This window comes from Protopterus annectens, chromosome 2.part2, assembly GCF_019279795.1.
Source record: "Protopterus annectens isolate FY-2018-M chromosome 2.part2, PAN1.0, whole genome shotgun sequence".
Classification (NCBI taxonomy): domain Eukaryota; kingdom Metazoa; phylum Chordata; order Ceratodontiformes; family Protopteridae; genus Protopterus; species Protopterus annectens.
In genome coordinates, this window is record NC_056730.1 from 787,706,215 (window position 1) to 787,778,303 (window position 72,089).

The following is a 72,089-nucleotide window of genomic DNA, read 5'->3' on the forward strand; positions in this document are numbered from 1 at the left end:
CAAAATATGGAATAAAATGTTCTTCACAATGGAGGATAGGCGCTCTTTAATTAAAATTATACTTTTACTTAAACTTTTGTTTTATATGCAGTTATTGATACACCTCCCAAAAACTTATTTAAAAATTAGATTCCGTGCTTACATTTTTATGGTTCCCCTTAAAACCTAGGATTGCATATAAATGGCACATTAGAGCTTGGAACAGTAATGGGATGGCATTCCATAGATTAGATCTTTATTCCAAATCAGTTATAATTAATGTAATATTACATTGGATCACACCCACCTATATATCTGACTGGAAAACAATACATGAGATTCATATAACTGATGTCAGAACTATAGAAAAATCAATTTAAGGAACATTATGGAATAAGTAGAGTTCTTTGACTTTTACGTGAATTGTGTTTATTTAATAAGAAGTTTGATAATTTTTCTTATGGCATTAATCAAATATTTAATAACTTTTAAAATATAATTTATTGTAATTACAACATTAAACAATTTTTATTTCTTATATTCCCTATAGCATACTCCCCTTATTGCCTAGATTCTTTCAACATCAATGCAATGCAAAAATTAAAGGAAAATTACTTGATATTCTGGCATCAATTTATCAAAAATATGAGTATTAAACCACTAAACTCTCTTTTATGTAGTTTTGATAATATTCAAGACAGTTGGTTGTTTATACATTTATTACGGCAGTTTATAGAAAACAAAATGAGAGTATCAATCAACCTAGAGACTGAATCTATACCTAGTTTGTTTCAGCTTTTTATTAGATGTCTTGAAAAGACAGATAATCAAAAATTAAGTATCTCACCTGTCTATAAGATACTAAGAGAAGACACTCTAAAGTTTGACTCAGATTGTTGGAATAACTATGCAAAAAGTAATTGAGAACAAATATCTGATGAATCCAAAACACTGTTATTGAATTCTACATATGGTACCTCTTCTTTGTTATACTGGAGATTGTATACATGGAAATTTATGAATAGGTGTTTCTTTACTCCACATAAAATAAATCTTATACTCGAAAACACCAAAAGTAAATGTTGGAAATGTAATGAATTACTAGAGGCCAACTGGGTTCATATGTTCATTGAATGTAGAAATGTTGTTCAATACTGGAAAGACTTCAGATATTTTGTAAATGCTTTATGGTCTGCTAACTGCCATATTTCTAACTCATTAAACCTATTCAATGTTCCCACACCTAATGTAATACCTAAATCTCAGATTCAGTTACTCTGGTCAATTCTTGCAATTTCCAGAAAAGTTGTTACTTTGAACTGGAAAAGTAAACAAGGTTTGATGTTTAATGATTTTAATAATTTAGCAAAAGTTGTTTGTAAAAAGAACTACAAACCATTTGTTATAGAACTCATAACATTACTCGTAAAAATAGCCTGGCAAAAATTGGAAAACCTTTTGAACAAATATGGATAACTTTTCATGGATAAAATTATTGTTTATCATGGATGAATGTAAATATTGTAAATAGTTTTCTTATTGTTTTATTGTATTTGCTATATGTACATTTCCTTATGTTTATAATGAAAACAAAATAAAAATGTTGTTTTAGAAAAAGAAAAGGTTAACTGAAAATCTTTTATAATACCACAATCAAAAGAAAAGACAATACAACATGAAGTATACAAGATACTTAAGATGGGAGTAATACAAAAGTCAAACAGTGAATGCAACAACATTATATTTTTCTCCTTAAAATCTGGTGTAACTATAAAGTAATCTAATGATTTTAGGAAGCTGAATAACATATTTAACTTTTAATTAACCCAATGATACATGGACATATAGAAAGTGTGAGAAAGGCAAGGTTCTTTGATTATACAACACCTAACCAAATGATAATGACAAATTATTTCTAATAACTGATGTCAAAAGGGGAAACATCTTTTTCATATATTGAGAATTTGTCCAGGTTTATTGATCTTCCTTTTTGCTGACATATTGGCTCTGCAAGCTTCAGGGATTCATTGTGTGGGTTCTATAGCCCCATTACCAGTATGCTCATGCTAGTGGGACAGTGCTGCCATCTTGTCTGAGGACTGGAACTAACATCTCGCCAAAGCATAAGCTGTGCTACATGCTTTAGAACAAAATGTGTTAACTGTTAATCAGAAGGAAGGAATGCAAGATGAAGGTTAAATACCTAGGAGATGTAATAGGAAGACAAATTGTAAAGCCCCTAAATGAAAATGAAGTAACAATGAAAAACTGTCTTATACCTGACAATAAGAGACAAGTAAAAGGGGTCTTAGGATTAGCTGTTTAGTATCAGACGTCTGTACTCTATTTTTCTACACTAGTATGTTCCCTCACAGACCTAACCTAGGGAAAGATGTCTCTCAAAGTAAAGTCAACAGTAGAAGCCAATTCTGCTTTTAATCAGGTAAAATAAATGAAGTTTGGAACAGACTAATTAGGGACATCTTTTATGGAAATGATGCGGTTATGAGCAGGTAAGTGATGGTAAGGTTAAGGAGAGTGGGTAGGAAAAGGCAGGCTTTACAGGGAGAGTGGGTGAGAAAGGGTTAACTAGGGGAAGGAGAAGGGAGGAAGTTAGGTATGAAAGAGGGAGAGTCTTTAGTGCTTTTGAAGTGAGGAGTTGGTGGTTGGGAGTTGGCTGGTGGGTGGAGAAGAGGGACAGGCTTATCATAGGTTCATAGGTAGGTACTAGGCTATCGGCCCTAGGGCCCATACAAGCCTAGCCAAATAATGTATCCTGGCTTTTGCCACCCAAGAAAATTATTTTCCTGTGCTCCTGTTGAGCAGAGCCACAGAAGTGATCCCCGGGTGAATTTCCCATCCCCCATCCAATCATCAAGATTTTTCTTGAAGAGTGCTAATGAGGAGCTCTGTTTGACATACATAGGTAGTCTGTTCCAGAGTATGGGAAGTCTCTGGGACAGGAATCTATCCCACCAGCATGTTCTGTTTATTGTGGTGACAAGGTTAAGGTCCCTAGAGCATGTAGCTCGGAGGGATAGGGATTTCTTTAAGTGGAGCATGTCCAACAGCTCAGGGTTTGACATAGCTTTGTATGTTAGGCAGAGATCGCCCCTGAGTAGGTGATATGCGATGGAGTAAAGCTGTAGTTTTTTTAGATGGTCTGCATAGGGCATCTGTTTGAGGCCAGTAATCCTCTTTGTGAGGTATTTCTGTGGTCTTTCCAGTTGTTGTAGATGTCTTGTGAGGTACATACCAAAAGGGGCATTGTACACTATAATGGGTCTAATGAGTGATGAGTAGAGGGGAACAATGACCTCTTTTTTCTGGATGAGAATCCTTTGTGATGAGATGAGCCATGTAGAAGGATTTCCTGACCACTGTGGCAATGTGATTATCAAAGGAGAGACTACTGTCCACCTGTGTCCCAAGGTCTCTTATCACATTTTCGGCATTAAGTAGGCTACCAGCTATGTGGTAGTTCATGGGTACAGAGTTTTTACCAAAGGGGATGACAATACACTTTTTTGGCATTGAGCTTCAGGCCATGGCTTTGACACCAGGTATCTGTCTCAGTGAGGCCCTTTTGTAGTTTGTCCACATCGTTAGGAGTTTTGATTATGGCTCCTAGTTTGCAGTCATCTGCAAACTTTGTCAACCAAAGACCTTCTGTGTTGGCCTGCACTTCAGAAAAGTAGATACCAAACAGGAGAGGACCCAGGACTGAACCCTGTGGTACTCCACTTGTCACTGGTCTGATGTTGGATTTGGAATCCGCTACTTTCACAGTGTGGGTTCTGTCCATGAGCCAGTTGGCAACCCATCTTGTGACATAGGGATTTATACCTAGTTTAGTGAGCTTATCTATAATTCCAGAGTGGGGGATGGTGCCGGAAGCTTTGGCGAGATCTAGATAAGCTGTGTGAACCATTTTACCCTCATCTATGGCTTTGGTGACTGCTTCAAAGAAGTCAATCAGGTTTAGGAGACATGATCTGCCTTTTACAAATCCAAACTGAGTAGGGTCCAGAGTTTGGAGATTACCAATGTCTTTGTTTATGAGTTCTACGATGATGCATTCCATGGCCTTGCAGACCAGGCTCATCAGGCTAATGGGGAGGTAGTTCCCGACTTGCCCCTTTTCTTTTCCCCCTCTGGTGTATAATTGAGGGAAGGAAGTTTGGAGTGGTGGAAGTGAGTGTGTGGGCACTGCTTGCACAGGTGGTTTGGATGTAAATGAAGGTGAGTGGTTGAACGCTGCCTGAAGAATGAGAATAAGCGAGCAGATGGAGTACACTACTTATTCATTAAAGGTGAGTGGTGTTATGCTGCCATTATGAATGGTTATTTAATGTTTATCAATGTGTAATGAAGGAAAGCTATGTTTAATAAAGTGTAAACATTTACTTATGTTTAACCAATCAAAGTCGTCAAAGGTCTATGGTGTTTCAGTCTCCTTATTAAAGTGGAACGTGTCAAATATCACATTCAGATCCAGTGCTAGCATCTTTTGATATTAGGAAAGCTTTTATAGTCTTCACTTCATTGCACTTCAACAACATTAGAAGCAGTGCAATCACAATTTTTATGGGGAGAAAACGTGTGGCAGAAGCTCAGTGTTATGCAAGTAAAAGACAATCCTTAGATACTAAGTAGAAAGATGAAACCATAAAAGTCTGTCTTGACTAATGTGAGGGGAATTTTCTGGATTAAAAGAGTATGTCTCCCTTTCTTGGTTATATCAGCAATAAGATGAGAACACAAAATTGTGCAGGTTGGCCTTATCTTTGCAGCCTCTGAAATTTGAAGCTCAGCACAAGCTAGGTTCATATCTACCATAATGCATATGACCTGTTAAGGCAAAAAAAGCCATCTAAAGGACAAGAAAACAGTGTTAAAATGTAATATAACATGAGAGACCATACAAATTGCTGAAGTATAACTGATGCAAATGGTTGTAAGTAACAATGTAAATAATATTTATAGAACTGTTATAGTGAATTTGTTATAAATAAAATGCTATATTATTATGTAGGAATGTTTCTTTATAATAATGTGTGTTTCTTTAAGAAAATGATAAACTGTGCTATATTAGCTAGAGCAATTAAAGCTGTATAAAAGGAGGACTTTGGAAAGCTCTTGCATAGTTCTATGTCCCCTTTTTGAAGGAGGAATCAATGTCTAAGGCATCAGCTCTACAAGATAGACAGCTGGAATAAAAGAGGACCTGGAAGAAGAAGACACCAAATGGAAGCTGGAGGGCATTTATGCTATCAGAGTCAAAAAGAAAGGGTTACTTAGGGGCTTGGAGGGAGATACATGCATACTTACTGTGACTGTAACACATCAGTATGTAAATGTATGGATGTACTTTGTGAGACATTTTTCTTAAGCTATAAGACATTTTTTTTGAAGAACATGCAGTTTTAATGTGTGTGCATAATCATGCTGTTTCCAATATATATGTCTTTGTGCAGCCTTTAATCAGCCACAACCAGTGTACTACTTGATGAACAGAAGACGCTATGGTTCCTGCTGTAATTTTGATTATACATATGTGTTCATGTGTGTGTGTGTGTGTGTGTGTGTGTGTGTGTGTGTGTGTGTGTGTGTGTGTGTGTGTGTGTGTGTGTGTGTGTGTGTGTGTGTGCGCGCGCAAATGTTAAGTCCAAGAAGACACCGGCTCAGGTTTATTCAAATTCCATATCTAAAATATTAGCCTGCTGGGTTTTTAGTTTCAAAAATAAAGCAAACAATACATTTATTATAGTGTCCAGTCCACCCAGGCTTTCCAGTTAAAACGGTGCCTTATAAACAAAAATAAAATCTAAGGTTGCAGACCTCTTTCAGACCCCAAAGAAAGTTCAATGCTACACATTTCTCCTGGCCCTACTTTTATCTCTAAACTGGATACTTCTTCAAGAAGTTCCCCCTATTTATGAGTGACCTCCTAGCTCCTGTGTCACGCCTGAATCTTGAAACCTGCCTATCTGTTCTAAACCACCCCAACATTGCCACTCCCAGAGGCTCTTGCTGCAAGGAACCCACAGAAAAGGACATTGCAAAACTAACAAAGAACTGATACTGCTCCCAGAGGCTCTTTAAAAGGAAGCGCAGGAAAACAGAAGGTACAAAACTAATAAAAAGAACTGATACTGCTCCTGAGTACAACTCACACCATCTCCACTACTCCAATCTCATTTCACTACATATCTCCTTCCCCTATTCCACCTGAAACTCTTTACTTTTCCAGCCCCAAGTCTTTCCCCACCTCCACTGACATTTTTAAACCTAAACCACAGCTAATCCCTAGCATCACCCTATTGTACCAACCCAAAAGCGACACCATTACCTCCTTCTAATCTCTCATACTATTCTCTTTCCGAGTTCTCCAGCTCTGAAAGATCTCAGGCTGTCAGATGGAGAACTCTACCTCTTCCTTCCTCAAACTTTCCTTGAACTAAAGACTAAAAATAGCCTTTTCCACCACAGAGAACTGGATGCACAAAATCACCTCTCCCTCAACTCTAATAAATCCAAAATTAGACTCTGCCCTGCCTAATAAAAACATCCTTCCCACCATACACTCAAACAGATCTCTGAGATCTGAACACCAAAACACCTGTCATCCAAATGGAAATGTTCCTGCTCACCAGATATAATTTCCAGGATCCCTTCCTCTACTGTATTGCTTCATTATGTTTGCTCTTCTTGCACATTTTATGTAAATGTATTTCCTGACTGCTTGAATCTTATTTTTGTATTATACCATTAACTTTATGTAACCATGTTTCATTGTATTGAATGGCACTTCTTGGCCCAGTGGACTTCCCCGGTAATCAAACTGAAATAAATAAATAAATAAATAAATAAATAAAGAAATAATCCATAGGTTACACTCCACATGTTAATCTTAATTGTGACCTCTCTCACTTCACTTTTCCAGGTCTTCCATTCAAATTATTCTTCAGTAAGGAATTAACATCCTGAATTTAGCCATCTATGCTATTTACTTTTTTACTATAGTAATTAGCAATTAAGACCTAGTGATTTAATTAATTACTGTGAATGTTTCCCCACTCAATATAATCTGAGAACACATTTAAAGGCACATGCATGTTTTATTGATTAAGACTGGAGATGGCATATATTACTGAGTTACGGCTTCAGCATGTTTTTTTTTTCATTTTTGTTTTATTTTAACATAACTGTACAACTAAAATGCAGTTGCATTGCTGTGGGAATAAGGATTGTTTGATCACTGATGTTGAACTATAGAGTGTCTCTTTTGTTTCAGGGTAATGGCAGACACTACTGCAGCTGGAAAGGTTCTCTGTGATCACACTACAGTACTGCTAAGGCAATTTTATCTTATCTCCACAATTGTGTGATTCCCAAAGTTAGTGTACATTACATTTTGGGTTACTGGGGTACCTTGTACCCAAACTGGGGTACACAGGCATATTGCAAAGGTTTCAATGAATCTGTAGTCAATTTATGTTTATTTCTTGATGCACCAGCTTTGAGAGCGTGAGAGATAAATGAGAGAGACTAAAAATTAGTGGAATCACTAATTCACAGGTTTCAACATTTTTTTAAATATTTTAAGACATGTAAATCAGTGTCACTGGATATGTTATGTCCACTAGATCACATCTGATTAAGATGCTGCATTACTAAGACTAAAGGAAAATCATTTAGATATTACAGATGACATGAAATGCACTTGAATCATCTTTAGAGTTTAGAAAACAGTTGCTTAATGAAGGCAAAAAAATCGTTTAAATATGATTTGTTCAGATTATATTTCAGAGTGAATTGCTTTTTAAATAGAGATTTATTTTTAGTTTATTGTATTTAGAGAAAATTATATAATTCTGCAATAATAAGTCTGAGACTATTCATTTCAGCAAAAGGCACAATGATAAAATGTTTTATATATTGTTTTAAGAATTTCATTACTCATTTTACAGTAATACTCTTTCCTTTTTTATTTTCCCATATTTGCTATTAATATTTTGCAGATCTACAATGCTATATATTAGCTCCTGCTTATATGTTGATAACTAAGTGCTCCATTGTTTTGCCATATTTTATTTGACTTCCTGTAAGTGTATTCTTTCCTCACATAATATTTATATTAGTAATAGCATGCTGTGATATTAAAAGGTGATGGATATTTCACTTGTCTGCTGGGGAGGTTCATTTGAAACTCATTCTTAAATGTCCATATTGACAGTTGCAGTACATTTCTGATGAGTTCTATGCATGCAGAAATCATAAAATGCATCCAGATGGTTTGTATTTGGAGTGTTAGCTGAAAGTCTGGTGGGATCAGACCTGGTGAGTATGAGCTGTACTGATAGAACAACTACAAAATGAGACTTTACTGCTATGTACTAATGAGCTGTAGCAAGACATTATAGGCCACTTTCTTGTAAGTAATATATGTAGCGTATACAAGAAATAAAATCATTTTCCAGCACTTGTTTATTTAATTGTAGTTCACCTTATTTTCACTGCTCTGTATTCTAATCACCAATATTAAAGCACATTTGCCAAACTTACACAGTAATATTAATTACCACAATGCTTATGTCCTTGAATCAGAGTTGTCAGTAAGAGAGGTATAGCCAACTGAAATGCTAATAACCTCATACATTGGTATCTGTCTGAAGGGAAATAAAAAGTCAACCTTGTCTCACAAAAAAAATATTCTATCCATATTGAAGAATGTCAGTGTTTTGACTTTGCATTTATACTCCAAAGGAGTTAGCATTTTGACTAAATTAGACATAATTTTCAACATGAATATTTCTCTCTAGTTATAATTACAGCATAAAGTATGCAATGAGTATGTGTTTAATTGTTTCACATTAGAAGTCTGAATAAATTGTTATAATCTAAATAAAAACAAAAGACACCATACATATCCAAGAAACCTGACATTAAATTTTGTGTGAAAAACATTAGAGTATCATTAGGAAATCTGCAAATTACTGACTGTTGGTAAGCTTCATTTGCACATTTCTTCATTTAGTGGCACGCACTGTGCATATTTTAGGAGTCAAATCCCTAATTATTAGAAAATGTGCTGCTTGTATTATGGTGTACAGAAGTTGCTGCCTTCAGCATATTTTAAAATTAAGCTGCTTTGAGTTAATGTTTCCCATTTAACTCCACAAATATCTTTTAGTAATAAGCTAATGAGGATCTTAAATTAACTCTTAGGGATTAATATTTCTCTGGCTAAGAAAATACAGGGCCAGTTTTTAAAAACTTTAATTCATTATCCTAAACAAATTTGCAAGACAAGTGGCCACAGTCATGGTAACTAGCTGCAAGATGTGGATACCCTAAGTTGCTCCATCAATGCTGGTGAATGCTAGTGACTATTTAATGAGGCATCATGTATGATCAGAGACAAACAAAATGTTGGAGTAATTAACAGACATATAAATGCTTCACAATGGAGCTGTACTTTCTTAACTGAATGCTCATGGTCAGACTGAGTAAATCATAAAGTGACGCTAGTAGTTGTATATTAGCTACAGGATCATTCAGCAACCTACTGGATATACAGTGAGGATATCTCAGGCATCTTCCTTGAGAATTTATGATTAGTTTCTCTGTGCCATGCTTCAGCATGCAGGGGAGCATATATGGTTCCATTGTATCCCAGAGGAGAGGGTCAACACAATGCAAGATTATTATAATATATGTCATTTCCCTAAGTTACTGGGGGGGGGGGGCATAGACTGTACTTCACACTAAAATAAAATCTCCAGTCGGTACACTGGGATAGAGGTACAAAAAATGCAATGTGTAACACTCCATCAACTGCCACTTGGTTTGTAAGGAGTAAGATATCATCTACATGACTGTGCAAGCCCCTCAAGCTGTTAATATGCCTCCAACATATGGCACACCTATGAACTGCACCAAAGGTTTGAGAAAGATGATTTCCCACAGGACAGTTTGTTGGTGATGCTAGATATGCCCTTGAATACTGTCAATTGACATCTATAATAAATCCACAAAAATCAAAGTTGCCATGTATACAGTCATGCACAGCCTCAAACTAGAAACATACATTATTGAGTGTGTTTTTGATGTTCAAGTTACATACACTGTTAGAATCTCCTTGTGTTCTGACTGGAATGCTTACACAAACAATCTGGAAATATGGAAATATATAGCTGATAAGTATATTCCTTGGCACTTTAACTTTTCAGAGTTCTGCATTGTCTTAATTTTTTGCCTGGCTGAATTATTTTATATATTTGCTGACTTTAATGTTTTCTCATCTGTTCTGAAACTGGTTCCCCCTATTCCTGTGGTGGTGTTAAAATTAATAAACTAGTCTAACAGCTTTAGTTTTATCTGATTGTTTCAAGGCTTGCTGATTTAAAAATAGTCCTTATTTGCAAATTCCTGAATACACTGTTAGAATCTCCTTGTGTTCTGACTCGAGTGCTTCTCAAACAATCTGGAAATATATCACTGATAAGTATATTCCTTGGCACTTTAACTTTTCAGAGTTCTGCATTGTCTTCATTTTTTTGCCTTACTGAATTATTTTAGATATTTGATGAATTTGCTGTTTGCACATCTGTTTGGAAACTGGTCCCCCCATTCCCGTCATGGTGTTAAAGTTTAGAAAACAGGTCTAGCAGCTTTTGTGTTATCTGATTGTTTCAAGGTTTGCTGATTTAAAATAGTCCCTATTTTTAAATTCCTGAACACACTGTTAGAATCTCCTTCTGTTCTGACTGGAGTTCTTCTCAAACAATCTGGAAATATATCGCTGATAAGTATATTTCTTGGCACTTTAACCTTTCAGAGTTCTGCATTGTCTTAATTTTTTGCCTGACTGAATTATTTTATATATTTACTGACTTTGTTGCTGTTTTCTCATCTGTTCTGAAACTGGTCTCCCCACGCCCATTCCTGTGGTGGTGTTAAAAGTTTATAAAACTGGTCTAACAGCTTTTGTGTTATCTGACTGTTTCAAGGCTTACTGATTTAAAAACAGTCCCTACTTGTAAATTCCTGCATACACTGTTAAAATCTGTTTGTGTTCTGACTGGAGTGCTTCTCATAGGTTCATAGGTTCATAAGTAGGTACTAGGCTATTGGCCCTAGGGCCTATATAAGCCTAGCCAAAAAAATATACCCTGGCTTTCGCCAACCAAGAAAATTATTTTCCTGTGCCCCTGTTGAGCAGAGCCACAGAAGTGATCCCTGGGGTAAATTTCCCATTTCCCATCCAATCATCAAGATTTTTCTTGAAGAGTGCAAATGAGGAGCTCTGTTTGACATAGATAGGTAGTCTGTTCCAGAGTATGGGAAGTCTCTGGGACAGGAATCTATCCCTCCAGCATGTTCTGTTTATTGTGGTGACAAGGTTTAGGACCCTAGAGCATGTAGCTCGGAGGGATTGGGATTTCTTTAAGTGGAGCATGTCCAACAGCTCAGGGTTTGACATAGCTTTGTATGTTAGGCAGAGATCGCCCCTGAGTAGGCGATATGTGATGGAGTAAAGCTGTAGTTTTTTGAGATGGTCTGCGTAGGGCACCTGTTTGAGGCCAGTAATCCTCTTTGTGAGGTATTTCTGTGGTCTTTCCAGTTGTTGTAGATGTCTTGTGAGGTACATACCAAAAGGGGCGTTGTACTCTATAATGGGTCTAATGAGTGATGAGTAGAGGGGAACATTGACCTCTTTTTTTTCTGGATGAGAATCCTTTTGTGATGAGATGAGCCACGTAGAAGGATTTTGTGACCACTGTGGCGATGTGATTATCAATGGAGAGGCTACTGTCCACCTGTGTCCCAAGGTCTCTTACCACATTTTCGGCATTAAGTAGACTACCAGCTATGTGGTAGTTCATGGGTACAGAGTTTTTACCAAAGGGGATGACAATACACTTTCTGGCATTGAGCTTCAGGCCATGGCTTTGACACCAGGTATCTGTCTCAGTGAGGCCCTTTTGTAGTTTGTCCACATCATTAGGAGTTTTGATTATGGCTCCTAGTTTGCAGTCATCTGCAAACTTTGTTAGCCAAAGACCTTCTGTGTTAGCCTGCACTTCAGAAAAGTAGATACCAAACAGGAGAGGACCCAGGACTGAATACTGTGGTACTCCACTTGTCACTGGTCTGAAGTTGGATTTGGAATCTGCTACTTTCATAGTGTGGGTTCTGTCTGTGAGCCAGTTGGCAACCCATCTTGTGACATAGGGATTTATACCTAGTTTAGTGAGCTTATCTATAATTCCAGAGTGGGGGATGGTGTCGAAAGCCTTGGCAAGATCTAGATAAGCTGTGTGAACCATTTTACCCTCATCTATGGCTTTGGTGACTGCTTCAAAGAAGTCAATCAGGTTTAGGAGACACGATCTGCCTTTTACAAATCCAAACTGGGTAGCGTCCGGAGTTTGGAGATTACCAATGTCTTTGTTTATGAGTTCCATGATGATATGTTTCATGGCCTTGCAGACCAGGCTCGTCAGGCTAATGGGGTGGTAGTTCCCAGGGTCCGTCATGGCTCCACCTTTGTGGAGTGGGATAACCTTTGCGATGCGCCATTCAGTGGGTACAAAGCCTGAGGTGAGGCTATGATTGAACATGGTACTTAGGTAGGGTGCCAGTTCATTCTGTAGTTCATGTAGAACGCAGCCTGGGATATTGTCAGGTCACATGGATGCTGTGTTCTTGGCTTTGGAGAGTGTGTGTTTTACCTGTGCAGCCATGATTATAGGAACTTTGCATTCTTCCAGTATAGAGATGGGCCCTCTAAAGGGTGAGAGGGGGTAAAGTTAGCACTGAACCTATCTGCTAGGATGTTGGCAATATCAGTTGGTTCTGCATATTCAGCGCCATTGTGCTGTAACTCAGAGCAGATCTGAGTGTTCCCATTGAGATTCTTGACATAGCTATGGAATGCTTTCTGGTTGTCTTTAGAGTCAGTGGCAATTTTGTTTTCCTAACTAGCTTTGGAGGATTTTTATGAGGGATCTCAGCTTCTTACTGAGGTTGACCAGGGAGTTCCTCCAGTCATGGGATTTTACTCTTTTTTGCAACAGTTTCTTTCTTCTGTTGTAGAGTTTGTTTACGGCAGAGGACCACCAGATTGGCTTCCTTTTTTGGGAGGATAACATCTTGGTTCTATTAGGGATAGCATGATCCATGTCCTCGTGTAAGTGCTTATAAAGTGCATTTGTGTAGGATTCAGCAGTCATACCTCTATTGTCCATCTGCATGGGTGTTGGGAAGTTTGCCACTTCTGTCTTAAGAGGTGTGAATTTGGCTTTGGAGAAGTTTTTTTATGATTGTTTCCCTAATTGGGGGTGGTGGTGGGATGTGGATGTCTAGGCTGATTAGCTTGTGGTCGGATCTGACCAACGAGGAATTGACCTCTGGCATGGAACACCAGTTTCCCATGTTGGTAATGACCAGGTCTAGGATATTGCTGCCCCTGGTGGGGGTGTGAATAAGTTGATCCAAGGCGTTGGAATTTATGAATTCTAGAAAACGTTGAGCAAAAGAGTTGGTACATGAGTAGTTTTCCCAGTTAATGGTGGGGTAGTTGAAATCGCCCTTTATTAGGGTGTTGGGTTGTACCCTAATACTTTCCAGTGTATCAAGAAATGAGGAGTGGGAATCCTGGGGCATTGTGGGGGGTCTGTAGCAAGCTACAATTTGGATTGCGGTCTTGCCCAGAGTTAGTTGCACTTGGATAATCTCGGATGCATTATGCTGTGCAACTAGCCTGGAGGTGTGGATATCCTTAATGAATATGGACACGCCTCCGCCTTTAGTGCTTCATTCTGGGTTAGGTGGCCGAAAGGTGTGGTATGAATTGTAGTCTGGTAATGCAGGGGTGCTCTCTGGAGCTTTGAACCAGGTCTCTGTCACTGCACAGATGTCGATGTTCTCCATTTTAAGGAGTGCCTCGAGTGAGTGCATTTTGAGGTTTAGACTTCTAGCATTGAGTAGCATTACCCTCAGATTTTGCTTGCTTGTACCTGTTATGGTGTTGACTTTGTCATTTGAACTTTGCCTAAAAAAGGCACGATAGGGTTGGCAAGAGCCTTAGCCAGTATCCAGAATCCTAAGGGCGACAGGTGCAGGCCATCTCTGGCAAAGCATCATGGCCTGTCGATCATGTCGTCCCAGGCAGACAAATACTGGATCCTTTTAGAATGACACCAGAAGCTTAGCTAATTGTTGAAGTCAATCATTTTGTCCTTGTACTGTGGTATCATTCTGGGTGATGGCAGGATGCTACTCAGGGTTAGGGTCATACCTGCCTGGGATACAAGATCCAAGAGCTCCTCCATGTCTCTTTTCATGTAGTCCAGGGAGGTACATCTCAGGTCATTCACACCAACATCGACAATGACAGTGTCATATTTGTACTTATTGTGGAGTGACCTAAATGCATGCATTATGTGGCGGATCCTGGCACCTGGCAGGCAGCTGACAGTAACTTTCTCCTTGTTTAGTCTAGTGAGTGGAACATCAGTGTGCCTGACTATAGAGTCACCTATGACTAGAGTGTTGGGTACGTTGTTATGCCTTATGGGCTGTGCTTGAGTGGCACACTGAGTTTGTGGGCTATGTGTCATTTGGGTTGTGTTGGGGGTGGAGTTTGATTGCTATTACGCTTTGGATGTCCCTGATGCTTTTGCAGGTTTTTATTGAGAGCCTCCGTGAATCTGTGTGTGTGTTTTGTGTTTCTATGTGTGTGTTTTGGTGGTGTAGGTTTTGAGGGACTATGTGATGAGTGTGGTGTGGTGCAAGTGTTTACCTTCTCCTCTTGACTGTCTAGTCCAGTCTTGGGTGAAGCGAGCTTTGCTTCCAGTTTGGCTATATACATGCATCGCTCACAGGTTGTAGTGTTGGGTATTGTTCTCAAACAATCTGGAACTATATCACTGATAAGTATACTCCTTGGCACTTTAACTTTTCAGAGTTCTGCATTGTCTTAATTTTTTTTTTTTGCCTGACTGAATTATTTTATATATTTCATGACTTTGTTTGCTGATTTCACATATGTTCTGAAACTGCCCCCCCCCCCAATTCCTGTTGTGGTGTTAAAGTTTATAAAACTGGTCTAACAGCTTTTGTGTTATCTGATTGTTTCAAGGCTTGCTGATTTAAAAAATAGTCCCTATTTTTAAATTCCTGCATACACTGTTAGAATCTTCTTCTGTTCTGACTGGACTGCTTCTCAAACCATCTGGAAATATATCACTGAGAAGTATATTCCTTGGCACTTTAACTTTTCAGAGTTCTGCACTGTCTTAATGTTTTGCCTGATGAATTATTTTATATATTTGCTGACTTTGTTGCTGTTTTCTCATCTCTTCTGAAACTGCACCCCCCCCCACATTCCTGTGGTGGTGTGAAAGTTTATAAAACTGGTCTAACAGCTTTTGTATTTGATTGTTTCAGGGCTTGCTGATTTAAAAATTGTTCCTCTTTGTAGATTCCTGCATACACTGTTAGAATCTCCTTGTGTTCTGACTGGAGTGGTTCTCAAATAATTTGGAAATATATCGCTGATAAGTATATTCTATGGCACTTTAACTTTTTGGAGTTTTACATTGTCTTAATTTTTTTTGTTTGACTGAATTATTTTATATATTTGCTGACCTTGTTTGCTGTTTCACATCTGTTCTGAAACTGCCCCCCTCTCCCATTCCTGCGGTGGTGTTTATAAAACTGGTCTAACAGTTTTGTGTTATCTGATTGTTTCAAGGCTTGCTGATTTAAAAATTGTTCCTGTTTGTAGATTCCTGCTTACACTGTTAGAATATGCTTGTGTTCTGACTGGAGTGGTTCTCAAATAATCTGGAAATGTATGGTGGATAAGTATATTCCTTGGCACTTTAACTTTTCAGAGTTCTGCATTGTGTTAATTTTTTGACTGGTTGAATTATTTTATGTATTTGCTGACTTTGCTATTTTCTCGTCTGTTCTGAAACTGGTTTTCTCCATCTCACCCACCCTATCCATGTAGTGTTGTTATAGTTGGTGGTTTTGCAATTGTCCACCCCTACTATAAATTTGATCTGGGACACTCCTCTCGGTCTATAGTTAATTCTATCTGATACCGAGAGAACAGTTGAGAAGACCAAATTACGTTTCTTAACCTTGAATTATCTTCTGCTTGTCTTTCGTCCCTTTGCACTTTACTAACAAAATTAAATAAATCTCTCTCCTTGTGTTCTGACTGAGTGTGCTTCTCAGCTGATAAGTATAGTTTTGGCACTTTTTGACTGTCCAGAATTGAATTTAGTTCAGAATACATTTTCAATAAATTCCATTTATTTAAACTGTATTTGCTTTAATACTGCTACACACTAAAGTGTGCTAGCTTGCACTGCATTGTTTTTAGTGCCATTTTAGTTGCTTTCTGGAAAAAAAATTCTGAGTTTGTCTCCTGCCTTTCCTGTAACTTGTCTAGTCCAGATAGAGATTTGCTGTATCCAGGACTGTTGGTAAGCTTTTGAGCCCCCCCCCAAGCCTTTCTGTGTTGGAGGGAAGCCTTCTAGCTTATCAGTGGGAGTGGTAAGCCCTAGGTAGCCTATCTACCACAAGAGAAGTAGTTTCTGGCCCAGAAATTGTAGTTTATTGGCTGTTTGGGCAGTTTTTCCATCTCGTTCAACTTTCTGGTTTAAAAGTCTGCATTTACGCTTATTTCCTGCCTTTCCTGTAAATAGTCTAGTCCAGATACAGATTTGCTTTATTCAGGACTGTTGGTAAGCTTCTGAGGCCCCAAGCCTTTCTGTGGTGGAGGGAAGCCTTCTTGCTTATCAGTAGGCTTGGTAAGCACTAGGTAAACTATCTACCACCAGAGGAGTGGATTCCAGCCCAGAAATTGTAGTTTACTGGCCATTTGGGCAGATTTCCTATCTCTTTGAACTTTACGGATTAAAATCCTGCTTCTGCGCTTGTTTCCTGCCTTTCCTGCACTAATCTAGTCCAGACCTAGATTTGCTGTATCCAGGAATGTTGGTAATCTTCTGAGCCCCCTAAGCCTTTCTGTGTTGGAGGGAAGCCTTCTAGCTTATTAGGAGGATTGGTAAGCACTAGGTAGCCTATCTACCACAAGAGGAGTGGTTTCTGGCCCAGAAATTGTAGTTTATTGTCCGTTTGTGCAGTTTTTTCCATCTCTTTCAGCTTTCTGGTGTAAAAGCCCACATCTGCACTTGTTTCCCACCTTTCCTGTAACTAGTCTAGTCCAGATACAGATTTGCTGTATCCAGGACTGTTGGTTAGCTTCTGAGCCCCCAAGACTTTCTGTGTTGAAGGGAAACCTTCTAGCTTATCAGTGGGAGTGGTAAGTGGTAATTGGAAATTGTCCACTTTTATTAAGCATCTGTTTGGGTTGTTTGATTCTGATCTCCTGCCAAGGAGAGTGTCATATAACTTGTTTGCAGTTAAAATCTTTCTCTAGAGGCTCCTTTATTTGTTTAAAACTTTCATTTAAAGGCTCACTGCTGCTTTTCTGCTGTGAGAAACATTTCTGCAGTTTGTTTCCCTACCCTCCCTACCTATTTGTATGCTGTTCTTATAGTTGGTGGCTTTGCAGTTGCCTGCCCATACTGTAAATTTGATCTGGGACACTCCTCCCAGTTTAGTGTTATTACCTCATTCTAACTAATACAGGGAGAACATTTGAGATGGCCAATCCACTTAGTTTCTGCTCCTCCTTTCTCTCTTTCCACTTAAATTCTAAGCTTGTTTCCTGCCTTTCCTGTGGGTAGTCTAGTCTGGATACAGATTTGCTGTGTCCACAACTGTTTATGGGCTTCTGAGCCCCCAAGCCTTTCTGTGTTGGAGGGAAGCCTTCTAGCTTAATTTTGTTTCTTAGAACTAGCCAGTTTTTTAGTTTTAGCACTCAAGTCTGTTTCTTTGAGCTCAGCACTTGTTCAAAACTCATTGTAAGCACTAAATAAGCTACAAATTACTATAGCACTCAACTTTCCTCACTAGTCTAGATGAAAACAGTTTCTACTGCTTGACAAATAAGCACCTATCCAGGCATGTCTAAGGGTCAGCACCTGGTGTTTTCTCCTGTCTACCTGATGAATCTGGTCATCTTGGGGCAATGCAGCAATTGCCTCATATACAAAGACAACCCTCTCTTCCTACCACCCAACACTACAATGTGACAGATGCACTTATTTAGCCAAACTGGAAGCAAAAGCGCTCTTTACCCAAGACTGGACTAGACAGTCAAGAGGAGAAGGTAAACACTTGCACCACACCACACTCATCACATAGTTCCTCAAAACCTACACCACCAAAACACACACATAGAAACACAAAACACACACCTACATTTGTGGAGGCTCTCAGTAAAAACCTACCCAAGCAACAGGGACCTCCACGCAGAAACACAAGCAAACTCCACCCCCCAACACAACCCAAATGACACATAGTGCACAAACTCAGTGTGCTCTATAGTCAGGCACATTGATGTTCCACTCACCAGGCTAAACAAGGAGAAAGTTACTCTCAGCTGCCTGTTGGGTGCCAGGATCTGCCACATAACACATTCACTCAGGTCACTCCACAACAAGTACAAATATGACTCATTGTCCATGTTGGTGTGAATGACCTGAGATGTACCTCCCTGGACTACATTAAAAGGGACATGGAGGAGCTGTCCAATCTTGTAGCCCAGGCAGGTATGACCCTAGCCCTAAGTAGCATCCTGCCATCACCCAGAATGATACCACAGCACAACAAAATCATTGAGTTCAACAATTGGCTAAGCTTCTGGTGTCATTCTAAAAGGATCCAGTATCTGTCTGCCTGGGATGACATGATCGACAAACCATGATGCTTTGCCAGAGATGGCCTATATCTGTCACCCCTGGGATTCCAGATACTGGCTAAGGCTCTAGTCACCCCTAAAGTGTCTTTTTTAGGCAAGGTTCAAATGACAAATTCACCACCATAACAGGTACAAGCAAAATCTGTGGGTATTGCTACTCAATGCTAGAAGTCTAAACCTCAAAATGTACTCACTCGAGGCACTTCTTAAAATGGAGAACATCGGCATCTGTGCAGTGACAGAGACCTGGTTCAAGGCTCCAGAGAGTATCCCTGCATTACCAGGCTATAATTCATACCACACCTTTCGGCCACCTAACCTGGACCGAAACACTAAAGGCGGAGTCCTGTCCATATTCATTAAGGATATCTACAACTCCAGGCTAGTTGCTCAGCATAATGCATCTGAGATTATTCAAGTGCAACTAACTCTGGGCAAGACCACAACCCAAATTGTAGCTTGCTACAGGTCCCCCACCATGCCCTAGGATTCCCTCTCCTCATTTCTTGATACACTGGAAAATATTAGGGTACAACCTAACACCCTAATAATGGGCGATTTCAACTACCCCACCATTAGCTGGGAAAACTACTCCTGTACCAACTCTTGTGCTCAACATTTTCTGGAATTCATAAATTCCAATGCCTTAGGTCAACTTATCCACACCCCCACCAGGGGCAGCAATATCCTAGACATGGTTATTACCAACATGGGCAACTGGTGCTCCACACCAGTGGTCATTACCTCGTTGATCAAATCCGACCACAAGCTAATCACCCTAGACATCAACATCCCTCCCCCACCCCCACCCCCATTAGGGAAACCACAGTAAAAAATGTCTTCAAAGCCAACTTTACGCATGTTAAGACAGAAGTGGCAAACTTCATGACACCCATGCTGACGGGCAATAGAGGTATGGCTGCTGAATCCTATACAAATGCTCTCTATAAGCACTTACACGAGTGCATGGATCGTGCAATCCCTAACAGAACCAAGATGCTATCCTCCGAAAAAAGGAAGCCAGTCTGGTGTTCCCCTGCCATAAACAAACTCTACAACTGAAAAAAGGAACTGCTGCAAAAAAGAGTAAAATCTCATGATTGGAGGAACTTCCAGGTCAGCCTCAGTAAGAAGCTGAGATCCCTCATAAAATTCTCCAAAGCTAGTTACGAAAACAAAATCACCACTGACTCTAAAGACAACCACAAAGCATTCTATAGCTATGTTAAGAATCTCAATGGCAATACTCATCTCTTCTCTGAGTTACAGCACAATGGCACTAAATATATAGAACCAACTGATATTGCCAACATCCTGGCAGATAGGTTCAGTGCTAACTTTACCCCCTCTCATCTGCTAAAAAGCCCATTTCTGTACCGGAAGAATGCAAAGTTCCTGTAATCATGGCTGCAAAGGTAAAAAACACACTCTCCAAAACCAAGAACACAGCATCCATGGGACCTGACAATATCCCAGGCTGCATTCTACATGAACTACAGAACAAACTGGCACCCCACCTAAGTACCATGTTCAATCATAGCCCCACCTCAGGCTATGTGCCCACTGAATGGCGCACAGTGATGGTTATCCCACTCCACAAAGGGGGAGCCACCATGGACCCCAGAAACTACCAGCTCATTAGCCTGACGAGCCTGGTCTGCAAGGCTATGGAACATATCATCATGGAACTTATAAACAATGACATTGGTAATCACCAAACTCTGGACCCCACCCAGTTCGGGTTTGTAAAAGGCAGATCATTTTTCCTAAACCTGATAGACTTCTTTGAAGTGGTCACAAAAACTGTAGATGAGGGTAAGGTGGTTCACACAGCCTATCTAGATCTTGCCAAGGCTTTTGACACCATCCCCCACTCTGGAATTATAGATAAACTCACTAAACTAGGTATAAATCCCTATGTCACAAGATGAGTTGCCAACTGGCTCACTGACAGAACCCACACTGTAAAAGTAGCATACTCCAAATCTAACTTCAGACCAGTGACAAGTGGAGTACTACAGGGTTCAGTCCTGGGTCCTCTCCTGTTTGGTATCTACTTCTCTGAAGTACAGGCTAACACAGAAGGTCTTTGGCTAATGAAGTTTGCAGATGACTGCAAACTAGGAGCCATAATCAAAACTCTAAAAGATGTGGACAAACTACAAAAGGGCCTCGCTGAGCCAGATGCCTGGTGTCAAAGCCATGGCTTCAAGCTCAATGCCAAAAAGTGCATTGTCATCCCTTTTGGTAGAAACTCTGTACCCATGAACTACCACATAGGCAGTAGTCTACTTAACACCAAAGGTGTGATAAGAGACCTTGGGACACAGATGGACAGTAGTCTCTCCTTTGATAATCACATCATCACAGTAGTCATTAAATCCTTCTAGGTGGCACACCTCATCACAAAAGGTTTCTCATCCATGAAAAAGGAAGTCATTATTCCCCTCTAGTTATCACTCATTAGACCTATTATAGAGTACAACGCCCCTTTTTGTATGTACCTCACAAGACATCTACAACAACTGGAAAGGCCGCAGAAGTACCTCACAAAGAGGATTACTGGCCTCAAACAGATGCCCTATGCAGACCGTCTCAAAAAACTGCAGCTTTACTCCATCACATATCACCTACTAAGAGGCAATCTCTGCCTAACACACAAAGCTATGCCAAACCCAGAGCTTTGGGACATGCTCCACTTAAAGAAATCCCAATCCTTCCAAGCTACATGCTCTAGGGACCTAAACCTTATCACCACAATAAACAGAACATGCTGGAGGGATAGATTACTGTCCCAGAGACTTCCTATACTCTGGAACAAACTACCTATCTATATCAAACAAAGCTCCTCATTAGCATTCTTCAAGAAAAATTTTGATGATTGGATGGGAGATAGGAAATTCATCCCAGGGATCACTTCTGTGGCTCTGTTCAACAGTGGCACAGGAAAATAATTTTCTTGGGTGGCAAAAGCCAGGGTACCTTTTGGCTAGGCTTACATAGGCCCTAGTGTCAATAGCCTAGTAACTGCCTATGAACTAGGTAGCCTATCTACCACAAACAAAGTGTTTTCTGGCCAAGAAATTGTAGTTTATTGGCCGTTTGGGCAGTTTTTCCATCTCTTTCAACTTACTGGTTTAAAAGCCCAAATTTGTGCTTATTTCCTGCCTTTCCTGTAACTAGTCTAGTCAAGATATAGATTTGCTGTATCCAGGACTGTTGGTTAGCTTATGTGTTGGAGGGAAGCCTTCTAGCTAATTAGTGGGAGTGTAAGCACAAGGTTGTCTATCTACCATGAGGAGTAGTTTCTGGCCCATAAATTGTAGTTTATTGACCATTTGGGCAGTTTTTCCATGTCTTTCAACTTTCTGGTTTAAAAGCCTGTGTTTGCTCTTATTTCCTGTAACTAGCCTAGTCCAGATACAGATCTGCCATATCCAGGACTGTTGGTAAGCTTCTGATCCCCCCAGGCCTTTCTGTGTTGGAGGGAAGCCTTTTACCTTATCAGTGGGAATGGTAAGCACTAGTTAGCCTATCTACCACAAGAGGAGTGGTTTCTGGCCCAGAAATTGTAGTTTATTGGCTGTTTGGTCAGTTTTTCCATCTCTTTCAACTTTCTGATTTAAAAGTCTGCATTTGCGCTTGTTTCCCACCTTTCCTGTAACTGGTCTAGTCTAGAAGTCCAGATACAGATTTGCTGTATCCAGGACTATTTGTAAGCTTCTGAGCCCCCTAAGGCTTTCTCATTGGAGGGAAGCCTTCTAGCTTTTCAGTGGGAATGGTAAGTACTAGGTAGCCAATCTACCATAAGAGGAGTGTTTTTTGGTCTAGAAATTGTAGTTTATTGGCCGTTTGGCCAGTTTTTCCATCTCTTTGAACTTTCTGGTTTAAAAGCCTGCATTTGTTCTTGTTTCCCACCTTTCCTGTATCTAGTCTAGTACAGATACATATTTGCTGTATCCAGGACTGTTTGTAAGCTTCTGAGTGGTGCCAAAGTCTGCTCTTCAATTTTTCCCTTAGATCTGCTAGTTCTCTCCTCTCCTACACATTTACTAGCTTATTAGTTTAGGACTCTACCAGACTTCTTGTAGCAATTATTGTAGCACAGAAAAGTGTTACCAGCACTAAACATTCTACAAGGAAACAACTCCAGTACTTATTATTAATGCCCACCCCTCAAGGCATGTCTAAAGGTCAGTTCCCTGTGCTTTCTCCTATTAACCTGGTGAACTTGGGCATCGTGAGGCAATGTAGCCACTGCTTCAAGTACACTGACAACCCTCTCCTCTTACTTCTCAACACTCAGGCATGTGAGAGATGCACTTATATATCCAAATTGGAAGCCACACACTCTCCAACCAAGACTGGAATAGCAGGTCAAGAGGAGAAGGTCAACACTTGCACCACACCACATAGAACACATAGCATTCCAGAACACACGCCAGCACTGTCTTCCCATAAAAGCACAAACCACACACCCACCTTCGCTGAGGATCTTGATAAAAAATGACCCAAACAGCAGAGACCTCCAAGGCAGAAATGCACTCGACCACAATACAACACTAATAATGAAACACATAACTCTCCTAAACAGTGTGCCACTCAACCAAAGACCTAAGGCAAAACAGCATGCCCAACACACTAGTCATAGGTGACTTGATAGTGAGGCACACTGATGTCCCACTCACTAGGATGAATAAGGAGAAAGTAACAATCAGCTTCCTGTCAGGCACCAGGATCCACCACATAAGGTATGCACTCAGGTCCCTCAACAACAGGTAAAAATATGACTCTGTCATTGTACATGTGGGTCTGAATGACCTAAGATGTACCTCCCTGGACTACATGAAAAGAGACATGGAGGAGCTCTCAGATTATGTAGCCCAGATGGGTATGGCCCTAGTCTTCAGCAGCATCCTACCATCACCCAGAATGATACCACAGTACAAGAGGAAAATGACTGATTTCAACAATTGGCTAAGTTTCTGGTGTCATTCTAAGGGGATCCAGTATCTATCTGCCTGGGATGATATGACTGACAGACCTCGATGGTTTGCCTGTGATGGCCTGCATCTGTCACCCCTGGGCTTCTGGATACTGGCTAAGGTTCTTGCCACCCCTATAGTGTCTTTTTTTGGTGGTGTTCCAAAGACCAAATTACAACTATAACAGCTACAAACAATTGCAATTTAAGGGTCATGCTGCTCAACACTAGAAGTCTAAATCTCAAAATGCACTCACTGGAAGCACTCCTTAAAATGGAGAACATAGACATTTGCGCTGTAACAGAGACCTGGTTCAAGGCAGCAAAAAGCACCCCTGCACTACCAGGCTATACATCACTGCACACCTTTCGACTCCAGAACTTGGACCAAAGCTCCAAAGGCGGTGGTGTTTCCATATTCATAAAGGATGTGCACACCTCCAGACTGGTGGCCCAACATAACGCATCTCAGATTCTTCAGGTGCAGCTAACATTGGGTAAGACAGAGATTCAGGTTGTAGCCTGCTATAGGTCCCCAACCATGTCCCAAGACTCGCACTCCACATTCCTAAGCACCCTGGAGAATATTTAGGTCCAACCTAACACTCTCATACTGGGTGACTTCAACTACCCCTCAATTAACTGGGAAAACTACTCATGTACCAATGCACTTGCCCAACGCTTTCTGGAATTCATTAATTCCAATGCCCTGGACCAGCTCATTCTTATCCCCACTAGAGGTAGCAGTATCCTTGACCTGGTCATTACTAACATGTGCGGCCGCTGCTCTACACCAATAGTCAACTCCTCACTGGTTAGATCTGACCACAAACTAATCACCTTGGAAATCCACATCGTCCCCTCCCACAAAGGTAACCACCATGAAAAACTTCTCCAAAGCTAACTTTGGGCTCCTAAAAACAAACTAACTTCACGGCACTCATGGAAATAGAGAATAGTTGCATGACCGCAGAATCATACACCAATGCACTGTACGAACACGTACACAAATGCATGGATCTCACCATACCCAATAGAACCAAGACGCTCTCCTCAAAAAAAAAAAAAAGGAAGCGAATCTGGTAGTTCCCTGCCATAAACAAACTTTACAACAGAAGGAGAAAACTGATGCAGAATAAGGTGAAGTCCCAAGAGTAGAAAAACTCCCTTATCAGCCTCAACAAAAGGATGAGATCCCTCATCAAATCCTCTAAAGCTAGCTATAAAAACAGAATTGCAGCAGATAGTAAAGACAACCATAGGGCTTTCTATAGTTATGTAAATAATCCCCATGGAAATACCCACATTTGCTCTGAGTTACTGCACAATGGTACCTCTTATACCGAGCCAACAGATATTGCCAATATACTGGCCGACAGATTCAGTGCCAACTTTACCCTACCCCCCAAAGAACCATTCACAATACCAGTAGATTGCCAAGAACCCAGTATTACTGCTGCACAGGTTAAAACAGTACTGTCCAAGGCCAAGAATACAGCTTCTATGGGACCGGACAATATCCCCGGCTGTGTTCTACATGAACTACAGAGTGAAATGGTACCTCACCTGTGTGCCCTTTTCAATCACAGCCTCACCTCAGGTTTTATCCCTACTGAATGGCGCACTGCTACAGTCATCCCTCTCCACAAGGTTGAGCAACTACAGACCCCCGGGAACTATCGCCCCATTAGCCTGACAAGTCTGATATGCAAAGCTATGGAATGCACCATCATGGACCTAATAAACAAGGATATAGGGAATCGCCAAACTCTGGATCCTACACATTTTGGTTTTCTGAAGGGTAGAGTATGCCTGGTCAACTTGGTTAACTTCTTTGATTCAGTCACCAGAGCTCTGGATGAAGGCAAGGTGGTTCATACAGCCTACCTTGATCTGGCCAAGGCCTTTGATACCATTCCCCACTCAGGAATCATAGAAAAACTCACTAAGCTAGGCATCAACCCCTATATCAGTAGGTAGGTTGCCAACTGGCTCACAGATAGAACTCACAGTGTTAATGAAACTGACTCCATGTCAGACTGTCGACCAGACACTAGTAGAGTCCCACAGGGTTTGGTCCTGGGTCCTCTCCTATTTGATATCTAATTCTCAGAAGTCCAGGCCAACACAAAGGGACTCTGGCTGACAAAGTTCGCAGATGATTGCAAATTGGGAGCTATTATTAACTCCCCAAGTTATGTTGACATCCTACAGAAAGGCCTCAATGAGACCACTGACTGGTGCCAGAACTATGTTCTTAAGCTCAAAGACAAAAAATGTGCCATCATCTCCTTTGGGAAAAACCTGGTTCCCTTGAATTATAACATTGATTGTAGTCCACTGAACACTGAAGGCATTATAAGAGATTTAGGAACACAGGTTGACAGCAACTTCTCTTTTGGCCACCACATTGGCACTGTGGTCAGAAAGTCCTTCTATGTGGCACATCTCATTACTAAGCATTTTGCATCCAAGAAAAAAGAGGTCATTGTCTCCTTTTACTCTTCCCTCATTAGGCCAATCATCGAGTACAATGCCCCATTTGGCATGTACCTCACTAGACACCTGCAGCAACTGGAGAGGCCACAAAAGTACCTCACAAAGAGTGTTGTAGGCCTTAAACACTTGTCCTATATGGACAAACTCAAAAAATTCCGACTATTCTCTGTCTCATATCACCTACTTAGAGGTGATCTCTGCTTGACTTACAAAGCCATGTCTGACCCAGCTCTGTTAGAAATGCTGCATCTAAAGAAATCCCAATCACTCCACCCCACATGCTGCAGAGACCTCAACCTCATTACCACAATCAAAAGAACATGTTGGAGGGACAGGCTCATAACCCAGAGACTGCCCATGCTATGGAATAGACTTCCCATACATGTCAAACAGAGCACCTCACTGGCCCTCTTCAAGAGGTATCTTGATGAGTAGATGGGAAATAGAAAATTCACCCCGGGGATCACTCTAGTGGCTCTACTCAACAGAGGCACTAGGAACTAAGGACAGGCGGCATGATGCGAGGGTAATCCTATGGGCTAGGCTTATAAAGGCTCCAGGGCCATTAGCCTAGTACACACCTATGAACCTATGTACACTGTCTGCATTCATCTGGTGGAGCTCTGCCATATGACCTTGCCACATGTGCAAAATAGTGCCTATGTGTGCAATTTTGCACAATATTATACTTAGGAAAGTGTCACAACATTGCCAGCAGCTACCACCACAAGAGACAGGAAGGCTGAGTCAGACAAAGAGTCATAGAAGGAGCTATCAGCAGGGGATGATCATACCAGATGGAGGTGAGCAGAATATATTCTGACACAAGTAAAGTGGCAATGGATTGCATATAGTTTTACAACACAGTATACAAGCGATATTCAGATACACTACAGCAAAAGTGGTGCATGCAAAACCAACATCATGCTGCACATAGTTATGCATATGCTGGCTACACTGTACATCACTCATTGGCAACTCATGTAACAATGTACAAAGGGCAGGGTAAAGTTATAATCATTTGCACAGGTGTAGAAGGGAGGAAAGGAATGCAAGTCTTTCACAGAGAAGTGTGTGTGTGCTGAGCAGTATGAAGGTATAAAGGGATTTTATATGAAATGTCAGCACTAGTGTGGGTTTCAATGTACAGAAGGTCTGGTGTAAGTGTTTCAGATGCAAGGATCTTTGGTGGTGTATGTCTGGATCTGCAAGATCACAGCCTCAGTGGTATTTGCAGCATTGCGGTTAATCTACTGGACAGGCCCAGGGCATGCATAGCAGACAGTTCAGCATCATCTACACTCTCTAAGTATGACAGCTGGCATTGCTAGGAGATGCAATCAGTGTACAGTGACCATGGCTAGATGTGGGTGTGCTACCTCAACCAACATCTTATAGGAGATGCATGAGCATGACGATGGTCACAAACACACAGACAGCCTCTTCTAAGAGTAAACACCTCCACAATAGATACTGCTGTGGAAGTGCAGACAGACAGAGCAGGCTATGAAGACATGGGTGGAGCAAGAGGAATAAAGAAGGAGAGGCTACTCTATACTTCTGTCTGGCAAACTGCTTGATGATAGCCAACACATGGTTCAGCAAGAGAGACAATCACACTTGCAAAGCCATCCCCAGTCAGATAGGCAACCAACAGCATAACCCCCTAGTTGTCATAATCATCTACAAGCAGTGGTTAAAGAAGGCTCTAAGATCAATAGGGACTTAACCAAAGACCTGAAAGCACAAGAGTAAAAGGAAATATCAGGGTTCTAGTACTTCAAATAGATGAGGATATAGGTGGGACTGAAGAAGAATGTCAGTGCCTTAGAGCAGCATGCGTGAGGACTGTAGAACAGATATGTGGCTGAGATAGGTATGGATATAAGGTGCATAAGGAAATCTGGTGGTGGAATGCAGAAGTTCAGGAAGTCATCAAAAGAAAGAAGCAGTGCAGGAGAAAGTAGGAAAAGATGGACCAGGCTAAGAAGCAATATTGGCTGGTTGAGAAAGAGATTAAGAGAGCAGATGTGATAGCAAATAACAATATACTCTGCCAGCTTCTGCAAAGTGATTCAGTAGATGAAACAAGGAAGGAATACTGGTTGGGTAACAAAGAGACTAACATCAGTTTCAATTGCAAAGAACAAGGCATCACAGGCACTTTATCACCTTCTGGAAAGTATCACAAGATGGGAAGACATAACTGTATCATGTTGCAAAGCAAACACATAAAGATAAAAAAGATAGTCAACAGACTCCCTACATAATGGATGCCAGCAACAAAGACCTCACCAGTGCAAAAGACATCAATGGCAGAGAAAGGAGTACTTCCAGCAGCTTCTGAATGAAGAACATCCCACAGGAGTTGTACTGCCCCAGACAACACCAACCATGTAAAATGAAGAGGAGCCCACCCTAGAAGAAGTAAGAACACCACTGAGAAAAATATCAGGGAAAGCACCAAGCTCAGATGAGGCCATGTCAAATACGATCAAGGTGATGGGTGACTTAGGGAAGAAATGGCTGCTGATGGTACTCATAGCAGTAGTATGGAGAAAAAGGTGTATCCTAGATGACTAGAGAAAAAGCATGCAAGTCACAGTGTACAAGATTAAAGGAGATATTTACAACTGTGGGCAGTATACAGATATCAAACTCCTGTCATACTGCATGAAAACTCTGTAGAGCATGATTGATAAATTAATATGAAGAGCAGTGGAAAGTGTGATGGGATATGAGTAGTTCAAATTCAGATCAGAATGCAGCACAACCAGCCCAGTGTTTGCAATGAGACAGATAGTTGAGAAGTCTAGCTGGGCATTCCTAGACTTGGAGAAAGCAAATAATAAGGTCCCAAGAAACCTGATTTGGGCAGTCCTGTGTTGGTCAGAGTCCCAGAAAAATTGGCAGAATTAGTGCAGGCAATATGCAAAGACACAGTGACTCAAGCCTGAACAGTGCTTGGACTCACAGAGGGGTTCCCACTGGGAGTGTGTGTGCATCAGAATTTACCTCTAAGTCCATTGCTGTTAACACTAGTGATAGACTGTATTAGCAAACAGGTCAGAGGGGACAGATCAACAAAGTTGCAGTGTGCAGGTGATGCAGCATTACAGGAAGATTATGAGCAAGAATTTCAGCAAAGGGTAGTGGAATGTGACACAAAACTCCTGATAAAGATTTTAGATAGACAGTTAGAAGGCAAGAGGAAGTGAGAGCATCCAGCAAAGAGTTAAATAGATTATGTTACAGAATACCTGTGACAGCCAGGAATGACTGTTGAAGAAGGTAGGATATTGGATATGAATCAAGAGAAATGGCTACAGTTAACACAATACCCTGACACTGTGTAGAAAAATGGGAAAAATGGGGTGATGATGATGATGGAGTGGGATCTTGCTTGCTTATTGCCACAAGAGCTAACATCTATTGATGTAACAGATGATCAGCTCCATGGATGACCCCTTGCATCTGGTAAGTGAACCAGAGAAGTCATTGCATCTTTCAGTGTCAAAGGAATCACACATATGGAACATGCGCTTCCAAGGGTCAGCATACCCATACTAGAGCAAACTCAACCCTCTCTCACTCATGGCTTTGGTAGTACTAACCTCTGCCTCCACAATGGCCCTGAAAAATACATTGTGTTGCAGCACTGGACACACCAGCCTCAAAAGGAGGATGATAATTATGCCTCAAGCTAGCACTATGACCAACCCAGCTGCATAGACCTTCCTGCACATGAATGCTAGAGGCAGTTTCAGAGATCTGTTTATTGGGGAACATCATACTTCCCCGATCAATAGTTTCCCCATCAACCTGTCCTCTCTGTAATGTCTGGGTAGCCTGGGTACTGACAGGCATAGAGTCTGTGTCCATGGTGTGTTTTGGGGATATGATGGTCACATTCGCTGTGTCCAAAAAATATTCTCTACTCTCTGACTACAGGTACCAGATTATCCCCATCATCATTATCAGTGGCTGTAGATCCTCAAACATCAGTCAGGACAAGTTCCACTGTGATGGTTCTGGATAAATAATCAGCTAAGATTGCACCAAATAACAAAATATCCAGAGTAAGTATGTTCCAGAATCACAGATATACATGCAAATGAGAGATGTACAACTATACATATGATTTCAGCAAGTAGACGTGGCTGCTGAATGTCTTATGTACCTGTAAACCATACATCAGACAGGTTTAAATAAGCTTTATGACTAAGGGGTACATATGACTTCTATTAATACAGGACTACATACCTGGGGCATCCACAATGAATACTCCCTGTGACTTGTCCAGCTCTTTCACAATATCCAGCACTGCACCATGGGAATCTGTTAAGACAGTAACCTTTAGTGAGAGTCCAGAAACTCCCTCCAAGTCTGTAATAGGTAGTACACTTGATGATTCCTCACCTGTTGCTCTCTGTTCCAATGCCATGACATCTGCTCTTTTGGTAGCACCTGGATCATATCAGTGGCCCTGGGGTTTCCCATTTCATTACAGTGGTTCTGCTCAACAACTGCTTTAACACTGAGGAAAAACTTAGGTCTGGTACAGTCACAGAAGAACTGGTCAGCTGCATGCACATAAAACAGCCATCAAACCTGGAGTTGGAAGGCCTGGAGTCCCACCTCATTTTCATCATCAAAGAATTTTGAATTGTGTGGATGTTGATGTCCATTAGGTATATTACTCTTTTTCTGCTTGTCATTTTTTTGGGGGGCATTGCTCTGTTGATACAGAAAACACTGGAAATAACAGTCGTATTTCCACATATCCATACAAATCTTAATATCACTACCACCCTCATTCTCTATATACAGTTCTGTTTTTGTGCCTAATATTTACCTGTCTGTATCCTTTCCCTTTAAGTAATACCAGGCATCTAGGTTTGCTGAGTAGATCTCCCCCATAAAACAATTATGGAATTCCAACTGACCGAGCACACATGACTGTTGTTATCACTGTTATAAATATTTTGGCTAATTACATATATGCAATGCATATGACTCTAAAAATGTATTGAGAGGTACACTGACTATGAGCTCAGGGGTGTGTTTCCCATCCAGCTCAGTAATCCTCCAACCCATTGATTACTTTATCCTTGCAATATCCCCCTCAACATACCTTGGTCAACACATTTACAGTACTGACAAGCCTACATTCCTTGTAGCCAACAGGTTGAATAGGAGTGAAAGTCACATATTCCACAAATGAATGGAGTAGTAAGAAATAGCACTCACCTTACACAAGCAGGTATATTTTGGATGAAGAATGTTTTTTCCCCCAAAGTCACCTTATGCAGGAATCAGTCTCTAAGCTGCAGTGTTTTCTAATTGAGGCTCTCTGCTTCTCATCATGCTCATATTATGTAGATTTACTTGGCATGCTGCAATGATTAAGCTTAGGACTCAGTTTATTATTGTTTTTGAATCACTCATTTTGCATAATAATAATAAAACCTGCTAAACATTGTGCAGCTTCTCTCCCTTTAATTTCTCCAAATCTTTTAGGTTTCTAATACCATGATGGGAATGGACCCCATTCCTAAGTCAAAGAAGGATTAAAATTAATTTAATTAGCATTGTTTCATTTTTGATATCAGCCAGAGGTGCTCTTCACAACACGCGCAATGTGCCTTGCAATGACTCCTTCTGCAATTTGTATGGAGTTATACGTATCGGTAAAATATCTAAATCAAATTATAGATTATTTTTTATAAGACCTGTTGCTTCTACAACTATTGGAATTGTCTGGGTATGTTTCTTCCACATTGCTCTCATTTTTGCCTGCTAATCCTTATATTTTATGACTATGTGTCTCTCTGTAGGCAAGACACCGTAGTCACTGGGTGTAGCGATTTCAATGATCCGTGTTACTTTTGTTTTATTTTCATGAACCACTATATCTGGTTTTATCACATCTATATTTTGAACTGTTGGTGAACTGTTGGTAATGGTTGTTCCTATGTGATGCAGACTTCATCATTTTCTATGATGCTTTCTGGCTCAAGTTGACTGTGTTTTTCAGCTACTTCAGTATTATAATATTTGCACAATCTCCAGTGCAACAGTTTTGCCACATTATTATGCCTTTCAATATACAGTCCTTCTGCCAATAGTATATCACAACCAGCAACAAGGTTTGCAACTGTTTCCAGTTCTGTTTTACAAAACCTACATTAGTCTGTTTCTCCAACTTGTCCAATGGACTTTGTAAACCGTGTACGTAGTCCACTATTTTGGGCAACCAATATTAACCTTTCATCTTTTGGTTTGCATTTGCCTCTCCTTAACCATTCCTGCATTGCATCCTGATCAACATGAGGTTGTTCCATGAGTTTTCTATACTTGCAGATATATTTATGCATTTTCCACATTCCCTGCCTTCTCTTCTGATCCTTCACCTTATATTCTTTCTTTTCTTTTTGGCACATTCAGTTGCTGCCTAATTTTTATCTACTTCTGGTTTGATTTCCATTCCCACTTGACACCAATATGCTTCTGCTAGACTAAGAAGGGAAGTCATCTTAAATTTATTCTCCTCACATTTCAAAACTTTCACTATGTTTGGGTCTAGCAAGGTCAGCAGATATGTACGCAGTCCCACAATTGCAGATCCATACGATGTAATCAGTTTCAAGGAGGCCCATACCTCCTTTGGAATGTATAATCTTGGTATACACTTAATTTTATAAATCATTTGATGAGCATGAAGCATTCTTCTTGATTTCCTGTCTAATCTAACACCTTTTGGGGCCAGTCAGTTACTCCAAAACTGTAAGTTAGGACAGGAAGAGCAAATTGTTTTATAGCTTGAACTTTATTCTTAGATGTCAACGCTGTTTTCAGGATTAATTTAAGTCTTCTAAATTATTCCTTACTGAGTTTTATTCACATTTGTTCATGTTTTATTGTTGATCCTTCATCAATTCCCAGAAAATTACACAGGCTTTTATATGGCTGTTTTTTAATATATATTGTTCTGTATATAATATTTTATAATAAGAGTATGCTATAAAGGTTTTAAATATTTCCGACATAGACTGCTTGAACTATTCTATTATGCTGTCATGAGGCTCTTAAGTTACTTGATTGCTGAATTTGATTGGGTTGTGTCAAGGAAATGCCTTATTTAAATGAAATTACTGTTAACTTGTTTTTACACAGTGAAGAAGGGTTACTACCTGAAAGTTTTGTGGATTGTTGAATAAAACTATGGATTTTTTATACTTCTCTAGGTGTCCGCTTTAGGGAGTATGGTTTGTCAGGTTTATATCTCTCAACACCTTAGCGCAGGAAATCTGGACAAATCCAAACATAAGGGGGGACAAAGACTAAAAATATTGAAAGAGTTTAAATATTGCTCTTATAAACTTAAGAGGTTGATAGAATAACGAGATTTATGTTAGCATGGATTTTCTGAGAGATATAAAGTGTGAAACTCAAATGTTTGCCTTTATTTAGTAACTTTTTTCCTTAGTAATTTGTCAAAAACACACACATTTTATGAGCAACAGACCAAAACAAGAGGCAAAAATCTGTACATTCTGTAAAAATATGGGCAGTTTAAAGGTATGATTAATGTGTGTATGTGTGTGTGTGTGTGTGTGTGTGTGTGTGTGTGTGTGTGTGTGTGTGTGTGTATTTGATGTAATATTTGTTCTACAGGATATAAGACCATTTAGTATTAACAGATTTGCAGTTGGTGTTTGATTTAGTTTCAGTGAATTTTTTTATATTTTCACACACAAATGCAGAGAAGACAGTGTGTGTGTGTGTGTGTGTGTGTGTGTGTGTGTGTGTGTGTGTGTGTGTGTGTGTGTGTGTGTGTGTGTGTGTGTGTGTGTGTGCAGTCATAACATTCTTAGATTCATGCATGACACTGAGGAGAGGGAAAACTGTGGTATGCGCAGATTTTATGATTTAGGCCCTTGATTTTCTTACTAAGAAAGGATTGTGGGCATTCAAGTTGTGTCAAATGTTTGACCAAGTACATGTCAAAGGGGGCATTATACTCAGTGCTCAGCCTGATGACTGAATAACATAGTGAAATAGTCACATTCATGGATTTAGATGCCATAACCTTAGTAATAATCTGTGCAATGAAAAAGCACTTTCTTACAGTGGTGGATACATAGCGATCAAAGTACAGTTCATTGTCTGCATAGATTCCTAGTTCTCTAATTACTGGATCAATTTTCAGGGATGTGCTGAAAAAATGTAATAGTCAAAGGAAATTCTTGCTTGCAAAGGGTAGTATTATACATTTTTGGCATTCAGTTTTAGTCCATCCATGGTTTTAAAACTAGCAATTAGTTTGAGAAAAGCCCTTATCATGGATTTTGGTGTCATTTGGGGGGTTTATGATGACAATAAGTTTACAGTCATCTGCAGACTCCATCAGCCATAAACCTTTAACAATGGCTTTAGCCTCTGAGAAGTAAATGACAAAGAGGAATGGTCCAAGGACTAAACTTTGGGGTACACTACTAGTGAGAGGTCTTTTGTAGGAGGTAGAGCAGTCCACCCTAATTTACTTGTTTCTATTTATGATTCAGTTTGATATTCAGTGGGTTACATAGGGATTAGCATTTACGAGCTGGTTTAATTTCTTCAACTCTTTGGGGTTTCTAATACCACTATGGGGATGGACCCATTCCTAAGTCAAAGTATGTTTAATGTTCATGAAAATAATATTGTTTCAATCATTTGTTTTAGCCAAAGTGCTCTTTGCAGCATTACATTAACATTTTCTCAGAGATCGTTCATCTATTATAGCGGAGTGTGAAATGATGTTGAATGTGTTTGCAATGTCTGCTAGGCAATGTGTACTGATTTGACCCACAGCTCTCAACCTTTTAGCACAAAAAAATCTGTACAGTATAAAACAATTATTAGAGAGATTTGATACAAAAATTGAGACTACATCGATTAACAAACAAAAAGAAAAGAACTTATAAATGCAATAGGTGTTCTATTTGTAGATATATTTTTGAAGGTTCTTTTGTTATACTATCTCATTTGTCTTATAATATAAATTTGAGTGTTAGATGTAACTGTGAATCCACTGGAGTGATATAAACTGCTTTAGTGACTTTCTCAAAGAAGTCAACTAGGTTAAGTTTGCAGTATATGCTGTTAACAAATCTGAACTGGCTTAGGTCAAGAGTCCACAGGTTATTTCGGTCCCTATTTCTGGCCTAAGCACTTGTGCTCCAAAACCAGTTGTTTTACATCAGGAAGGTTCATGGTCTAGAATCTTGTGGCAGGAGAGTGTGGCCTACACCCTTCTATGCTGGGAATTGCTGGTGAATTGCTACATTATTAAAACTGCCTTCCACTGTTCTTACTGTGATTTGATGCACTTTTAATTTCTAGTACTTTTGCATTTTATAGCAAAGGCTTGATTCAGACTTGCTGAATCTAGACTGTTTGGTTTGACTTGAGCACTAAAACCAGCTCTCGCTTGAGACACTGAAATATCTGAGGCATGTGTTGCTTCCAACTATAAATGCCTGTTTTTGGTCTAATACTGTACTTTTAATTTTTATTTGCATTCCACTGTTTGTTTGAATTGTCTGAACTATTTTTGTCACATTTTATTTTACACTGCACTAGATCAGCTGTAGCACTGCCCATTTCCAAGTTTGCTATTTCTATGTCTGTTTTGTAACTTCTGAGCATCAACTTCAAGCTTCCTTTGTTAGTGGAGGCCCTTCTGCACCCTTGTGTAAAGAGAGTGCTGTCTGGGTCCCATCTAATCGATGATGATTGAATTAGAGCACAGACAGAGCATTCTTATTGGCTAGTTTGAGTTAAAAACTGTATTTTCTTGTTTTATTTAAGCCCCACATTTGCACTTTTTTGAGTGTGGTTACCATTGATAAATTTTCCCTTAGCACTTTGCTTGGGGTCCTTGATAGGTTTCTTGTGGCCCTAATCTACACTCAGGTAAAATAGTAAGCCTAGACTCAGAGGTCCCAATACACCTCTCCCCACTAGCCACTCCTAAGTGTGACCTCTTTTCCTGATTATATAAATTTACCTATCACTATAGACAGACAATATGCCACAGTGTCTCTAGCCAGCTTGGTCAACATGGGCATCCTGAGGCAGTATAGCAACTGTCTCATGTTAACCAGCAATCCTCTACTCCTAGTACACACAAACACAAAATGTGAGAGATGCAACTATATTAAGAACCTTGAATCCATGGTCTTTCGCATATCAGTCAGTACATATGGCAATGAGCGGGTTGCCAGCATGCACACCTCACCCCCTACTCCACCCAAACCCACATCACACATATCTACATATGCGTAGGTCCTCACCAGAAACATACCTAAACACCAGAGACCTCCCAAACACAAACACAAGCACACTACAGATAATTCTTCCTCTGCAGAACACATCACATGTAATAGATCATGCACCAGTGTCTCACTGGTCAAACCCATAAGGCAAAACACAAAATTAAACATATTAGTCTTAGGTGATTCCATTGTGAGACACACTGATGTCCATCTCACCAGGCTGAATAAGGAAAAGATCACAGTCAGCTGCCTGTCGGGTGCCAGGATGCGCCATATCACACATGCACTCAAGTCTCTCAACAACAGGCACTGTTATGACTTTGTCCTAATCCATGCTGGTGTGAATGACTTGAGATGTACCTCTCGGGACTATATGAAAAGAGACATGACTGAGGTCTTTGACTATGTGTCTCAGGCAGGTATGTCCCTAGCCTTAAGCAGCATTTTACCTTCACCTAGGATGATGCCTCAGTAAAAACAGAAAATTATTGACTTCAATAGTTGGCTTAGCTTCTGGTGTCATTCTAAGGGGATCCACTATCTGTCAGCCTTGAACGATGTAATCAACAGACCTCAATGCTTTGCCAGAGATGGTCTTCATCTGTTACACCTGGGATTTTGGCTACTGGCTAAGGCTTTTGCCACTCCCCCTAGTGCATTTTTAGGCAATATCTCAAGAACAAAATTCCCAATGTAAAAACTCCATTTAAAAACAGCCTCAAGGTTATGCTGCTAAATGCTAGGATTCTCAACACAAAACTGCACTTACTGCAAGCTGTCCTCACCTTGGAAGACGCAGACAATTGTGCAGTCATGGAGACCTGGTTCAAAGCTGTGGACAGCACCCCAGCCATACCAGGTTACACCTCCTTCCACACGTTCAGACCTCAAACTGACAGTGTGAAAACTAAAGGAGGCAGTGTATAAATATGCATTAAAGTTAAATACACCTCCAGATTGGTTAAGCAGTATGACTCCCTAGAGACACTTCAGGTGCAATTAACTGTTGGTAGGACACCTTTTCAAGTCATTGCCAGCTACAGCCCCCCCCCCCTCCATGAATCAGAACACCCACTCTGCCTATTTTGACCAACTTGAGTCTATCAAGATAAATCCAAACACCATTGTTTTGGGGGATTTTAACTCCCCATCTATTGACTGGGTAAATTATTCATGCTCAAACTCATTTGGCCAAAGGTTCCTTGATTTTATTAAATCCAATGCCCTGGACCAGCGGTCACAAGGGGTGCCAACATCCTGGATCTGGTACTCACCAATATGAGGGACCACTACACCACCCCCACTGTGAGGTCTACCCTGGTGAGATCTGACAACAAATCGGTCTCATTCAAAGTAACTATCACATCTAAACCCACCCCAGCAGCAACTAGACTACAACACTTCTCCAAAGCAGATTATAACCTCTTACAGGATGGTATAAATAGCTTCATTGCACCTCTTCCCTCAGATGGAACTGGCAACTATGCCAAGCTCTACACCAATGCTATACCCAAACACCTGTATTACTGCATTGACTCAGCTGTATCTGAAAGGACCAAAACAAGTTCCTCAAGGAAGAGCAAACCTGCCTGGTGGACATCTACAATTAACAGGCTATACAAGAAGAGGAAGAAATTGCTGTCTAAGAGTGAGAGGGAGTGAACCGGAAATGCTCCCTCCTCAGCTTAAACAAGCAAATAAGACTTATCTTGTGAAGTCCTCCAAAACAAACTACAAGTTCAAATTAGCTTCCTCAACAAAGGACAACCACAAGGCATTCTATAATTACATCCATAACCTAAAAGAAAAGGCCCAGATTTGTACAGAACTAGTAGTTAATGATACCACATATACTAAGCCTGTAGACATAGCTAACCTGTTGGTTGACAGGTTTTGTGAAAACTTCACTCCCCTGTCCCCACTACATGTACCCCATGACATCTCCCCATGACATCTCTACCACCTATCCCCTACCTTGTATCTCTAAGAAACAGGTCATAAATGCCAACTCTAAGGCCAAAACCCCAGCATCTATGGGACCTAATAACATCCCAGGCTGCATCCTACATGGGTTCCGACATGAATATGCAACACCATTGGGTACTCTTTTCAATCATAGTCTAAGCACTGGCTTCATACCAGTTGTATGGAAAACAGCTACTGTTATTCATTGCACAAAGGTGGTGCTTCCATTGACCCCATGAACTATAGACCTATTAGCCTGACTAGCCTTATCTGCAAGGCCATGGAGTGAATCATCATGGACCATATCAACAAAGATATAGGTAATCTCAAAACATTTGACCCTACTCAGTTTGGATTTGTCAAAAGGAGACCATGCCCATTAAACATGGTGGACTTCTTCGAGACAGTCACCAAGGCCCTGGACGAGGGAAAATCTCTGCATATGGCTTACCTGGACTTAGCCAAGGCATTTGATACTATCCCCCACTCAGGCAGCATTGACAAACTCACCCAACTAGGCATCAACCCTTATATCATTAGAAGGGTCACTAACTGACTCACTGATAGAGCTCATATAGTCAAAATAGGGGAATCCACCTCCAACAGCAGACCTGTAACCAATGGTGTTACACAAGGATCAGTCCTAGGACCTCTACTGTTTGCAATCTATTTCTCTGAAGTACAAGCAAAAACTAAAGGTCTGTGGCTGACAACATTTGCTGATGACTGCAAACTGAAAGCAGTCATAGAATCTCCAAAGGATGTCAACATCCTACGACAGGGTCTTACACAAACAAATGATTGGTACCAAAGTCATGGCCTTAAACTCAATGCAAAAATGTATTATCATTCCTTTTGGTAAAAGTGATGTCCCTGGTAACTACCACATCAATAGCAACATCTTAATTATGCACTCACTGGTGAGAGACCTGGCCACACAGGTTGACAGCAACCTTACCTTTGACCACCATGTCTCCACAGTGGTAAGAAGGGCATTCTATATTGCTCATCTCATAAGTAAGGGCATTGCTTCCAGAAAAAAGGAAGTTATTACCTCCCTGTACTATTCTCTCATCAGGCCAATAATTGAGTAGAGCGCTCCTTTTGAATGTACCTTTCTAAGCACCTGCAGCAATTGAAAAACCACAAAGGATTCCTCACAAGGAAAATTCAAGTTCTTCACCATCTGTCCTATGGGGATCATCTGAAATCACTGTCACTTTATTCTGGTTCATACAGACTACTCAAATGTGATTTCTGCTTTGAATATAAAGCAATCTCTGACCCTGAGTTATTTGTAATGCTTCACATCCGAAAGTACTCAGTCTAAAGACTGTAACCTGGTATGTGATTTATCTCAAAGATTTTACCACACTTTTGGAACAGACTTCCACTTCTTTTCAAACAGAGCACCTCACTGGCCCTCTTCAAATGCAATCTGGATAATTGGATGAGTGACCATAAATTCACTCCAGGGTCCCACCTGTGTCCCTCTTGGACAGGGACAATAGGTGCTGATTGTGGTAATAAGGGTAAGAACTTGGCTAGGCTTGTAAGGGCCCTAGGACCATTTGCCTAGTAACTTCCTATGATCCTATAAGGAACCTTTCCACAGACTTACAAATGAGGCTAGTCACTAAAACTGAAATTTTGCAGGTAGATTGATGCCCCACCTTTTTGCAAGGGAATGACATTTGGTGTTTTCCATTCATCCAGCACAAAGCCTGTTTAATGGCTGACACTGAATATCCTCTGTAGAGGGGTCTGACAGATGCTGATTCAGGGTGGCTAGTAAGCAGCTTCGTATGTTATCTGGCCCCATAAACAGCCTCTGCAGGGGGTGTTATAGGCCCTCTTTCAGGCTGGCCAGTAAGCAACCTGGTACACCAACTGGGTCCATAACACTTGCTCATGAACTTGTGTGTGCGTGTGTGTGTGTGTGTGTGTGTGTGTGTGTGTGTGTGTGTGTGTGTGTGTGTGTGTGTGTGTGTGTGTGTGTTTGTATGTGTGTCTTTGAATGCATGTATGCATGGGTGCTGTTTGATACAGAACCTTGTACTGTTTCCCCCTGCTCTGTAATACAGTGATCCAGGAAATAATATAAGTGACATGGATGTGTACGGCACTGTCCTTACCCCTCCTCTTTTATTGCCACCAGCAAAAATGTTTTAAAACTGCTTCAGAAAATGTCTTCCTTCGTTACATTTTCACTGCCATCATACTTTATTTTTGAGAGTTCTGGACACTGAATTTCAGACTGAATCATATATAGATATATGACAATATAGATAAAGATGCATAGGTATAAATACATGGAAGCACTTTAAAACATGAAGAAATGAAAGGCAACATTGCCTATAGTCAAATTGCTGGCAAAAATCATCCGGATCTGCAATCGCTTGAATGTGCGATAAAACAAAATTAAATCTGTTCCTTGTAGGGTGCATGCCTGCTGCACCTGTACATGCCCTGATACTTATACATAACCTGAGCATAATGCAATGTTTATCATTCCAGTGGATTCCAGTGGATTCACAGTTACATCTAACGTTCAAATTTATAAGACAAATGAGATAGTATAACAAAAGAACCTTCAAAAATATATCTACAAATAGTACACCTATTACATTTATAAGTTCCTTTCTTTTGTTAATCAATGTAGTCTCAATTTTTGTATCAAATCTCTCTAATAATTGTTTTATACTGGAATTCTTTGTACTGACAAATTTTGGTGTACATCCCTAAATCTATCCTAATTCCCTGTGTCCATTTATAATTCTCCAATTGTCACTAATTATCTTCTTAATAATAGGGTGATATACATTGCATTATGCTCAGGTTGTGATTCATTTTATGTTGGTATGGCAACTAGGAAATTAAGTGATAGAATCAAAGAATACTTAAATGTTATAAAAACGAAGGACATGAATAATGCTTTGTACAAACATTCTAGTGTTTGTAGTAATTAAAAAAAAAATTACTGTTTTAGAACAAGTAAGTTCTGATAAAAGAGGAGGTGATTAAAAGAACCTGGTGGGAACTAGAGAAGTATTTTGGCAAGTAAAATTAGGGGCTGATATTCCACCAGGTTTAAATGAACATATTAATATTAAATGTCATTTAGCAAACAGGAAACTAAAGGGTTAACTGAGTTGTTTTAATTGTTTTATTGATTAATTGTATCATGTGATTGTTTTTATTGGTTTTTGGTTGTGTATTTAAAAAGTATGTTGCAGGTAGGCCGCGGTGGTGCAGCGGTTAGCATTGTCGCCTCACAGCAAGAGGTTCTCCCATTCGATTCTCAGCTGGAGCGCCTTCTGTGAGGAGTCTGCTTGTCCTCCCCACGGTCGAGTGATGCTAAAGACATGCAGGTAGGTGCAAGTGTGAATGGGCGTACCTCCTTTGAAGGTTGGACGTTGGGCTGGCAACTCGGCACCGTAAAAATCCACTGCCAATCATGAGCGGACCGGAGTTCCACTGTGACGACCCCTAACCAGGAAAAGCCGAAAGACTTTTTTATTTAAAAAGTATGTTGCACTTTTTGTGCTTTTCTGATGATGTTGTATATGAAAGTGGATATTAAAAGATAGAAGGATTTATCGATAGAAGGACAACCCAGAACATTGCAATGGAAACCATCATTCTGGGTGATATTAATATAAACTGGCAACCTCTCATCTCCAACTACCCATCAAATAGTATAAACTTATATAAGTTCACCCAACTTATAACAGTTCCAACACATATAGTAAACAAACAAACCAAATCAACCCTAGACTGGATACTTATCACACACCCTCACAAATATACCTATACAGGAACCCTCCCTAATATCACAAGTGACCACTTACCCACCTTCACCCATAGAACCTACATGCAAACTACAAAATCCCATTCATACAGAACTTCCAGAAATCTTACCCATTTCAGTCAAAGAACTTTTATAGATACTTTAAAAGCCCACAACTGGAACCCTACTAAAACTCATCCTCTGGATGATGCTGTAAATTACTTCAACAATGTCTTTCTTACTACACTCAACAGCCTTGCTGCCATGAGAACTAAAAGAATGAAGCATAACCATGCCCTATGGCTTACAAAACATACTAAACAGTTTCACATTGCCAGGGATAAAGCCTAGAATGAATGGCACAAAAATAAAACCCTACAAAGTGAAATAAAGTACAAACAGCTATGTAACGTTGCCAAAAAGCTAGTAATTACTGACAAGAAAAATTACTTCTCCACTCAACTAGACTCCCAAAACAGCAACCTCAAGAACTTCTGGAAATCTGTTTCCTCGCTCCTCAAGCCAGGTACTCAACAAAATCCCACACCAGCTCCTGAAAAAGACCCACAAGAAACTGCCCAAGCCTTTAAAACTCACTTTATTGAAATCATTCAAAAACTCATCAATGATTTCTCTACTCAAACAAACTTAACTCTAATAGTTTAGAAAGCATCCAAAATCTCCCCTCTCTTAAAGCTAACTCACTTCTCCCCCCTGTAAATGACACCACAAACTGTGGTCCACCCTCACCAACATTTACTATACAACCTGTGCCCACCTCCCTGGTGCATAGACTGCTAACTAAACTGAAACCATGTTTTCTCTCTCTGCAGATCAACTTCCTGCAAAATACCTAAAACTCACTGCAGATGCTATTGCTTACCCTGTCACCATTCTCATCAATCATTCCATCCCTGAATCATGCATCTCGCAACTTTGGAAAAACTCCATTATAACACCCTTACATAAAGGTGGCAATGCCAATGATTTCTCTAATTACCGACCTGTCTCTATACTCTCTCCTTTAACGAAAATCCTAGAAAAGTGTATTCATACTCAGTTGTTAAAGCATCTCGCTGACAACCTACTTGCCCCCACTCAACATGGCTTTTGCCCTGCCCACAGTACAACCACAGCCTATTGTCCTTCACCATTACTGTAAACAAAGCCTTAGATGCTGGTCTACTAACATCAATTATTTGCTAGACCTATCTAAGGCTTTCAATGCAGTATCACACCCTAAATTACTAGTTCAACTCAAATCCCTAAATTGCTCTCCACACACACACTAGCTTGTTTTTCTGTCAAATGGCAAAACAAGCAATCCAAATATCTCACAACTAAAACTGGAGTTCCCCATGGGTCCATTCTTGGCCCATTACTATTTAACATATTTATTAATAATCTACACAAAGCATCCCATCTTAGTACCCTCATTCAATATGCAGACGACTCAGAAATAATCACCTCTGCCAAAAACCTGTCCAGCTTCTAACACAAAAATCCTTTACTTCTGTTGAATCCTGGCTAAACAATGCCCAACTTTTACTCAATCCAAAAAAAAAATCTAAACTCTTAATATTTTCATCAAAACCACTAAATCATGACTTAAAGATTTTCTCTCAAAACAATACTGAAATCTTTAAAACTTCTGGGTATTATAATTGATGACAAACTTTCCTTTGAAAATCATATTCATAATACAATCAAGAAAACCCATTTCAAACTCGGTAAGCTGCATTGGCACAAACTCTTTATGGATAAGTCCACCAAGATAAAACTGGCTAATATTCTACTCCTCCCTACTCACCTCTACAGTACCCCCATTTCACTAACCTACACACAACTCTCAAGAATAAATTACAACCCTGCTACTACAAAATAGCAAAATTTGCCACTGGTATACCAACCCGAACACACCATTGCCAAGCCTTAAAACATTTAAACTGGCTTGAATTTTCCCATTACCTACAATACTCACAACTAATACTCATCCATAAACTACTAAATAGCCTTATTATTGCCCATCTGTTCAATCCAGGCTACAAACATACACCCCAACTAGACATCTCAGGTCTTCAAATAAACAGCTCCTAAGCATTTCAAAATCCAACAAACATGCAGGACAAAGCCTCTATTCCTTCTCCATTGTCAAACTTTGGAATACTCTACCCTCTTCTATTACTCAAACTGATTCCATCAAAGCTTTCAAAACTGCACTAAAGTCCCATTACCTTGATAATCAAACATGTTTTTTGCAACAACTGGCCTAAATCACCATGACCATAACAAGCTAAATAGAAACCACCTAACAATATTCCATAATTATTCATCCACCAATTTTTTACTCTTCCCATTATATAACTTAGTCCTAGACTTACTTCACTATAACTTATAAGGACTACCTTAGCAGCTTAGTAGATTAACCCTATTTTTTGAATGGTTTAACAAAAAAAAAAAAAAAAACAATGAATATATTTTGTACATACCTTCTGTAATTGATGCTTATTCTGTATAGCTGATGATAGAATGTCTCTCTATTTTTTTGTAACTGTATTTTCATCTTATATAATTATTCTGTCTTTTCTCATTGCAACTGTTATTCAACTTCTTTTTATATTCTGTATGTATACTTGCTGATACAATAATATGCCAATTCTTTGTAACTTGTATTTGACGCTTTTCTCCCTGGGCCTCCACTGAAAATGGATCACTGATCCAGTGGACTTTCCCGGTTACCAAATGTCAATAAATAAATAAAATAAAATAAAATTAAATTAAATTACGTTAAATACACTATGCTAATACTGTTGGTCTTTTTTGGTCTTTAGTGAATTTGTCTTATTTAGTCGCTGTTGTTCGCTCAGCCCTTGTGATGGTTTTTGTATTTATATTCTTTCTATTTACCAAGTACTATCTTTATTATCAATGTTTTAAGTTTGGGATGCAAGCTATCAACTCAAATAGTCATCTTAAACTTCACATCAGCCACAGTAAGCTGTGTGTGCCAAGTATCCAAATGCATTCAGAGATTTCTGCTCACCATGACTGACGTGCACATAACACACATGCTTAAAGCTTTAATATTGCCCACTGCAGGTGGGATGTTACTACAAAATAACTGTGCAAATTTATGGGTCTATATCATATGAGCGAATCGCACAGATTGCGAACGCTCATAATATCGAACGTACCAGACCTCAAACTTCCTATCCCGCTAAATATATATTCCAACTCCAAGATCACACTACAGTGAGGAAAGAGCAAATATCCCATTCTTCACTGTACCGCAATCTCAGAAAAAGCACTTTGAGGTCCGGTACATTCGATATTATGAGCGTATGCAATTTGTGCAATTCACTCATATGATATAGACCCCAAATTTATTATACCCCTGGTCTCCAATATGAGGTAGACACATCACAAGGTCAGCCCACTGCTGCCCATCAAGCTGAAGGTAAGTGCTTTTGATGTTATCTTCTGTGTTTGTAGCTATCTACCTGTAGACACCATTTCTAAATGCAGTAATAAAAGGTTTCCTTATATATCTATGCACACCTGAGATGCCTGAAGATATCCAAGAACCATGAGATTACTGTCAGACCAATGGTATAAATATACTATACAGAATGCAGGCTAAAATTGCAGTCTTTATTTTAATAGAACTAATGGACTATATGCTTTTCTCAAAGTAAACATTATTTTAAAGAAGAAAGTATCAGTGGATATTACAATAACTTTATCTGATCTGATTTATTTGCAGTCCATTACGGGTAGCTCTTTTTTCATTTAAAGATGTTCTCTGCTCAGTGAATTTCCTTTAAAAATGAATGTGTTTGATTTTGTCAAACAATGTAAACATGATTGCCTGCTAGTGAATCCCCGTTTCTTTTTTCTTTGCTGAAAGCATTTTATGTACATCTTTATATCATGCCTTGTACTTGGGAAATTGCTACTTTCCCAAGACAGAGCTCACTGAAATAAATCATTAAAAATATAATCAGTTGTAATATTAGGCCTTAAAACACATAATAAATTATGCATGCTGGTCAGCCTACTTATGTTTAATAAAGTTCTGCAGTGAGTAAGTCCCCTGAATGCCCCACTGTGTACGTATTTTACCCACATCAACGTCTCCCATTAATTTGTTCTCACTCTGCTGCCACAGAACAATATTCTGCCATGAAAATAATTCGGGAGAATGGTATATACAGGGATGTGTGCCACCCTTGTCCACTCTTTTTCTTGTAGTCATATTTTCATGTTTATAGTTTTGGTTATTTCAGCTTTATGCTTTAAATTTTCAGTCTTTAATAATTTCAGGCTTTCAGCTTTTGGTGTGTTTTGGTATTCAGAATTCAAATCCAGAATGCCTATGCTCAGTGTAACTATGTCTTGCAAAACTACTGTTAAAATATGCAGCACTTGAAATAAAGTGAAACTTAAATTTCACAGCTTAAAAATTGCTTTGATTAAATATTTAAATGGAACACAAGTAAAACTAAACCCTATCAGTACCACTAAAACTGAATTCAAGTATCTGCAAAACAAACTCTGTATTTTCTACAGTCACAATGAATTGCTGTCCTATATATTTCATGGCATTTATTGTAACTGATGGATTATTTACCCCATTTGATCCATAAATATTGAGGTACATTATAGGCTAAAGAAGTAGAAAACTGGTTTCATCAGTGTACAAGTGTACTAATAGGATGGCTAAAAGAGAAATTATGTTGCTTTGATAATACAATAACAAAAAACTTTGCATTGTACTTTATTAAAGGATTTTTTGCCAAGTAGGAATTGTTACCTTTCAAATTTATTATTAAGAATGACCAGTTTGCTTTAGAAAATACAACAAAAAATAAAGGATATTTATTGTTTAATCACATGTAATAGTGAATAGTTATATACCTGGCAAAATGCTTGAGATCATCTTTTTTATATAGGCAAGACTTCTTTTCAGTTCAAAGCATGATCGTTTCGATATTTAGTGAATCAGATGCCATAAGGAAACATAAACATATAGTGACATATCCCGGAGCAGGTTTTCGATTCTTTGGCACTGATATAGCCCTATTACTCAACAAAGCAGGTTTGTGAGACATTCTTACACAGAAAGAACAGTTATGGATTTTAAATCTATGGAATTAATTTTCTCCAGGGCTTAATAAACATTCATAAATATAAATAAACTGACTGTCCATATTGTGTTTATCAAACATCATTTAGCAGTTATGAATTTGAAGTTGGTAATATAAATGTGTATTTTGCCATTATATATTTTTTCTGCCACTACATGGCAGTACATATCTTTGTATTAAATGTTTCTGATTATATATAAAACAATACATAATAGAAATAAATGTATACTACTGGTGCTTAATAAATTGTATTTTGAATATTAATTAAAATATTTAGGTAACAGTGTTTAATATAGTTTCTATGAATGATGGCATAATCAGATCCAAGCCTATAAATTTAGCTTTTTTGTATTTTGGGCAGATTTTACTGAGTAAGGTGCCTTTTAATTTCAAATTGGTTTCATTTATTTTGGTTCCTATTTGTTATGACTGTGAATTAAGAGTGAATATTTTGTATGAATCACACTGCTTCATTTGGAGTATTTAAAGTGCTGATTTAGGGTTCTGGATCGTGTTTTTGGTATTTGTGCTCCTGAATACTGTGGGAGATTTCTGTGCAAAAGCTTTGGAGTGATTCAGATATCTAATTATCTTACGAATCTGTTCATCTTCCGAGTGGTTGGCTGCTGAGATTCACCTGCATAAATCAACTGGCAAAAGCTGATTTAAGTATACTTTTCTCTGCACTTAAGATTAGAAACTTGTAGATAATTGTTATATATAATATAATACAGGGAGATAATACTTCCTGTCTCTAGCTGCAGATAGTCTCCCACCCTCCCTCACTGTTCTTGTTGTGTTATTAATCTCGGTGGCTTTGGAATTACCCGCCCCTGCTGTAAATCTGTTGTTGGACACTACTACTGGGCCCATCTCATTTGCTCACTCAACTGAGTACAGTGAGATCATATTTTGATTTCAGACACTCCTACCAGTCCCATCTCCTCTGCTGTGTACCGATAGAACACTTGGGAAGGGCATCCCCTATAGCATTTTAATCTGCTCTGTTCCCTACCTCTCCACAAAAAAAAAAAAAAAATTACTTATAGTTTCTTGAGCTGCTCTTACATAACTGTCTTCTACCTTAATACCTTAATTTGCTGTTCTGTGTGCTTTTAAGTGTTCAAGTGCTCTTACTTGATTTTTCAAAAATTTGTTTTTGTCATTTTTTATTTATCTGTATTTATTTAAACTGTATTTGCCTTAGTATTGCTACACACTCAAGTATGCTAGCTTGTACTGCAATTAAAGTGTTTTTGCTATTGTCATTAGCTCATTCTTTCTAATACAGAGATAACTTTTTGAGAAAGCCAACCCACTTAACTAAAAAAAAAATATATATATACATATATATATATATATATATATATATATATATATATATATATATATATATAAATTCCAAGCTTGTTTTCTGCCTTTCCGGTAAGTAGTCTAATCCAGATACAGATTTGCTGTATCCAGGACTGTTTGAAAGCTTCTGTGCGCCCAAGCCTTTCTGTGTTAGTGGAAAGCCTTCTCGCTTATCAGTGGGAGTGGAAAGCACTAGGTAGCCTATCTACAACAAGATCCAGATCCAGATTCTTAGTTTTAGCACTTGAATTTGCTTATCCATGCTCAGCACCTGCTCAGAACTTGTCGTAAGCACTAATAAACTACAAATTACTACAGCACTCACCCTTCCTCATTACCTAGAGGAAAACACTTTTAGGACTTACTTTCCTCACTTGCTTAGAGAACAACAGCTCTTGTACTCACTTTCCTCACTTGTCTAGAGGAAAATATTTTTTTTTATTCAGGCATGTCCAAGGGTCAGCTCCCAGTGTTCTCTCCTGTCTATCTGATGAATCTGGGAATCTTGGGACAATGTAGCAATTGAATCATGTACAGAGAAAAAACCCTCCTCCTACCACCCAACACTACAACCTGTGAGAGAGATGCACTTATCTAGCCAAACTGGAGGTAAAGCTCTCTCCAACCAACTTGATAGTCAAGAGGTGAAGGTAAACACTTACACCATACCACACTCATCACATAGTCCCACTAAACCTACAGCACCAAATTCACACATAGAAAGACAAAAACATTTGGGGAGGCTCTCAATAATAATCTGCTCAAGCAACAGAGACCTCCAAAGCAGAAACACAAGCAACCTCTCACCACCAACACAACCCAAATGACACATAGCCCGCAGACTCAGTGTGCCACTCAACCACAGCCCATAAGGCAAAACAACGTAGCCAACACACTAGTCATAAGTGACTCTATAGTCAGGCACACTGATATCCCACTCATCAGGCTAAACAAGGAGAAGGTCACTGTCAGCTGCCTGTCAGGTGCCAGGATCCGCCGGATAACCACGCACTCAGATCACTCCACAACAAGTACAAATATGACTCTCTGATTGTCCATGTTGGTGTGAACGACCTGAGATGTACCTCCCTGGACTACATGAAAAGAGACATGAAAGAACTCTCTGATCTTGTAGGCCAGGCAGGTATGACCCTAGCCCTGAGTAGCATCCTGCCATTACCCAGAATGATACCACAGTACAAGGACAAAATAATTGACTTCAACAATTGGCTAAGCTTCTGGTGTCATTCTAAGAGGATCCAGTATCTGTCTGCCTGGGATGACATGGTAGACAGACCACGATGCTTTGCCAGAGATGGCTGGCACCTGTCACCACTGGGATTTTGGATACTGGCAAAGGCCACCCTTATAGTGTCTTTTTTAGGCAAGGTTAAAATGACAAATTCACCACCATAACAGGAACAGGTAAGCAAAAACTGAAGGTAATGCTATTCAATGCTAGAAGTCTAAATCTCAAAATGCACTCACTCGGGGCACTCCTTAAAATGGAGAACATCAATGTCTGTGCAGTAAATGAGACCTAGTTCAAGGCTCCAAAGAGCACCCCTGCATTACCAGGCTATAACTCATAACAAACTTTTCGGCCAGCTAACCTGGACCGAAACACCAAAGGCAGAGGTGTGTCCATATTCATTAAGGATATCCATACCTCCAGGCTAGTTCTCAGCATAATGCAGCCGAGGTTATCCAAGTGCAACTAACTCTGGGCAAAATTGCAATCCAAACTGTAGCTTTCTACAGATCCCCCACCATGCCCCAGGATTCCCACTCCTCTTTTCTTGATATACTGGAAAACATTAGGGTTCAACCAAACACTCTAATACTGGGCGATTTCTACTACCCCACCATTAACTGGGAAAACTACTCATGTACCCACTCCTTTGCTCAGCGCTTTCTGGAATTCATAAATTCCAATGCCCTGGATCAACTTATCCAAACCCACACCAGGGGCAACAATATCCTAGACCTAGTTATTACTAACATGATTGATCGGTGTTCCACACCTGAAGTCAACTCCTCGTTGGTCAGATCCGACCATAAGCTAATCAACCTAGCTATCCACATCCCGCCCACATCCCCCATTAAGGAAAACAGTAAAAAATTTCTCCAAAGCCAACTTCATGCTTCTTATGACAGAAGTGGTGAACTTCATGACACCCATGCAGATGGACAATACAGTTATGACTGCTGAATCCTAAACAAATGCACTCTATAAGCACTTACACGAGTGCATGGATTGTGCTATCCCAAACAGAACCAAGACGCTATTCTCCAAAAAAGGAAGCCAATCTGGTGGTCCCCAGCCATAAACAAACTGTACAACAGAAGGAAGAAATTGTTGCAAAAGAGAGTAAAATCCCATGAGTGGAGGAGCTCCCTGGTCAGCCTCAGCAAGAAGCTGAGATCCCTTATAAGATCCTCCAAAGCTAGCTATGAAAACAAGACTACCACTGATTCTAAGGACAACCACAATGCATTCTATAGCTATGTCAAGAATCTCAATGGCAACACCCAGATTTGCTCTAAGTTACAGCACAATGGCACAAAAATTACAGAACTGACTGATATTGCCAACATCCTGGCAGATAAATTCAGTGATAACTTTACCCCCCCCCCCCACCCCTTAAAGGGCCCATATCTGTACAGGAAGAATGCGGGGTCCATGTAATCACAACTTCACAGGTAAAAGCAGCACTCTCTAAAGCCAAAAATACAGCATGCATGGGACCGGACAACATCCCAGGCTGCGTTTTACATGAACTTCAGAACGAAATGGCTCCTCACCTAAGCACCATGTTCAGTCATAGCCTCACATCAGGCTTTGTGCCCACTGAATGGCACACAGCAACAGTTATCCCACTCCACAAAGGGGCAGCCACTACTGATCCTGAGAACTATAGCCCTATTAGCCTGACAAGCCTGGTCTGTAAGGCCATGGAACGTACCATCATGGAATTCATAAACAAAGACATTGGTAACCTCCAAATTCTGGACCCTACCCAGTTTGGGTTTGTGAAAGGCAGATCTTGCCCCCTGAACCTGGTCGACATCTTTGAGGCAGCCACCAAAGCCATAGACGAGGGTAAGGTGGTTCACACAGCCTATCTTGACCTTGCCAAGGCTTTTGACACCACCCCCCATTCTGGAATTATAGCTAAATGTACTAAACTAGGTATAAATCCCTATGTCACAAGATGGGTTGCCAAATGGCTCACTGACGGAACCCACACTGTAAAAGTTGCAGACTCCAAATCTGACTTCAAACCAGTGACAAGTGGAGTACCACAGGGTTCAGTCCTGGGACCTCTCCTGTTTGGTTTCTACTTCTCTGAAGTGCAGGCCAACAGAGAAGGCCTCTGGCTAATGAAGTTCACAGATGACTGCAAACTATGAGCTATAGTCGAGTCCCCAAATGATGTGGACATCCTACAGAAGGGCCTCAATGGGACAGATGCCTGGTGTCAGAGCCATGGCCTCCGGCTCAATGCCAAAAAGTGCATTGTTATCCCCTTTGGTAAAAACTCTGTACCCATGAACTACCACATAGGTAGCAGACTTCTTAACACCGAATGTGTGATAAGAGACCTGGGGACCCAGGTGGACAGTAGTCTCTCCTTTGATAATCACATTGTACAGTAGTCAGGAAATCCTTCTACATGGCACACCTCATCACAAAAGGGTTCTCATCCAGGAAAAAAGAGGTCATTGTTCCCTCTACTCGACATCATTAGACCCATTATAGAGTACAATGCCCCTTTTAGAATGTACCTCACAAGACATCTGCAGCAGCTGGAAAGGCCACAGAAGTACCTCACAAAGAGAATTACTGGCCTCAAACAGATGCCCTACACTGATTGTCTCAAAAAACTCCAGCTTTACTCTGTAGCATATCGCCTACTCCTAGGTGATATCTACCTAACATATAAAGCTATGTCAAACCCAGAGCTGTTGGACATGCTACACCTTAAGAAATCCCAATCCTTCCAAGCTACATGCTCTAGGGACCTAAACTTTGTCCCCACAATAAACAGGACTTGCTGGACGGATAGATTCCTTTCCCAGAGACTTCCCATACTCTGGAACAAGCTACCCATCTATGTCAAGCAAAGTTCCTCATTAACACTCTTCAAGAAAAATCTTGATGAGTGGATGAGAAATAGGAAATACACCCTAGGGATCACTTCTGTGGCTCTGCTCGACAGAGGCACAGAAAAATAACTTTCTTGGGTGGTATAAGCCAGGGAACTTTGTTGGCTAGGCTTACTTAGGCCCTTGGGCCGACAGCCTAGTACCTTCCTATGAACCTAAATATTGAATTGCATTTTAGTAACCAAGCCATGCAGCATGCAAACAAGGCTGTTTCAGACCTTGTAATGTAAGCATGACAGTTTTACATGTCATGCATGCTGTATTTCCAGCAACATACAAATGCTGCATAGGATCATAGGTTCATAGGTTGGTGCTAGGCTATCGGCCCTAGGACCTATACAAGCCTAGCCATAACAATTCCCTGGCTATTTCTTCCCACAGTATTTACTTCCCTGGACCCCAGATTTACTTCCCTGGTCCCCTGCAGTGGCAATGTCTAGCAGCTTCAGGGGAACTAAATCACTGACTTGACAATGTTTGGTCTATTGCAGAAATAGGAGAAAGAATTCATTAATGAAGCATATTTCAAAATACCATTACCTTTGTTCTTATTTAATGTGTAATGTGCATCCATTTCTAGATTCGATATATGACCAGAACTGTAGGTATATCTGCCCTTGATATGACATCATAGTAGAGATTCAGAGATGAATTTTCAGTTGGGGTAGTGTTACAGAATAGTACAGGCCCTCCACAATGTCACGACGATTCTTTTGGAATCCTACTTTTTCACAGGCTAGTAGGATATGACTACCCAGTTTTGCTTCCATATGTGTCAGTAATATCATTTTCAAAAGAGCCGAGGATAATTCTGTTGGGCCTAGAAAGAACTTTGTGGTTTTGCATAAAATTGTTGTAAATATTTATTTAGAACAATCAAATGTGCAGAAAACACAGTTTGCAGCAGAATGTCAGATAGTCATATAAGCTGCATTTAAGACCAAAGTAGTTGCAGTTTCTGTGTCTGCAAAAACTCAAAGGGATAAGAAACAAATGCATAATAAAACTGAATAAAACAGTTTAAAAAATCTGGTCACACCATGCATGAGAGGTGACATTTACAGAGCTCAAAATATATGCTAAGTAACATGCCCATAATTTGTAGGAGTAAACAGGACCTGAATATGAAAGTCACATGAATTACTCCCCTTTTTAAGGAAATGAACACACCGACAGCTAAGATCCCTCCAATAAAATGCCTGTCAGTACTGAAAGAAGTGTAGTTTCAGTTAAGAATAACTGTTGGTCATTCACATAAGGCACACAGACAGTATAACCATGTAAAGAAGGCCTTAGACACATACCAGTCATAAGTGTAGACAATTGAGGTCATATGTGGGTATGTTACAACACTAAATTTTTTGCTTTACATATCTAGAATTCAAGACATTCTGCTTGGTGTCTGCATCTGTAAAGTGTAAGCACTGCTACGGTTTGAAACTGCCTTGTGTGTGCTTTATATCTGCACTGCTAGATGAGAACTTTAAGGTTATTTGATTTAGAGATTAGTCGCAAACATTTTTTTTGTTTAGTTTTTTGGTGTAGTGACATTCTGCACTAGTTCTGTAACACAGAATGGGTTGCACTTCTAAATAATCATACTGTGTAACATGCTATAAGCAGAATAGATCACTTAGAGGTTGGCTCAAGGAGGGGATCACTTTTAAAGCTCTCTTTTAAGAAATATCTGTAGGGTAAGTGACACATTAAGAAATAAAGTCAGATGTAGATTATAAGGAAAACACGCAGAGCAGAATATTTGTAGAAGATCACCAAATAGTGATAGAACCAAACAATGCAGGACTAATTGATCAGCAGATAATCATTGAACAGTCTTAGAAGGTAAATGTTAGGAGATAACTGACAAAAGCATGGCATAGTATACAACTTGCTGCTAATGACTGACCAATGAAAGCAGTAAAACAATACAGCTTAAAGACAGATTAATGAATTTCTAGTACTTGCAGAATAATTGTGATTACTATAAGCAAACAATGACAGAACTTAGCACAAAGCAGCACATGATATCTCCCTTCATGACACATTGCTAGAAAAAGCTGAGAAATGCAAAGGAAATAAAAAATATATATTGCAATTTGGTGGCAGATGTTCCTGTAGTGGCTTCAGTGATGTGAACGTTAAAAATATGCTCAATAAGGTAAAAATATAGATTAAAGACTAAAGGCAGAATGTCGTGGAGATTTAAAAAGATTGGAATTAAAGTTGAATTTGGATTCTGTATTTATGTGGGAAAAATCCCCATTCTCCATGCAGTTTGTTCTACTATCAGCATCTTTTCTTACAATAATCATCTCTAAGCTCACTGCACCTTTCAGGATAGACTATTCTCTGCCAAAACTATATTCAAACGTGCATTTTTCATGCCCAAAAAGGCATGCAAAATCTGATATTGAAACCGGTGTATACTTTGTGTGTCTGTAGGTAGTGTACTGTCTGTCTGACCTGCAATCCAAAATCTGGAGACACACGGAAAAAAAATAGAAATAGTGAAAAAATGTATTTATCCTGATCATTTATTCTCAATAAAACATACTACACCATCATGGTATAACAGGACCTTTAGTGAACAATGGTTATTAATCACAGAATTAATTAATTAATAATATAATTTATTAATCCCAATATACTAGATGCAGTGTAACCCACTCAGCTCTGTCCCACCAGAAATTAAGCAGCATTATCCTAACTGTTCACTTAACCTGACTTCACAAGAAGTAGCATGGCACAACTCACTCACTTCAATACTCTACCAATGACCTTGTAAAATGCAAAACTTAACACCAGATGGGGAAAAGAAGAGGGACATGCCAGCCCTTCTTCTCTCTCTACTAACCCACTCACATATAAAAAAACACACATCCAACATATCTGACACAAGAAGAGAGGGAAGGGAGGGTGGACAGCAAGTTCACGATTAAATCTGATCTCCCATTTTACAACTCCTATACAAAACTGAATTAACTCCTCCATACACTTACCTCACTTCCTCTCTAAACACACTTCCCCTTCCTTTCCTGACTCACCACCACAACACCTTCCACCATTCACCACTTAATACAAAACTCTTCTGTCCCCCCACCTGCTCCCCACCACACCCCCCACCCCAAATCCCTGAAGTGTTTCTGAACAAATTAGTTTTTTAAAACTACATTTATGGTGCTGTTATTAGCAAGGTACAAATAGAAGTATTCTATGTCCTAAAAGTAAAGCTAGGAATTATTTCTTAGCTGTAGCAGACTGGAAACATAATATATGAAGTTAACAGACTAGTATAAACATTACAGAACAAGGAATACTCAAAATTATAATTATTCTTAACAAAGAAAAATAAAGGGATGAAAGGAATTCAGATTAGAAGAAAAACTTTTCTCTGCCAGTGACCAAAAGATATACTGACGTTAATCCTGTCCCTTAGTTAATGTTAGTGGAAATCCTGTGCAGGTGATATGGACTAAACGAAAGTGATTTGTGGAAGTATTATTTCTATGTCTTCACAAGACCTGTTATCTCCTTACCAGAGAAAATAATGGTGGTAGAAAGTAAAGACAGCTATATACAACAGGTTATTGAAAAAGGTTTATGGGTTTCTAAAGAGTTATAAAAATGTCCTTCAAGGTCTCTCAAAGAATGTGATAACTAAATGGAATAAGAAGAATGCAGCTAATGCAGCCTCTGTTAGCATCCACAAAATCAGAACCATAGCTAGGTTACTGGTACCTTGTGCAGAAAGAAAATGAAAAGTCCTGTCCAAGATGAGGACCAGAAAATATCTTCTGCCGTCAAACTGCTGTAGCAAACTCCTTGCTACAAATGTAACAAGCTGCCTACTACTCTTGAAATCCAACCAAAAAGTGCTTTAGCCTGATGGTATCAACATTCTTTTCTGAATTCTGGTACTGCACTACTGTACCACCAGCATCTGTTAGACATACCCTTAACAACTTACACCTGGGACAGCTGCCCCCTTTGCCCTACCACAGCTACACCTCTGTGGAAAAAAAGGGAAGGGAGGGTGGGCAGCACAGAGAAACAGCCTTTTTCAGAAATGAAAGAACAAACACCATTACCTTACTTGTCCAGGTAAAAAGTGTGCAGATCTTTTTTTTTCTCAAATATTTTGTTTTATTTTCAATTAAAATAACATTTACATAATATTTTTAAATATCATTTTAAACAACTATATACAATATTTACAATAGCCTGACTTTAAATTCTATACACTGTATGTTATTAAATACAGAATTAACAGATCAGTTATCAGAGATACAATATCGATTATTGCAGAGTCTCCAACAAAGATATAACTTTCTTCCAAGGATTATTTACCAATGGCCTGGGATAGATTCGTAGTTCAATTAAAATAACATTTACATAATATTTTTAAATATCATTTTAAACAACTCTATACAATATTTACAATAGCCTGACTTTAAATTCTATACACTGTATGTTATTAAATATAGAATTAACAGATCAGTTATCAGAGATACAATATCGATTATTGCAGAGTGTCCAACAAAGATATAACTTTCTTCCAAGGATTATTTACCAACGGCCTGGGATAGATTCGTAGTTTTTTGATTTTTATTTCCATCAATGCAGTTGTCTTCAGTAAAGTGTAGAATTCTTCCAAGGTTGAGTGTGTATCTGAATTCCATCTTCTGGTTACGCATTTCCTAGATATAGCAAGTATTGTCCATAACAAATACATATTTGTTTTATTCAGGTAGGGACCTTCATTTACATTGAGTATTTATTATCAATATTTTAGTTAAGGTAAAGGATTCATTAAATAAAGCTTTTAAAAACAATGATTTATTCCATTCCAATTTGATTTAATTTATTACATTCATAAAAAATATGAATCCAGTCTGCTTTATTTGACTTTTCACACCTCCAGCGAAAAACATTTTTAGTAGTACTGATCTTTTTAATTCTATCTGGTGTTAAAAATGTTCTATGTAAGTATTCCCAGTTAAATTTTTTTCCAATTCTGTGTGTTAGAGGTGTAATTAACTGATAGTAAGATGTTAGTTTTAATTTCTTTGGTTAACTGCAATGACTGACATTTTGTTAAGAACTTCCAGTATGATGGTTTGGGAATTGTTTTATATGTTATTAACAAATTATATAGATTTGAAATGGAATTTTTCTTTTCACAACTATTATATATAAATTCATACAGAAAAAGTATTAGATTTGGAATATCTTTAAATGAGGAATTAATTAATCTGCATAAATCTAGAATGTACATTAGAATGCTTTGTAAGGTTAACCAGTCCTGTGTTGGAATATTGTAATCAGTTTTTATCACATGCATATCTAAAGCATTTAATTTATTTACACATTGAAACCAGCATAAGAATCCATTGTGTTCCCAGGAGGTTATTGTTTCCCTATATATTTTGCAAAGAAAGTTCTTATTGATGGTAAATGGGGTTAAAAGATCAAACCAAAGTTTTAGATCTATATTTGCATTGATAAGTTTCCTAAAGGAATTGATGTAATGATTAATCAGTGTTGTTTTAGAAGGTTTTTTTTATATTATAGTGTATACTTATGCATAGTATGTACCAGGGTTTGTTTGATTTGACTACTATTACATTTTTTTTAACAGATTAAATTCATTTGTTAATATAGCCGTTGTTAATTCTTTCCCGTTGGCAAAATAATTTGGGTTTATCCAGTCTATTGTAGTTTTAAGCACAGATGCTTTTATATATGTTTCTATTTCTGGAATGTTCAATCCTCCTTGTTTCCAAGGTCTAAAGTGATGAGTTAGAACTACTCTATTCTTTTTGGGATACCATAAAAATGTTATTAAACATGAGTTTATTTCTTTAAAAATGCATCTTTCAGGAATTAACTGTATTGCTAATGCTGCATATAGTATTTTTGGCAGTAAGACCATTTTTATTAATTGCAATCTGTCTTCAAAAGTTAATATAATTTTGTTCCACTTTTCTATATATATATATTTATTGTTTCAGTAATGTTTTTATAATTTATTAATATCGTTTCATTTATATTTTTGCATAAAACTATTCCTAAATAATTTAGCTGTGATGGATTTATCTGTAACTTGTAGCCCCGGGATTCATGAAGCTCGGCGCAAGGCCGGCGTAAGGCCTGCGCCGGCGGTGCATGGAATATCCGGCGCAGTAGCGCCATATACATATTAACGAGAGTGCACTGGAATCACAGACACGTGCGTAGTGTACGTGAGCGAGCCCAGGTAGGATGCGTCTGGAGGCGTGTCTAAGCCGGCATGAGGTGAGCAACCTAATGTGCTGACAGCCACGGTCCGCCCACAATAGTAATGGCAGCAGCCAGGTCCTGTGCAGAATGAAACGCACGTACAGTATGCAACATAGTCCCCGTCCCAAATTAACGGAGAAGCAAATAGAAGCCACGAAGGCATAAGTGTACCCGTCCAAGGAGCAAAGGATACGCATAAGACCGCGTTCGTCCCGCAATGCACTGTCAGTGTTTACACACAGAGAAGGTGTACAGCCGCATGTCAGCGCGCCGCACCGACATAGGATCAGCGACTAAGGTCACCACCTGTCCCACTTTGGTTGGGGCAGTCTCTCCATGGACAGTTGTGTCCCGAAAAACGTATTAGAAATGGCTGATGTGCTACGATTGTAGGACACAATGATATCCCGTATTTAATGTAATGGTAGCATGAATTGGTTATTTCTGTAACAGAAATACCTAAATGACACAATAAACAGAATAAGCAAGGAAATTGCCACAATAATAAGCATATTATTTAGGCAAACAAGTGAATTTCTATGCTATATAGTGACCGTTTGTATGTGTCGGCCTGTAAAGTCAGATGTGAGTCCCGGAAATATCCCAGATCGGAAAATGGAAAAGGTGGAAACCCCAGTAGCGACATGGGCATGGTCACCAGGGTTACCTGCTGTCCCAATGTGCCATGGACAGTCCCTGATTGGACAGTCGTGCCCCTGCAACAATCGTAAAAATGGAAAATGACCTCCGATCCCCTGCCACGCAAATTCCCGCAATATACATGTAAATAGTAGCATAAAACATATACATTACGATATGGAACACAGACATGGCATAAGAAAATAAATAAGGAACCCAAACGCTTACAGAATAAGCTCATAGTATGGCAAACAAGTGAAGTTCTGTCAACTGCACTAGCCCTGGGTATGTGTAGTCCTGCAAATTCCGAAGAGTCCACATAACATGCCCCACTATGGGCATTGGAAAAGGTGCCAACCATAATGGTCACAAGCAGTAGTGACAGTACATAGCCGGGTAGCTGTGCTGACATAACAACAGTAAGGAATCAAGATACCTCAAACACAGGCAAACATGTGCATAGCAACATATCCCAGACCCAGCAACGTCTCTGTTGCATACACTGGATGGTGTATGATGAAGTGTAATATCCAGAAGCAGAACCCATGCATTCGGAAGTACTACACAATAGCCTCATTGTACATGTCAGTCACACCCATGTATACCCCTGCACCCAAACCTGCTAGCATCCGTGTGCAGCTATACAACCACACACAATGTGCATACCTGAACTGTGGTAAGATGTTTGTGTTAGGCAATGCCACGCGGGCAAATACGTACCCCACATGTCACCAACCCACCGCAGGTACAGATATGTAAATGGCTGCATGTGAATGTGTCAGCAGAATGTGTACATCCGGCATGTAGTATGTACCCGTCCAAACCATCTAGGTTTGCATACGACACGGTGCACATAACTGTACACATGTGGACAAGTCGGGTCGTTGGACCACCGCATCGATGATTATCTTTGCAGTGAAGTCGATCACATATAGCGGAACAGGTGCCTACCACACAGGACGTCCTAACAGGGTGCTACAGGCAAGGAAGGGGAAACTGGGACATCACATGTCGAGATTAGCGTGGCTGGACGGACAAATACACACGGTCAAGGTAAAGGACGGAACAACATGCATATGGCCGGATGGATGTTGTTAAGTAAAATATATAGAAACACATATGAAGTTCCAGTTTACACTCGAAATACTATATAATGTATTGAATTGTACCGTACAATATGGCAGTAGAACTAAGCCTGCATGTAATTGGTGAAGCTAAGCTGTACTGTGATGGAATTCTGAACCTGGCAGTAAGCAGTACAGCAGGCTCATGTCTGTCATCATTAATTATTTGCTGGGTTACAGAACAATAAATGTATGTACATGCATAACAGCACTCCTTCCCCAGAGGAGGATGGCCTTTTGAGCTCAATCGAAGATAGCAGTACAACTCCCTACCAGAGAGACAAAGCAACGTAGTAAGAAATTAACTGTCCACTGTATCGTAACAGTCTAGGGTCCTTGAAACAGCTACAATCACAAAAGGATACTGTAATGTACAAGGTGCCTTGCAAGGCTGTGTTATTCCCATGAGAAAACAATTTAAAAGCACGACCCCAGCACCCACGTATGTATAGACTATTGCGGACCATAGTGATGGAAATGCCCTGTGACCGACCACGTCAGTAAGGTGGGCAAAAGCTGATTGTAAACACTATATAAAGAAACTGCTTACTGTATAGAGTCAGACAAAACTCTCATACTTGGACTGTATATTATTTAGCCTGCCTGTGTACACTACTAAAACGTTCGAACCCGAGCCTCCTGTGTTATCGGCTGTCACTTAGAAAAGCCTACTGATAACTACAGTCTGGTTGTAACAACTTATTTCACATTGTGATCCTTGTAATCCGGAATTCCCTTGGTAAGCTACAGGTCAGAGTGCATGGCTGGTTAGAGATGTACGCTGGAGAATATGCATAAATGGTTCTTCTTGAATGAAAAGACCTCCGACTGAATTGTTGTGTGTAAAGAGGCTGTTTACTGTCTGATCTGTGGCTGAAAAGCGGAAAACTGGATCCCAAGAAGAAAACGTGCAGCCTTAAACAGGAGGCCCAGGTAAGGAGTGTCTGCCTTTTTGTGTCTATTGTAGATCAGGGACCAGACTACATTGTGTTTCTGTTAACAGTAGTGATATCGGGTCGAAGACCTACCCACATACTGTTAAATCTGAACATAGGTCAGGGGAACACACAGCAGAGTAAATAGTGATTGTAGACACTACAGTGGATACAGGGAAGGAGACACACGTGTTATGACAGAAGTGCGTAGCAGTCGTGTAGAGGATATGGGAGATTATTGAAGCAACAGATCATGTGATCCGCGTTTGATGGGTGACGTGAAGAATATGCAATCGCAGAGAGCACATAATGTGAGTTATGCAGCAAAATGGGGTAATAAATATGACATTGATGGTATATTAGGCAACATATCGTTACTGAAACATTGTAATCCCTGAAAATTTGATGCATATGTTCCAAGGTAAACACCTGTTCCACCCTGAGAGGGATATGCCCTCTCTGGCCAGCCGTGTCCTGTAAATAAACCGAACAAATGTCAAATGTCCTGATATCTCAGGACAAACATTTCCCAGATATATATCAAGATGGTAGCATAAAACAGTAAATTTGTATGTGGAACAGCAAAATATAATAATAAACAGAATAAGCAACTGAAATGCTACAACAATTGGTCGCTCTCCTGGCAAAACGTGAATACCTGTCCTATGTACTGGCCGTGGGTATGCATTTTCCATGCAAATTACACGTTCTGAACACTAATGTCCCACATTGTGCATTGGAAAAGGTGGCAGCCCTAAGATGTGCAGGCGACAAAACAGCGACAATTGGGTATCCGTCATGCACATCAGTGGACTGAGGTAGTGTACCGAAGGGAATAGAACATTTGGTGACCACAAACCAGTGGTACACACATCTCCTCATGTGTGGGGAGGGTGTGGAGATGTCCTCACTGGACTTGTCAGCCTGTATGTTGGCAATGTGTGTGTATGTTGAGTAACCCCACCTCTATGTAAACTCCAGTTACATATGTGGGACTGAGCCCCAGGTCCAGCATAGCAATTGAAGGTGGTGATGATTGTTAGGGCTGTGGTCCATGGTGGGTATAGTCTGTGGAATGTGCCCTGGACTATTTCACATGACAGTGTAGTAAGGTCTACACATATGATGACCAAGGGTAAACACACCCGCAAGGTGTCTGGCTCCAATCTTGTAGTAGCCACCTCCTCGTGTTGTACATTTTGTGTATGGCTGGGGTACACCACACTGATGCTTGGCATTGGTACAGTGGAACCACAGCGGTGGGTAAGTGAATGACTGGCCTCATGCAGTCCTGTAGGTGGCTGGTAGATGGCAAATGTGATTGATGCAGTGGCTGGCCGTATTCATCTACACCACTGGCTCAGGGTCCTTAAAGGAGACCACAGTACCAAGCTTAGTATTGGTGTAGTCTGCCTCCTCGGGAGCAAGCTAATGTGTGTATGGTAACTGGCAACACTCTACAGCGAATTGATGCCAAAAGCAGAAGCCAATGTCCAAATAACATAGATCAACTTCGTATGACAATAGTAAGTTATCAGCACATGTATTGACACATGTGTCTGCCAATTACAATTGAAATGGCCGTAAGACTGGCCTAAAGTTCCCATGATGTACACAGTCTGGGGTGTTGTTCCGATAATAAAGTGGCAATACCTCCCAATCGTGACCTCTGGGTATGGTATGAAAGTGGTTGTTAACCTGCAACATTGGATGTATAGCATTGGTTTCTGGTGTCGAAAGACATGGTTCCTGTAGCACAACACAGTATGGGTAGTCAAGCACACATACACCCATTGCTGAACACACAGTAATCATCAGTGAAACCCACTGCTCACAAGGACACAGTCCGACAAGCTCTGTTTCACACTTTACATATGCACAGTGGTGTCCATTGTAGGACCCAAAAATTGTGGGAAAGAATCAATAATTTCTTATTTCAATGCGCATCTGAAATCATTGTCGCCACAGGTACACATATGCACCGCAAGCGGTTTAATGTTGCTGATAGCTGTCCATGTAATGCAGCACAGATGCACAGAAATACCCAGGGTACCGGTCCATAGAACTGCGCCCACATCACAGTTCCGCACACATGACGGATGTAATGGGTACCGTCAATTGTTGCAGCCAAGGGATGGGGGGTATGTAGAGGCTGTGCTCGGTGTTGTTTCGCAGGCAACTTTCTCCCGCCTGCGGAGGGATGTGTGCGTAGCACCTGCCTTACTCTCCGCTAATAATGCAAACCATACCGGAGAATGCTAAATGTAGGTGGGGAATGTGTACAGCCCTATACTAGTGTCCAGTAGGCAATTGTCATGGATGGACACCCGTATGGCCAGGATGGCACCTACAACTGCAAACCCGGTACATGACATAGCCGCTGTAAGGCATAACACAGGAAATACACATAGGGACTACAGTTGACATTCCACATACAAAGCCGGACCTCGTGCTAACACCGGGCGATACAGCACTCAGTCTGCCAGCAACAGACTGAGGAGCACCCGCCACCAGACAGCGGAACAGATGTGCTACCTGTGGAACACATACTAATGGCAATACACAACGCCAAGTAGGATATGTAAACTATGGCATTCCCACCTATGAAGACAACATGGTTAAATGAATGCATAGGTAATCAACATGTTCCGTGGTGTTATATTGGAAATACAGTGACGGATATGTCCCATTGGGACGTCTGCGGTTTATATGAAGCAGTTGCTAACCAGCATCATTGGATGTATGTCATTTGCCCACAGTACTGAATCACCTGGTTATGTACCACCATGTGGAATGGGTGGTCAAACAGACATCCGCATTCCTGAACACACAGTATCAGTGAAACCCAGTGCTCACAAGGACACAGTCCCACAAGCTCTACACTTTACATATGCACAGTGGTGTCCATTGTAGGACCCAAAAATTTGTCTAAAGACAGGAATGCCGCCTTATCCAAACACTTAATTGAACTCATTGTCGACACAGGTACACATATGCACCGCAAGTTGTTTAATGTTGCTGGTAGCTGTCCATGACAAGCAGCACAGATGCACAAGAATACCCAGGGTACTGGTCCATAGAACTGCGCCCACATCACAGTCCCGCGACACATGACGGATGTGTAATGGGTACCGCCAGTTGTTGCAGTCAAGGGATTCTGGGTATGTAGACTCTGTGCTCGGTGTTGTTTCGCAGGCAATCCTTTCTCCCGCCTGGGAGGGATGTGCGTAGCACCTGCCTTACTCTCCGCTAATAATGCAAACCATACTTCGGAGAATGCTAAATGTAGGTGTGGAATGTGTACAGCCCTATACTAGTGTCCAGTAGGGAATTGTCATGGATGGACACCGTGATGGCCAGGATGGCACCTACAACTGCAAACCCGGTACATGACATAGCCGTAAGGCATAACACAGGAAATACACATAGGGACTACAGTTGACATTCCACATACAAAGCCGGACCTCGTGCCAACACCGGCGATACAGCACTCAGTCTGCCAGCAACAGACTGAGGAGCACCCGCCACCATACAGCGGAACAGATGTGCGACCTGTGGAACACATACTAATGGCACACACACAACGCCAAGTAGGATATGTAAACTATGGCATTCCCACCTATGAAGACAACATGGTTAAATGAATACATAGGTAATCAACATGTTCCGTGGTGTTATATTGGAAATACAGTGACGGATATGTCCCATTGGGACGCCTGCGGTTTATATGGAGCATTTGCTAACCAGCATCATTGGATGTATGTCATTTGTCCACAGTACTAAATCACCTGGTTATGTAGCACCATGTGGAATGGGTGGTCAAACAGACATCCGCGATTCCTGAACACACAGTATCAGTGAAACCCAGTGCTCACAAGGACACAGTCCGACAAGCTCTACACTTTACATATGCACAGTGGTGTCCATTGTAGGACCCAAAAATTGTCTAAAGACAGGAATGCCGCCTTATTTAATCAACTAACTGAACTCATTGTAGTCACAGGTACACATATGCACCGCAAGTGTGTTTAATGTTGCTGATAGCTGTCCATGTCATGCAGCACAGATGCACAGAAATACCCAGGGTACCGGGTCCATCCAGCTGCGGCCACGTCACAGTCACGCACACAGGGCGGATGTGTACTGGCTACCGTCAATTGTTGCAGTCAAGGGATTCTGGGTATGTAGACTCTGTGCTCGGTGTTGTTTCGCGAGGCAATCCTTTCTCCCGCCTGGGAGGGATGTGCGTAGCACCTGCCTTACTCTCCGCTAATAATGCAAACCATACCGGAGAATGCTAAATGTAGGTGTGTAATGTGTACAGCCCTATACTAGTGTCCAGTAGGCAATTGTCATGGATGGACACCAGATGGCCAGGATGGCACCCACAACTGCAAACCCGGTAAATGACATAGCCGGGAAGGCATAACACAGGAAATACACATAGGGACTACAGTTGACATTCCACATACAAAGCAGGACCGTCGCCAACACCGGCGCATACAGCACTCAATCTGCCAGCAACAGACTGAGGAGCACCCGCCACCGCATAGCGGAACAGATGTGCACCTGTGGAACACATACTAATGGCACACACACAACGCCAAGTAGGATATGTAAACTATGGCTTTCCCACCTATGAAGACAACATGGTTAAATGAATGCATAGGTAAGCAACATGTTCCGTGGTGTTATATTGGAAATATAGTGACGGATATGTCCCATTGGGATGTCTGAGGTTTATATGAAGCAGTTGCTAACCAGCATCTTTGGATGTATGTAATTTGTTCACAGTACTAAATCAGCTGGTTATGTAGCACCATGTGGAATGGGTAGTCAAACAGACATCCGCGATTGGGGAACATACACCAGCAGTGAAAAGCACTGGGCAGGTGGACACAGTCCAGCAACATCTAACTTGACATATGCACATCGGTGTCCATTGTAGGACCCAAAAATTCTGTTCAGAGAATGCCTGCTAGCTTCCTGCATTACTCATGTGATCTAATTGTCGCCACCACGCCACAGGTACACATATGCACGCAAGCTGTTCAATGTTGATGATAGCTGTCCATGAACTGCAGCACACATGCATAGAAATACCCAGGGTATCGGGTCCATTCAGCTGCGCCCACATCACAGTCCAGCACACATGAAGGATGTGTAATGGGTACTGTCCACTGTTGCAGTCAAGGGAGTCTGGGTATGTAGAATCTGGCCTCGTGTTGTTTCGCAGGCAATCCTTTGTCCCGCCTGGAGGGACGCAGCGTAGCACATGCGCCACTCTCCGCCATTAATGCACACCATACCCGGGAATGCAAAATGCAGGTGTGAAATGTGTACAGCCCTATACCAGTGTATAGTAGGCAATTCACATGGATGGACAAGCGATGACTAAGATGGCACCCATAACTGCAAACCCGTGGAATTAGACTGCCGTAGTAAGGCATTAGAGAAGTCATACACATAGGGACTACCGTTGACATTCCCCATACAACAAACACAGACAACCGCCCGATGAAGTCTAAAGCAAAGACGAGGTACTGTAGGGACCGCCAGTGACCAACCAGAGCACACCAAGAATTAAAGGCAGTCACCATAGTCTATTGGAGCCCACTTCGCCTGCTTCATAAGCAGACTTATTCAGACTACATACAATGCAGTCCAACCTACTACATTTACAAGCATTAATTGGTCAGTACATTAGATGTGCTAGGTACTAATTACATGCCTTAAAGGCAGACAAGTTTAACAAACCTTACTTGGGTTACAGATCCCACACAGTGAGGACATCAGACATTGCTTCGAAAGGTACAGTCTTCATCGGAAAATATAAATATATGTACATATATGAAACATGAACCAACATAAAATGTTTTCCAAATGTCTGACTGTGTAAGATACATATATATGTCCTACGGATTGTGCCAATATATTAACAGAACTGCAGACACCTAGTAATATAAATGAACCATAATATATACACATAAACCGTATGATTATGACTACTGTAAAATAGACCAACGAAATGTAAACATTCACAATGTGCTAATGTAAATATTCAGTTAGAAGGTTACTTAAATAAATCAACTCAGTCATCCATGTGTAAATACTAACACAAGGCCAGCGAGGTGCTTGCCCTCACATGTACTGGGATGTTGTTCCACAGCATAGTGAGTGTCTGGGTGATGAATCCGTCCCAACAACACGCTCGATTAATGACAGTGTCAAGGTGTACGCCAGCTGCCCTTGTGGTTCTGAGGGATCTAACTTATTTACGGAAGCATAGTCATCAGATCTGGGTTCGACTTAGCCGTATGCCAGGCACGGGTCACCTCTGGGCAAGTGGTATGCAACTGTATACAGCTGGAATTCTTTCAGTCGGTCAGTATAACACATATACCTGAGACCCTGCATCTGTTTGTCGAAGAACTGTTGGTGCCTTTCCAGCTGCTGCAGGTGTTGGGTCAGATACATTCTGAACGGGGCATTGTACCCAATCATAGGTCTATTGAGCGATGAGTACAAGGGGACAATGACCTCCCCTGATCTAGATGTGAATCCCTTCATGATGATGTGGGCAATGTGGAAGGTCTACCTAACTATGTTAGCAACATGTGTGTCTAACGAACGGTTAACAACAACACATGTCCCCAAATCACTGGTAACCCCCTCTGTGCTCAGTGGATTGCCACCTATATGGTAGCTCGGGCTAACCTTGTTCTTCCCGTAGGCTATGCCTATGCATTTCCTGGCATTTAGCTGTAGGACATGTCTCTGGTACCACTTATCCACATCTGTGAGGCACTCCTGAAGGATATCTGTGTCAGATGTGTGTCTGACTTTGGCACCGGTTTGCAGTCATCTGCAAACATTGTCACCCATAACCCCTGTGTATGCGGTACATTGGAAACGAGATGCTGGAAATAGTGGACCCAGGACTGAGCCCCATGGGACACCACCTGTGACTGGCTGTGAGTATGACATGGCACCAGCAACTATGGCCATGTGTGTTCTGTGACTTAGCCCGCTTGCAACCCATATGGCGCATGTATGGATTTACATTCAAGATGACGGGTTTATCAATTATACCCGAGGGGTATTGTGTCAAGGCCTCTGCCGGGTTGAGGTAGGCTGTATGGACTGCTTTACCCTCAGCAATGGCCTTGGTGACTGATTCTACAAAGTGAAACACGTAAAGGGCATGATCTGACTCTGACCAAGCTAAACTGGGTTGTATCCAAAGTATGCGGTCCCCTATGTCTTTATCTATGTGTCCCATTATGATCCATCTCCATGGCTTTGCAGATAAGGCTTGTCAAACTAATGGTATGGTAATAACCAGGGTCAGTGGAGGCACCATCTATGTGGAGTGTGACTACAGTCGCCTCTGTGCTACTACTCAGGTACGATCCTGAGGTGAGGCTAAGATTAAACAGCTGTCCTAAGTGTGAGTTAGAGTTCCTGGAGTACACAGCTGGGACACCATGTGGAGCCATGGATGCTGTGTTGACTGCCTTGGGGCTGGATGTGGGTAATGCTGGACATACCCACGGCAGACGGGCACGCTCTCGAGTCCGATGCCCAAGGGACCACACACATAGCCGGCCTTAGGCATAGGCCAAGCAGGTAGCCGCCTAGGGTGTTGCTCTACTCGCACCTTTCCAGACTCTATTTGGTGTAGGTAGACCAGGAGGGGGTAGCGGTGATGTATCGGTGGCAACTTCTGCCTAGGTCACCACTTACCCTAAGGCCACTCTTCCCGCGGGTAATACAGCAGTACCCACACCCAGACGCTGGTCATTGCTAGGGTCATTGCTAGTATGGCACATCATCTATGTAAGGAAACCATATATCCCCAGACATAATGGCACAGCATAATGCCTGTTCGCCGCCAAAGGCAGACATATCGCCACCCGGGCGGTGCGGACGCATTCGCGCTGCGATGTCCGCTAACAATGCCGACATTGTCTCGCTTTGTGAAACAAACTCCACAGAGACATTCAATAATAGACAGCGACGGACAACCCGATGTCCTCGTGGTTCGAGCTGTTCAACCTGTTACGCCATGTTAAATGTGTGTAGCACAGCGAACCGGCCAAACAAAGCAACGGACATGTCTGTGGCTCAGTGAAAGTCGCCACGCAATGTTAAACCCTTGTAATATTGCGACACAGGCCATACATACGGAGGGTTAGTAATGGAACTTGGTTATTTCGAGCAGACCGTGCAATTAGTATAACGACATCTACAACGGGTACACCGCCAATCGATGACACGGTTACTTAATAATTGGGGCCGATATGGTACCATGGACACGGACAAACGCGCTCCATGTGACTCATCTAACATTCGCACAGGGTCAGGGCAGTCCCGCACAGTGGGCTGCCAAGACCAAACCCAAAGCACCACAGCAACACCCTGACAATCAAGGCCTGTATGCGATGGGATATAAGCAGCTGTCATCTGAACAGCCCTGCGTGACGACATATGCATCCTGGGCCATGAGCGAGGGGAATTAGGAATGTTCAACATGCAGTACCGCGACCTTTCCCAGCAGGAGAATGGATGCCTGTGACGCGGCGTAAAGTGCGGGGGGGACATGGAAATGTAAATAGGTACCATGGGCATGCCTATTAATGACAACTAACAGCTAACGGCACTGGTCACAGTAAGGCCAAACGTGAATGCAGTCACGCTTGAATTACTTATTATTTTATTATTTATTTTATTTTTATTTTATTTTATTTTACATTTGTTGACCGGGCTAGTCTAGCTGGATATATGTCCATTTTCAGTAGAGGCCCGGGAGAAAAGCTCCACACATAACATAATAATGACAGACAGACATATTATTAATAAAGACATACAATAAAAATAGAAATATAAATCAATTTTGTTAATAAAATCAACATACATTAAGGAACTCAAACAGTTTAATATCATACATAATGTTTGGTCAATTTCAAAGCATTTTATCTAGTACATAAAGGTTATGCAATAAGGCATTTGCCATATGGATAACAGTTGAAGCTCAGAAGGATACAGTAGTAAAAGGGGAAATGTAAGATGAATAAAAGGGAAGAGGCAGGGTTAGGAAAAGAGAGAGGAAAAGAGGGAAGACTATAGAACATATAGATGTGCACGGTACGAAAAGCCCATGCTGCAAAGACTGTTACATATATAAAGCTGTAAGTGCTTTCTGCACACGCCCGCCAACCGGATCAGACATATGTTACCGAATAGTCACAAGTAACGCAAAACACGAACCACACAGACACTGTAAACATATATAAACGGATTCACGGATATGCATGTGCTGCGCCAGAACCCACAATCCGACATGCGAAAGTGTGCGTGCGGTGTGATCCAGTGGAACCAGGAAGGTTACGGATGTCTCCTCCACACGCTTACATTCATAATTGTCAAATATATGCTTAAATAGTACTTATTAATTCCATGCTTTGTTATCGTAATGCTACTATTATACACATTGATATACAATAACCTGATCAACACACTACATTCTAAGGTGCACTCACAACAATTATCAACTATGTGTCCGGATACTGATTGTATTTACCAATATTGTATATATATTAACACATTGTTGCCAGATTATTGTTTCCATGAAGTAAGGCATGCAACACTGATATGTATATGTCACGCTATAATCAAGACTTGGAGCACTGTCCACCTAACTATGAGCAGGTTTATTGATTATTTCGCTTTAAACCGACTCTGAAGGAAGTGTATAAGGGACGGCTATGTCATGCATTCCGCATCCGACGATGACCCATGTTAGTAGGTGAGAGAGCTCAGTATCCTTTCACTGTGGAGTCTATCGATTTGACAGTGTCTGTTTTGCCGATATATGTTCCATAATGTCGCTTATGAAGATGGGCAGGACGCAAGGTTTGCTGTATTTCCGCGATACTGGCACGCGGATATAGATAGGCCATGTCATACAAACGATGGGTAGTCAAGCAGACATCCACGACTGGGGAACATACAGCGCAGTCAATACCACTGGCCAGATGGGGACAGTCA